Here is a 72089-nt window from a genome sequence, read left to right as displayed (position 1 = left end):
TATACGAAAATTGTACCATTTTCCTCCTTTCCATCAGTAATTTAACTCTGCACAGTTTACATCTATATGAAATAGTGAATGCCAGTGGTATCTGCTTTTACTTGTCCAGGGAATGTTTTAATTCTGTTTCTTTTCATTTGCCCTCTTTTCCTACAGCCTGACGCTAAGCATGCTGATTCCCACCCTGACTGCTCCCCCCACCAGGCCCCAATCCATACACCACCACTCTGACTCCAGCCCCATCCTTGTAGAAGCAGCATGTCTGGGGCTCCACACCAGAGTGACTTTGTGCCTCCCTTGCCTTCTGGTAGGCCTACTGCAGCTCTTTGATTTTTACAAGCCCTTATCCTCCCTGCCCCAAGCGATCTGGCCATAGATGTCAAAGTTCCTGCAGCAGGAACGGAGGTATGACTGCACAGCCTCCTCTCCCCACAGACACAGGAGAGCCACCGCCTCCAGGCAGGAGAGTGTTGGCTATGTGGAACTGGCATGCTCAGCTGGGCAGTTGCTATGTGAGCTCTTCATACCGAGCAAACAGGAAGAGCAAGTTCAAAACTTACCGGGGCTTTAACCGGAGAGGGGTGTTCACCTGTGTACCTGGCTGCAGGGCAGCGGAGTTCCAAACTGTGACCAGAGTGGTCACAGTGGGCATTGTGGGGTATGTCCTCGAGGCCACTTAGGGCAATATGTGCAATGAAGTGTTTACACTGGCACTGTGTCACCCTAGCCCCCATGTCTCCCTAAGGTCTATGCCTCTTGTCAAGGTGGTTTTATTATGTCAACATAGCAGGTGAGTTAAACTGGTGGGAGGGGCATTGTAGTGTGTACAGCTTCATAGTTAGGTCGGCATAAGCTGCCTTACATCGACTTAACTTTGTAGTGTAGACAAGCCCTTGGCTATGGTCACAGAGCAGATCAGTGGCAGAGTGAGGAATAGCACCCGGGTTCTTTTGACTGTCAGTCTCGCACTTAATCCACTACACCAGGCTGCCATACTACATTGAAACTCCTTTAGTTACTTGATACCACATTCAAAAAGTAATATAAATTAGAGAGCATATTTTTCTTTAGAATTTGACATCAAGTTGTATCATGCCTCTCTGATATTTAGATGTGCTCTTATTCTACATTATATTGTTACCCCAAGAACAGAGACACAGGGGTCCCAAAGTAGCCCTTCTATTGCTTACTTCTGGGTTACGCAAATATTAACTTATTAATCTGTTCCTGCAAGGTGAAAGGAGGGATCCCAATCTACAGAAATTGCCAGGGTTTACCAAGGACTTCCTTATGCCCTTCAAGAAACTCCCCCAAACATACCTATTCACCTCCGGGATGACACAGATACAGCCCTCTGCTTAAAGGATTGACACAGAAGCAATATTTTTCCAAAACAAAGTGTTTTCTTTATTTAGTGTAACCAATCTTTCTAATACAATTAATCTAAACCTAAATTAAAACATACATCCCTTAGCACAGATATATAAGCTAAAGTACCCAAGACTGTAATGTCATACAGTGAGAGTGGCTTAAGTGATTATGTTCTTCACATGGTGATCTGTCATATTCAGGACACTGACAGCAATCTTAATAAACTCTAAACTTTATAAATAGTAATATAGATACACACACCACAGACATCCAACTTTATTACGTAAACCATGCACATTCATTAACCCTACTTCTATTCTATATCCTATACTATTTCTAGCATGCTTACTCTCTTTAGTTGTCTTTCCCTCTGCTCTGTCTAAGGATCCTTCTGCTCTGTCTCACAGTCTTTTTTCTGCTCTGTCCCAGCAGCCCGCTTCTGCTGCCGCTGTTGCTGCTTCCTCCTCCTCCTCCTTCTTCTTCATCTTCTCCTAACATGACTGACTTTTGCCTGCTTGCTCTCTGTCTTTTATACAATGTTTGACCTGTTCTGATTGACTTGTTTCCCAATCCTAGCATTAGCATACCGATCCTCCAATCACCTTTACACCCTCTCTGATTGATCCATGCTTAGTGACCAATCACAACTGCTAAATCTGGCTGTCAATCAAAGCTGTTACACAAGTTTTAGTATGATGGGATGTTTATTATTATGGTCTAGGCACCCTCCCCTAGTTTTGAACTGAGCATGCCTGACTTACCCCTCCCTTCAGTTTTGAAGTGACCTTTACCTGACCTCAGTCCACATCTGCCTACCAACACACTAGCCATAGGCCTAACTGCTTAAAGCTGCCAATGCAATGTCCTTGGTTGTGTGCCAACCTTGTACTCACACTTAGATTACCAAACTTTTAAACTGTAAACAATTGCCTTATTTCTTTAGTAGATGCTTAATTGTTAACTTATGCACCTTCATGTTACGGTCATGCCACCCCATTTCTTACTAATTTCATTTCAGTTCTTCCCCTCTTTTCAGTTAATGGTTGTAAAGCAAGGTCTTCAGTGCTGTGCTTAAAAAAAAAAATAGAGCAGCTCAAAATCCTTTCGTATCAATGTCACTTACCGTGATATATGACTTCGGTACAATAATGTTCAAAAAACTATTAACTGATCTGAACTTCTGACTGCTATACAGTTTTCTTTATTAGATATCCATCAGAGCTGCATAATTTGAATTATATGAGCAAGTTTATCATTCCTTACCCAAGAGTACAAATTAAATGAAGACAATATTTTGAATGATTGTCAGTGCCTAATAAAACATGGTTTGTCTGTTATCATTAAAGAAGAATAACCAAGAGTATCTCACAGTCAAATGATTTGTTGCCCTCAGAATTTTAAACTTAAAACAAAATTCTAATTTATATCTAAAGAAGAAGATTCTAACTTAAAGTTGTTCTGAAAAAAATTGGGTTTGTACCTCATTCACTTTAATTATAAGCAATGGATCCAGCCACATAGTTAAAATGTAAATATGTTTTATGAAACATGTATATACTTTTGTTCTTTAAAATATATTTTCCAGCTCTTTTGATTGAACTGGAGACTCAGAATCTTGAATCACGTTTGCCATTTTATAGCCCCTTCTCATGACTATAGCTGATCCCGGTAACCTGTTTCTTTACAGAAAAGTAGTCTGGAAGACTGAAACAGCAAAAGTATAATGTTATGTGACTGCTTAAATAAAAAGGAAGTGTATGCGTGCAGGGCTTTCTTGTTTCATCTCAAAAAGTTTTCACTGTGTGAAATGGGTGGACAAACAGTGTCCAATGTTTTATAAACATAAAATTACTTTTTCAAGTATTTCAATCTGCCACATTGATCTTGCTTAGAAAAGAGGATACTCACCCTTATCTCAGTGTTAAGAATTCCACAGCAAAGGATCTTCTTCTGAGAATGTCCTGCCCTTCAGAATTTCACCTTCAGGTTCATCGGCTGTAGTGTCTCCCTGGAGCACAGCTTTTATTGTAGGACATGGAAAGCATTGCAATGTATGAAGTAGCTTGGTTTTAGCTCACTGAGGGCTTCAACAATTAGGGACAGGATTAGGGACAGGACTCTGAAGCTTCCATGTAGCATTTACAGTAAGCTCTAGGTGGTGTCTGCTGCATGTTTAGTCTTCAGTTGATGAAAGTAGGTATTTGAAAGGAAAGGCAACAGTCTTCTGGACAACTGAAAGCTGGAAAAGGCATATTACTGCTGCTATTTGTCCCCCCTTCCTGCTAATGCTAGAATATAGCTTTATGGTTTTTTAACATATTTATATCTGGTTTTATTATGACTGTCCTTGGATGAATTCACTAAAGAGAGGAGAGGGTAGAAAGAGGCCTTTCCCACTGATGCAACTGTTCAGGGAATAGCCTTAACTTTGCTGCAGGGCATTAGCAAATATAGGATGTAGGAATCAGCTAAGGCTGCAGGAGCACTAAAAGCACTAGAAGGGTCATGTATGGAAAAAGCAGGAGTATGGCCCTTCACCATATCCTGCCAACATGCTGGCAGATCTGCAGTGTGGGAACACTAGATATACCTCTTCAGTGGCCTTCAGAGATATAATTCTGGTTGCTATTCCCTCCCCCTCCCCCCCCAACATCATTGTCTCAGGAGCTGTAACTTTCACCTATTAATTTTCTTTATTTTTTAATCTATTTTTCTGTTTCAGTATTGCCTTGGAACCAGATGCCTTTTAAGTGTACCAAAAAGTATATTCGAAGTGTGGGGTCAACTTCTACTTTTAGGCCTGGTCTACACTAGGCGTTTATGTCGAATTTAGCACCATTAAATCGAATTAACCCTGCACCCGTCCACACCATGAGGCTATTTAGTTCGACATAGAGGGCTCTTAAATTCGACTTCTGTATTCCTCCCCAACGAGGGGAGTAGCGCTAAATTCGACATGGCCATATCGAATTAGGCTTGGTGTGGATGGAAATTGACGGTAATAGCTCCGGGAGCTATCCCACAGTGCACCACTCTGTTGACGCTCTGGACAGCAGTCCGAGCTCGGATGCTCTGACCAGCCACACAGGAAAAGGCCCGGGAAAATTTGAATTCCTTTTCCTGTCTGGGCAGTTTGAATCTCATTTCCTGTTTGGACAGCGTGGCGAGCTCAGCAGCAGTGGCAACGATGCAGAGCTCTCCAGCCGAGATGGCCGTGCTATCCCAGAATAGAAAGAGGGCCCCAGCATGGACTGATCGGGAAGTCTTGGATCTGATCGCTGTGTGGGGTGATGAGTCCATGATTTCCGAGCTGCGCTCCAAAAGACGGAACACAAAGATCTCTGAGAAGATCTCTAAAGCCATGGCAGAGAGAGGATACAGCCGGGATGCAACGCAGTGCCGCGTGAAAATCAAGGAGCTGAGACAAGGCTACCAGAAGACCAAAGAGGCAAACGGATGCTCCGGATCCCAGCCCCACACATCCCGTTTCTACGAGGCACTACATTCCATCCTTGGTGCGGCCGCCACCACTACCCCACCACTGACCGTGGACTCTGAGGATGGGATATTGTCCACGGCCGGTTCCTCGGACATGTTAGCGGACGGGGAAGATGAGGAAGGAGATGAGGAGGATGAGGCAGTCGACAGCGCTTACCAAGCTGATTTCCCCGACAGCCAGGAGCTCTTCATCACCCTTACAGAGATCCCCTACCAACCCTCCCCAGCATGTAACCCGGACACAGATTCAGGGGAAGGATCAAGCGGTAAGTGCTTTAAACATATAAACCTTTATTTTTACAAAACTTGAATATTAAGACTAATAACAATCTGTGATTCATGATTTCTTCCCCCTGGGCGCTTAAGTAATCAGTAACAACTATTTTAAAAAAATCAAACAGTGTCCGGTTGTGCATGATTGTGCTGCCCAAGCTGCTCCACTCTTTAGTCCCTGCTACTGCAGCTATATTAGAATACTGTCTATATGTCCGGGGATAGAGCAGTAGTCCTCCACGGACATCTCCACAAAGCTCTCCTGCAAGTAATGGGATAGCCTGTTCATCAGGTTCCTGGGGAGAGCGGCTTTACTTGGTCCTCCGAAGTACGAGACGTTCCCACGCCAGGAGACAAGCAGGTACTCTGGTATCAGTGCCTTGCATAGCATGGCGGCATAGGGCCCCGGTCTCTGCAGGCTTTCTCGAAGCATCCTTTGGATCTCGGTGTCCGGGATCCTCATGAGGGTAATGTCGCTCATGACAACCTGCTTTGAATTAGGTAGGGGACTGTTAGTATTGGGACGGCTTGCAACAAGTTCCTTTACAGAACTGTGACCGCTGGTTTACAGCCACGTGGTGGGGGCGGGAGAGGGCCAGCATCCAGGGATCTTTCCCTGGCACATCCGCGAGGGGGTGGGACAGGGCCAGAGTTCCTGCTTGGCCGATTGCTGGCAGCACAGACTGGCAGTGCTTTCAATGTGAAAGGAGGCCAGTGGTACTCCTAAAGTTTTAATCTGCCACAAGTCTACGGCTTACCATGTTTGCCTGCTACAGAGAGTACCGTGTCCTGCCCCGGTTCCCAGATCGGCAGTGCAAAAGCCCAGGCACTGAAGGCGAGGTTCGAAAATTCGACCTTGTCCTCAGTGCGCATGTGATAGGTGTGGTTCATGGTCTTGTTCACAGAGAAAGACTATGTTCTTGATTCACAACTACATTTATCTTTCGGAGGAATTCACTGCCTTTTCCTCATTCCAACAGCCACATCTGCAACTCTCTCCCAACCCAGCCTGGCATCACACTCCCAGAGGCTAGCGCACATTAGGCGGAGGAAGAAGAAGACGCGAGGGGACATGTTCTCAGAACTAATGGGCTGCTCCCGAGCCCAGGCAGCACAGCAGAACCAGTGGAGGGAGAATTTGTCCCAAATGCATCGGACACACATGGAACGTGAGGAGAGGTGGCGGCAGGAAGACCAGCAGGTGACTCAAACGCTGCTTGGACTTCTGAGGGAGCAAACGGACACGCTCCGGCACCTTGTTGATGTTCTGCAGGAACGGAGGCAGGAGGACAGAGCCCCGCTGCAGTCTATCAGTAACCGCACTCCCCCGCCAAGTCCCATACCCCCCTCGCCCAAAGTCCAAAGAAGGAGGGGCGGAAGAGTCCGTGAAAACTCTCACTCCACCCCTGCAGACTGCTCAAGCACCAGAAGGCTGTCATTCCCCAAAATTTGAAAAGTCCTTTCCTGGCCGCCTCACCCAAGCCCCCGTCCAAGTTTCACCCCCCAGTTTCATGTGTGGTTGTTAATAAAAAATACGTTTGTGTTCATTACTGTTTCAGTCAGGCTGTTTTGAGGGACAGTCTGTCTGCAGGGGGGGAAGGGGCTTGGTAATTGGACAGGACAGTCACCTTTAGCAGGCTACAGAGGCGGGGGCAGGTCCAGCAGCAGGGCACATACACAGTGCAGTGACTAGTTACCCTGGTCAGTCTGGGAGGTGGTTTTCATGTTCTGTGGGGGGCTGGGAGGGGGGGTTAGTTGCTCTGTGACTTTGTGGCGGGGGAGGGCAGTTACAGATCGTATGCAGCGGTCCTTGTCCTGGATCGCAGAGCCACGCAGCAGGGGATCTGTAACCCTCCTTCCCCTGCCATAAAGTCACATAGCCCCCACATACACGCAGTCCCACTCAGGAGGGCTGGCAGGCTCCGTTGAAACAACCAGTCCGCTACTGTGAATCCTGTCATTCCTGGAGTTTAGAAGGATCATTTGCATCAGTACACTACAGCCGCTCCCCACCACAGTATGCGTCCCCGGTTTCAAAGATTCCCGCGAAAACAGTAATAAAGACAACGGTGTTCAATAACAAAAGTAAAACTGATTTTATTTTTTTGGAAGGGGGTGGAGGGGGTCTCTAACTGGAGAGGATAGTCATCCTTAACTGGGTAAAGAAACGGGGGCAGGTTCAGCTTCTCTGTACAAAAACTTAAAAGTCACTGGTTACCCTGCTCACTGTGGAACCTGGCTTTCAAAGCCTCCCAGATGCACAGCGCGTCCCGCTGGGCTCTTCTAATCTCCCGGCTGTCTGGCTGGACGTAATCAGATGCCAGGCTATTTGCCTCAACCTCCCACCCCGCCATAAAGGTCTCCCCCTTGCTCTCACACAGATTGTGGAGCACACAGCAAGCAGCTATAACAATGGGGATATTGGTTTCGCTGAGATCACAGCGAGTGAGTAAGCTTCTCCATCTCCCCTTGAGACGTCCAAAAGCACACTCCACCACCATTCTGCACTTGCTCAGCCGGTAGTTGAACAGTTCTTTTTCAGTGTCCAGGGCGCCAGTGTAGGGCTTCATGAGCCAGGGCATTAGCGGGTAGGCTGGGTCCCCAAGAATCACTGTAGGCATCTCCACATCCCCAAGAGTTATTTTGTGGTCCGGGAAGTAAATACCTTCCTGCAACCGTCTAAACAGACCAGAGTTCCTGAAGACGCGAGCGTCATGAACCTTGCTCGGCCATCCAACGTTGATGTTGGTAAAACGTCCCCTGTGGTCCACCAGTGCTTGCAGCACCATTGAAAAGTAGCCCTTTCGGTTGATGTACTGGCTGGCCTGGTGGTCCGGTCCGAGGATAGGGATGTGAGTTCCATCTATAGCCCCACCGCAGTTTGGGAATCCCATCGCGGCGAAGCCATCTATGATGACCTCCACGTTTCCCAGGGTCACTACCTTTGAGAGCAGTACCTTGACGATTGCGTTGGCTTCTTGCATCACAAAAACCCCCACGGTAGATTTGCCCATGCCAAAGTGGTTCGCGACAGACCGGTAGCTGTCCGGCGTTGCAAGCTTCCAGAGGGCTATGGCCACTCGCTTCTGGACAGTCAGGGCTGCTCGCATCCGGGTGTCATTGCGCTTCAGGGAAGGGGACAGCAACTCACAAAGTTCCATGAAAGTCCCCTTCCGCATGCGAAAGTTTCGCAGCCACTGGGATTCGTCCCAGACCTGCAGCACTATGCGGTCCCACCAGTCCGTGCTTGTTTCCCGTGCCCAGAATCGCCTTTCGACAACATCCACATGACCCATTGTCACCGTGATGTCCTCGGAGCTGGGTCCCGTGCTTTGTGAGAGGTCTGTGCCAGTCTCAGACTTCAGGCCCTCACCGCGGTGGCGTAGCCTCCTCGCCTGGTTTATCTGCATCTGCCTCTGGGAAAGGTGGATGATAACCTGCGAGGCGTTGACAAGTGCCACAACTGCAGCGATGGTCGCAGCGGGATCCATGCTTGCAGTGCTGTGGCGTCCGCGCTCTCACTGACCCGAAAAGTGCGTGAACTGATTTCCCGCCGGCGCTTTCAGGGAGGGAGGGAGGGCGGTAGTGACAGACGGATGACGACAATTACCCAAAAGCACCCTCGACCCTTTTTTTTTACCCAGAAGGCATTGGCGGCTCGACCCAGAATTCCAATGGGCAGCGGGGACTGCGGGAACTGTGGGATAGCTGCCCACAGTGCACCGCTTCCAATGTCGACGCTTTCCCCGTTAGTGTGGACTCACAAAGTCGAATTACTGTCTTTAGTGTGGACACACAAGTTCGACTTTGCAATATCGATTCCACATATTCGATTTAAGTGAAATCGAAATACCCTCGTAGTGTAGACATACTCTTAGTTACACTGTGCAGTTGAATGATACTCTATGGAGTTGCACATGCAGCAACTGAAAACATAAAGAGAATGAGTTGTAAATCAAGTCTCAGTTTGGTCTGCTGTTGGTGACAATGCATGAGCCAGAAATAATCCAACCTGGTTTACAGATCTCAGACTGAATTTGCAGGATTGGCAGGTAGGGGAAAAATCTTTCTACCTCTAAACTGAACAAATTTGCCCCAAAAGTCATTGAGTGACAATAACCATAGAATCCTAAGATGCCATTTTTACAAACTTGCTTAGAATAGAAGCATATTTTTAAGGGATAATAAAGTTCTAATTGCTGAACAAACTGATTTATTTAACTAACTTTTTTTTCCTTTCTCTAGTATTAAACACCTGAGATATTTTCCCACTCAAGAGATATATGAAAAAATATCTCTAAACATACTCTAATTGCACAGCTAGTAGGGTCCTTCTCCCACCAGACACACAACATTAAAAATCAGTTGCCCATTTATGTGTTTCATTGTATTCAGCACTGTTATTTTAATCCTGAGTTCCTTAGTTCTTCTCTGCAGTCCTTCCTTAGGTCTGGTTTCACTGCTACCTTCTCCCATTCGTCTCAAATTCATTAGAGAATTTCCTCTCTTTAAGCAACCCACATTACATTGTATTCAAATGAAGCTTCTCTCAGTGATCAAAATTGTGTCACCTCTGGCTGCCAAAATAATCTATTTTTAGCCATATGATTGGCCCTGAGAAAGAATATAATAACTCCAGCAATTCCTTCATGACACTTTGCAAGCACTAAGCACATAATTCAGTAAGAAGCTAAATATATACTTAATGAAAATCATCACACTCCTTGATTTATTTTTTATCCAGTGCAAAGCAAAAGAAAATCCCTAAAAATCCTTTAATGTGTATAAGTAATTATATATGCTTTGTTTAAATGCAAACATCATTGTTGTTAGGATTTCTAATGGTGCCAGAATATGGTAGGCTCCACATATGATAGAAAGAAGACTTTATCTAGTCTCTAAGGAGTTTACAAAATAAAGCCTCAGTCCTACAAACAGTTACAAATTTGTTTAACTTCTGGTATTCATTCCTAGATTCCTAGATTTTAAAACCATAAGGGACCATTATGATAAACTATTCCGACCTCCTGTATAACATAGTCAAAGAACCTCACTTAGTAATTTCTCCATCAAGCCAATAACTTCTGTTTCAGCAATAGCATGCTTCTAGAAACTTGTTCAGTCTTGACTTAAAGACTGCATATGCTAGAGAATCCACCACATCCCTAAATGAGGGAGTAGTCCTTTTGGTGCCAGTTTGGACTACTAATTTCCTTAAACTTAAACATGTGTGCAAGTGCTTGCAAGGGCATTTGTTCTGGACCATATGTATGTGACCTAATATGCTGTTCCAAGGATCTGGTTAGCCAAATGTCATGTGGCAGCTTGGGGTTAGTACTACAGGAGAGAACTTGCTCAGGCACAGAACCAGACATGGAGTGAGGAGAGGGATTCAGGAAACTTGGATTCAATAGGCAGGTGAAAGCTCTGGTAGGAAATACAAACAGGGAGTGGGGAAGAAGCTTTAGGAAAAGCCATTTGGCCTTATATTAAATATGGTATAATGATAGGGTACCAAGACGAGAGAGAGAGAGAGGTGACAGCAAGAAGACTGCATAGTTGGAAATCAAAGATTAGTACAAAGCATGATGTTGGAGGTTGTCATCTTACTCAGAGTAAATAGCTGTATTTTGGGGATAATTTTCATTTAGGTGTTGTTGCAGTTGTTGGTATTAGGGGGAATATGAATGTGGAGTGTGAGGTAGCTCTGTGGATCAGGTCAAAAAGTATGTTCCAGGCAAAGAAGCAGCATGGGAGAAAGCTGAAAGGTAGATGAGAGGCAAAAGAATGACCAGGACATTGAGGCCAGCATCATAGGTAGCATGGATGAGAAAGGATGACATGAGAAGAGACAGGGTCAGATAATGAGGAAGGTCAGAGTAATGGAATTCATTGAAGATAAGAATGATTAGGAAAATTGAATTTGCACTGGTGCCGAAGGGAGAGCCAAAGAGGGAGAGATACATGTTTAGATCACTGGGAACACACAAAAAAATGTGTACAGTAATAGGACCAAGTATATCAGCAAACATAGAAGGCTTACTGTTATAAAAAACATTGCTTTCCTCCTACATTACTCCAAAGAATGCTTTCCTAATGCATTCCTTGGAAAAAAGGCATGCCAGTCTCCCTCATCGTAGACTGGAGTTCCACAGAATGGGACAGGCTGTACACATGCAAGGATTCGTTGACAGCATTCCCAAAATTTGACTTTCTGAATGCTTCTCCTTCTTTTTCATATAACTTGTGATTTGATGTTGCTGAGTGTGTGGTGGGTCTTAATTTTCATGGGTTGATTTGACTCCACCCTTTTCACTTCTCAGGCCCATCTGTGCCGATTTACATGTGTAACCCTTCTGCCCATCTATGTTGGCAGCAACAAGGGCTGGGTTCTGTATTTAGGGGTTCCGTTTCAATAACGCAATGCAAAACCGTCTCGAGCCCCCACCCAGTGACCTGGGACAATTACATACCACCCCCTGGGTGCCTCTAAGAGGCAATACTTCCCCTCTCGCAAGCACGGAGTCTGAGTGTAGCAGAAAATGTTTAATAACATGAGGTAAACGACATCAGCATTAAATTGGAAAAAACACCACAAACAGGATTCATAACACAAACCATGAGCAAAAGACCCACCCCAGCAAATTGGGCCATGTCTTTTCCCTTTGGTTCTTGAATCCAGCAACCCAAAAATCACCCAAAGTCTCTTGAGTCCAACAACCCCCAAAGTCTCTGTCCCTGGTCAGTGCAGCCCCAGAGTAAAAGGGGGGCACGCAGGGTGTTAAGGGGCACCTTACGTGATTCGAGGCTGACCGGCCATCTCTCCGTGGGGTTCTGCCGCAGCCTTCACCACAAGCCAGTCCATTTCCTGCCATCCCACGAACTGCTCTGCCCTACGAGCTGCTCCGCTCCGCTCACCGACCTGTGAGCCGCTCCAGCCGTCCCCGCAAACAGCTCCGCTCGCCGTTCCTTGGGCCCCGCAAGGCTCCACGCCGCTCGCTGCTCCTCCAGCCGTCCCCGCAAACTGCTCCGCCAGCCGCTTAGCAATATAGCTTCAGGCTCCCCCACTAGTTAACATAGCACTCAGTGATCTCAGCTCTTAGTAACTTTAGCTCTTTTGTGATTTCAGCTCTTAGTAGGGGAGCCCCAGTGCTGGTGCACCATTGGCCTAAAGTGAATTCAGCTCAGCAGCCTGTAACTGGACTCCTAATGGAATCAAAGTTAGCTCTGACATTCAACAGTGGGGAGAGGAGGTGGTGCAATTGGTGTTTCAGGCCCTCAAAGGGGGCCCATATCATCAGGTACAAATACCTGCCCCCATCTTCTCTCAATTCACTGGGTTGTGGAACTCATGTCCCTTGTCTAGCAAGTGTTACTTAGGTGATGGTGAGACCCTCTGTTATAAAACAGTTTCATTGTCCTTAATTCACATAATCAGGGTAACAACCCTTTATTCCTCCTGCCCCAATAACAGAGAAACTGGGGATCCCACCCCATCCAAAGTAACCACTATCAGTTGCTGTTGTCTCATGCCAGGCGGGTGGGTGTGCCTATGCAAACAAGATCAGCCCCTGGAGTTCTTTTCCACACTCACCATAATTCACCACCAGATGTCAGGGTAGAGCTCATCCTGACTCTGCTTACACATGGAAGGACATGATACAGGGCTGGCAACTAGCTTACTTTTGATCACCTGCAATTTGATATGTGTCATTCTTCTGCCTCGTATGGTTTTAACTGAGCATCTGCTCTTCTGTATTTTTTCCCCCTTAAAGAATTCCCCATGTGACATGTTCATTTTGACTTTGATTCAGCAAGATATTTAAGCACATGCTGACCTTTAAGCATATTAGATGTCCTTTTGACTTCAGTGGGACTACTAATGTGTTTAAAGTTAGCCTCTGGCTTAACTATCTTGGTGATTTGTGGTCTGAATTGCCTCAGTGATGTGAAATGTACAAGCAGCACTAGCAATCAAATACAAAATTCAGCAAACATAGACAAGTTCAATGGTAACCAGCAAAGTAATGCTGCCAATATATCACTGAAATGTGAGCCAAAGCATATAATTCTGCCAGCATATAAAACAGTATGCCTAACACAGCAGTGGATATACTGAGTAATCTAGAAAAAGCATTAGAGAAGAAAAGAAAAGAGTACCCTTTACCCATACAACATCCGATGGCTAGCATTTTGTATGTATAACAGTGACCCTGAAATAATGGAGGCTTGCTATGTACCCAGGGAGATAAGGATTTCAAGTGTACTATTCAGCAGAAGAGCCAGCTATTAAAACATATAGAGAGAATATCTTCAAAACAGAAACAAACATTACATCTAAAAGTATAGCACTTCTATAGAAAGTTTAAGAAAGCGATCCATACTTTGAATTGTAAACATCCAAGCTGTGTTGAACCAATACCACATATAGCCCCATTGTCAGTATATTTCATTCTTTTTTCAATAAGGAAATTGGTGTTCTCAAAACTGCACTATTCCTAGCCATCATCCTTACATCCACAGAACAGAATGATAATCAAAGTGCAAGTTCGTTCACATTGCTCTGCCTATATGCCTCAGCCATATTATTGAGGAACCACTCCTGGTGGGAAAGGTGAATGCCCATTCAGGTGCTTGATCTCACGGATGAAAATGCCAAAAATGTCAATCAGTTATAATATATTGGTTACTTAATCTTATCTCATTTCAAATAGATTACTCTGCAAAATGCGATAAATTGCCAGACAGTGACTACTTTCATCCAGTACTAATTTGGTATGAATCTGAGACAATAATCTGTGGTGAAGTACTCTGTATCTGGCTGGCAACTTGAGTTCCCATTATGTAGAACTAGTTGAGGGCTAATATGTGATGGAGTGTAACAAATAACTCATGTACTAATTGTGATTAGTTTAGAGTCTCTCTCTCCCCTCTTCCCTAGAAAAATTATAAACCAAATACTTTAGGCCAAAACCTAAACTTCTTGATTTGGAATTGCCCTGGTGGTACTTCAAGAATATTGTAGTTCAGGTGCCTCATGCCCCCATTCTCCTCTTTGTGCTGGGCTCCATGACCAGATTACATCTCATATGATGCATCCTGGTCCCTTGTCATTGCACCATGTCACAGCATCATGGGAGCCTCTGGTCATGAAAACCTTTCTGGTTTGGGGTGGGTTTTGTTTTGTTTTGTTTTTTGACAAACATCTACATTTTCCCTGGAAAGCAGACACCTCTTATAAAAAAAAAAAATTTATTGAAAACCCAAATTTCCATTGAAAAACATTTTCAATAGAAAAAATTTGACCAGCTTTAATTATTTTGCTTCTCAACTGATATATTGTCCAGATGGTTACAAAGGGTTTGTTTGTTTTTCCTTCTTATACCTTTCCACTATCTTAGCAAGATGTTATTATTGGATCACAATAACTGCAAGAAAATCAAATTCCATCTGTTCCTCCAAAAGAAGGGAATTTCTGTGATTTATTATTATTAATTATTATCAGTTAATGTATTTATAAAGTGCCTTTCTGTATGTGTACATGGCACTTTGTGGCTATATTACATTGCTAAGGGAATTTGTGCTTAGGGAAGCTGCATGAATTAAACAAATTTCGTTCCCTATAGAAGTCTTCATGAACCTCTTTGGCAAGGGTGAAGTTCATCCCATGAGGTATATTAACCAATTAAGTGGACTTTAAGTACTTCATAGGTCTTGTGCTGATCAGCTGCATGGGGTGAATTTAGCACATTCTGATCATGAGCATGTTTATTGGGTGTCCAGATCAGTTTAGAAAAGGAAAATTGATTTTCATTATTCAAGCAGACATATGAGAACTTTACTATAAAGAACATGTATATTTGTATTTCTTCTTTATATGCAAGAGCTGCTAGTTTTCTAAGATCTATTGGCACTAAGTATCCTTATTGATAAATATTTTTAAATTGAACAAAAATTGAGATATGTAGTACGTTGAGAGCATACCACAGCTGTGCTATATACATTACATTTAAAAATGTTAAAAGAATATTATTTAGGTTGCAAAGTCAAGCCCTTGAAAGTAAGGGAATACTGGAATTTGAATTGCCGGTGATATTTTAATTCTACCCTGTATGCATTTTTATATACTGCTAAATTACATGATTACATTCTATTTTTTTCCACAGGGTCCCTGCCTCATTAAGTGCACAGGATAGATGGTGCTGAGGGAATGAGGTAGCCGTTCAATATTTTTATCTTCACAATTCACCCAGCAGGATGTCTCAGCACTGACTGATCTGGGAGCAGTAGCAGGCAAGCAGAGAGGAGGCTGCTGGACTGTAATCCTGTTCTATGTTCTTTACAGAATAAAGCCTTGTTCCTGGAGGTTTGTCTGAGTGGGTGTGGTCTGAGGTGACCACACACCGACACACAACGCAGAGCACACAAAGGAGCCTCAGGTCCAGTTCCCCAAAGTTGTGTAAAAAGTTGCAAGCATCACAAATGAAGACTGCGGCAGAGATAAAATCAGATACTGCTGTGTGGCATTCACCAGCTTTATCCACAAGATCATCCTTTCTTTGCTTGAGATCTCCTACCTTGTTCTCGCCACACCTTTCAATTACTAAAGCAAACAAGTCAGGGATTCTACCAACAGTTTCATTCTCTACACAGCCCTGAATCATTCAAGAACTAAGTTGGAATGAAGTCTTGTAGTTCATTTTGAAGACAAAGTATGAACTTGCCCTTGACGAGGATAAACCAAATCCTGTCTACCTATTCTGTATGATATTCTATTTGAGCTACTAAAACATGTTCAGGGAAACATAATCCTACTGGAATCATATATATGTAGTCACAGTTTTCTGGAAGGCACTACCCTTCTCAGAACTAGGTTCACAAACTTGAAATAGTATTGCTAAAAGGCAAAGCACGAATGTGGCTTATCCATAATGCTTCCATAATGGCTTTGAGTAAATCAGATTTTGTTTGATGCCCACAGATGTTATAATAAGCTGTGTCCTAATAAGCTGACAAATTGTACAATGAATTGGCAATTTCTACATTCCCAGCTGAGGACATGATATTTGACCCTCTATAGTCCATTTCTTAAAACTAGATTATGCTATTCCTGAATTGCTTCATTTACAACTATCTCATTTCTGAGACCATCATATCCCTGGCATCATCTTATCAATATTCTACATCTTTTTTTTTTGGAGCACATAAGCTTTGGAAGCAATCCTGTTAGATACGTGTATCTGAAAAAATGCATTACATATACAAGATTAATCATATTTCAGCACAAAAGTAAAAAAAAAAACTAATTGCCTAGGATTCTCCCTTAGGAATGCTATTGCATAATTGTTTGTTATAAGGGACATACAACTTCTCTGAAGTATCTAGTACTAGCCACTGTCAAATATAAGGTACTAGATTAGATGGATCCTTGTTCTGATCTGTTTTCCTATGCAACCATTTTCATTCATATTTCAATCCTATCCTTTACATGGAGAATATAATCTCTGTTGAACATACGTAACCACACGATTGTTACTGAATGTTATGGGCACACACAAATGTACAAAAGCAAGGAGAAACGGAATTATTTCTTGAAGTTTATGTTGACATTTCCACCAGAATTCATAGTTGGGAGAGAGAAGTAGAAGCACAGTTAAACTTCGTATTAAACGTGAGTAAGGCTAGTCCTTAGCCTTAAATTTTAAGAGTTCTCGAGTTTTATAGATTCATTTTACATCATATCCTCAATGTCAATTTCATATAATTGGGGACCTGAATGCCAATTTTTTAGCAGCATTTACTTTTTTAAAGAAGATACCTATAACACACTTTAAAAATGATATTATACAGTACTTACTTTCCCTTATCTTAGCTATTTTAAAATATGTATAATTTTCTTGATAGCCACCAAAATGGCTCCAACTAACATTTTAATTATGCGAGTATATTTAAAATGTTTCTTTTTTTTTTTTGTACTTGTAGTCTGAAAGACTTCAAAACCGTTAAAGGCTATGGTCCAGATCCTCAGGTGGTATAAATCAGCATAACTCTATTGAAGTCAACAGCACTATGCTGATTTACAATGGCCGGAAATCTGGCCCCCTTTTTTTTTTCATTTGCTCATTTATGGATTAATTGTCTGCTAAGTTGCAACTTTAAAAGCAAGTGAAAATTCATGGTGCATAAAAGCATATTAGGAAATGTACTGTTCATTTTTTTTCTCTTTGCTTACAAATATCAAATGCAGTTCAATTTTAAAAAGTAACCACAACCCAGCACTACAGTACTAAAAAGCACATTAAATTATCACATACTCTCTTCATATTGTGTTTGCTAACATCCTAATTACCAGAATATTTGTGTGTAAATGCAGAATACTACGAGTGATGAAGTGACTACTCAAGGATCTGAATGTGGAGGAGGCTTGGAATTACTTAAAGTCAAAGTTGCAGAAATGATCTGAAGTCTGCATCCCAAGAAAGCGAGGAAAATTGTAGGTAAGAGTTGCAGACCATGGTGGATGAGAAAGCATCCCAAACAAGTAATTAAGGGAAAGCAGAAAGCCTACAAGGAATGAAAGATGAGATGGATAAGCAAGGAAAGAAAGTGTAGGGAAAAAGTGAGATCTGCTAAAAGCCAAGCAGAGTTGGCTCTTTCAAGGGAAATTAAAACCAATAGTAAAAGGTTCCATAGCCATATAAATAAAAAGAAAAAAAAAAGAAAGTAGAAGTGGGACCTCTCAGCACAGAGATGGGGTAGAGATTAAAGATAATCTATGCATGGCCCAACATTTTAGCAAATACTTTTCCTCAGTTTTTAATAAGGGTTATGAGGAGCTTAGGGGTAGAGGTAGGGTGGCTAATGGAAATAAGGATATGGAAATAGAAATTACCACATCTGAGGTAGAAGTTAAACCTCAAGCAATGTAATGAAACTAAATCAGGGGGCCTGGATCACCTCCATCCAAGAATATTAAAGGAACTGGCACATGCAATTGCAAACCCAATAGCAAAGATTTTAAATGAATTTGTAAACTCCAGGGTTGTACCCTATGACTAAAGCATTGCTAATATAGTATCTATTTTTAAGAAAGGGGGAAAAAGTGATCTGGGAAACTACAGGACTGTTAGTTTAACATCAATTGTATGCAAGGTCTTAGAACAAATTTTGAAAGAGGAAGTAGTTAAGGACATAGAGGTAAATGGGGTAATTGGAATAAAGTACATCATGGTTTTACAAAATGTTTAGATCATGCCAGACCAATCTGATCTTTTTCTTTGAGAAGATAACTGATTTTTTTTTGACAAAAGAAATGCAGTAGATCTTACTGGATTTCAGTAAGGCATTTGATGCAGTTCCACATGGGAAATTATTATTAAATTGGAGAAGATGGAGATTAATATGAGAACTGAAAGGTGGATAAGGAATTGGTTAAAGGGGAGACTATAATGGGTCATAGTGAAAGGTGAAAATATGAGGCTGGCAGGAGGTTACTAGTGGAGTTCTCCAGGGATCAGTCTTGGGACCAATCTTATTTAACACTTTTATTAATGATCTTGGCACAAAAAGGGGGAGTGTGCTAATAAAATTTGTGGAGGATGCAAAGTTGGAAGGTATTGCCAATATGGAGGAGGATCGGAATATCATACAAGAAGATCTGGATGATCTTGAAGACTGTAATAGAAATGGGATGAAATGTAGTAGTGCAAAGTGCAAGGTCATGCAGTTAGGAACTAAAACCAGGATTTTTTGCTGTAAGATGGGGAATTACCAGTTGGAAGCAGCAGGAGAGGAAAAAGGCCTGAGTGTATTGCTTGATAACAGGATAAGTATGAGCTGCCAATGTATCCGTGAAAAAAGGCTAATGTGATCCTAGGATGCATCAGTTGAGGAGTTACCAGTAGAGCTTGGGAAGTGTTAGTAAATTATACAAGGCACTGGTGAGAGCTCATCTGCAACACTGTGTGCAATTCTGGTCTCCCATGTTTAAGAAAGATGAATTCAAACTGGAACTGGTGCAGAGAAGATTTACTAGGATGATCAGAGGATGGAAAACCTACCTTATGAGAGAAGACTGAAGGAGGTTGGCTTGTTTAGCCTAAGCAAACAAAGGCTGAGGGGAGATATGATTACCTTCTATAAATACACCAGAGGGATAAATACCAAGGAGAGGGAGGAGTTGTTTAAGTTAAGTGCCAGAGTTGACACAAGAACAAATGGATATAAACTAGCCATCAACAAGTTTAGTCTGGAAATTAAACAAAATTTTGTAACCATCAGAGGAGAGAACAGCCTTCCAAGGGGAGCAGAGGGGACAAAAAAGTGAACTGGCTTCAGGACTGAGCTTGATAAGTTTATGGAGGGGATGGTATGATGAGACTTCCTACAATGGTATATAGCTGATCTGCGACTGCTTGTAGCATGTATCCCCAATGGCCCATGATGGGACACTAGATGGGGAGGGCTCTGCATTACTACGGAGAATTATTTCATTGTGTCTATCTGTTGAATCTTGCTGAACTGCTCAGGGTCCAATTAACTGCCATATTTGGGGTTGGGAAGGAATTTTCCCCAGGGTCAGATTGGCGGAGACTCTGAGGTATTTTTGCCTTCCTCTGCAACATGGGGCAGGGGTCACTTGCAGGTTTCAATTTGTGTAAATGGTGGATTCTATGTAACTTGAAGTTTTAAAATCATGTTTTGAGCACTTCAGTAACTCAGCCAGAGGTTAAGAGTCTATTATATGAGGCGGTGAGCTAGGTTCTGTGGCCTGCAATGTGCTGGAGGTCAGACTAGATGGTCATTTTGGTCCCTTCTGGCCTTAAAGTCTATAAGTCTATGAATACTAAGGTTGAGAGAGAACCCAAACCCCACAAAGTTAATTCAGCTGTGTTGTACATAGTGGCCAAGACTAACTGAATTAGAAACAACAGCAAGAAATATTAGGCTCTAATATCAGTATTTAGGCACTATAAAAAGTCTGGTTTACAAAAGTGCTGGCCAGTCAGTAACTTTGACATCCCTATATATTTTATTATGTGCATTGGCAACATATAATCATACCTTAATACTTATAAATACTACATATATGGCTGATTTTATGTTTGGGAGCAGCTTTAAATTGCTTACCTAGTTTTATATTTTTGTCTTGGTTCTTGTAATCCATCCACACATGCCCACAAAACAGTGGAAACTGACTATTTGACCATATGGGGAAAATCATGACATTGTTTTTATACCAAATGTTGTCAATTGCACTAAACATTCAAAACCCATTGATGTCATTACAAAGGCTCCCAGTGATTTCAACAGGGGCTGCTCCAGGCCCAAAAAATAAGGAATCTTAGGGGTTACTCATAATTACATTAGACAAAATATAATTCAAATAAGAGGGTGATTTGTAAGTTGATGGTTTCTCTTTAACTGTGATATTTTAGTACAAACAATTGAAGATGTTCGTTTATATTCTTCCTCTTCTACATTTTTTCTTAGCATAGAGAAAATTAAGTACAATTTAAAACTATATAATTACCTGATATTACAGTAAATAAAGTGCTTTCAAATTCATGAACAAATAATTATAAATTCTTGATTTCATGCTACTAGTTTATGTCAAAGCTTTTATTTTTCAGACTGAGAATTACATCTGTACTGTCAAGACAGCCTGATCTTTATTTTATTCTCAGAAACCCAGGAGGAATACTTTTCCATTGTTTGTGAAGGGGGACTTTCTGAGGTAGACCCATTTGTAATTCATATAGTGGTTAATATGTTTGATATACCTTTCACCTAAATGTTCTTAAGTGTTGATATTGTTAGACCAGCCTAAGAGAATGTGTGTGATAGTGTTGGAGGGTTGTTTTGTTTGTGTTTGTGTTTGTTTTGTTGTTGTTCTGGTTTCCTGCTAAAAATCCAATTTTGATGAATCAGCATTTTCCAGGGGGAGGGTGGTCCAAAAATTCCCAACTGGCTGTAATACCTTGGTATTGGTTGTGGGACACTGATGGCGCTGGGTCAGTAGAAGCAATGCCTGCCACAGGAGAGGATGTTTGTTCCCATTCCTGCTTCCCGGTGTGGGGACAGTCCATCACCCTAAAAATATTTTAAAAACTGGGAGCGCAATTACCCCAATGGTAGCTACACTGAGCGTGTTTGTTGGTGGGGATTGGCCTCCTAGCTCCCTCTGCAAATGGGAGAAAGAAACAGAGATGGGATTAGACTCCAGAGGTCCTTGAGGCTTTTGTGGTGAAAACAACAGCCTGGATTGAAGGGATATGGGATGCTTCCTTTGAAGTTCAAGTTTGATCTCCCAAATGAACCTGTAAGTTGCTATACTGCCAACCCCTGAGGAATGAACTTCAAGGTTCATTTTACAAACCTCTTCATGAACTGATGACTGTGATATTCACAAACCTACTCAAAATACTTAATTTAAAAGTACAGCTGTCTATATGCATTTGTACCAAACTGAAATAACGTGGTCATTAAGAGTGTGTGGGGACTGGGGGAAACCAGTAATTCCTATTCATGGATTGAGAACAGGAATAATACAGAATTTCACAAAATTTAGTAAAACTAAATTTGTGACATTTTAGAAGTATGAGAAATTTGCATTAATTCACAGTGGCACTAAGTTTCTGTGAATTCTATGGATGATCAGAAACATACATGCTGTCAGGAAAGTGACAGTCACATTCCTTTTGCATGGAATATACCAGACCTGGCATTTCAAGCAGACTTTGATTGCTTGGTTTTTAGACTGGTACTAGCTTTCACATTTTAAAACAGATTCACTGAAGTATCTGGATGTGAACTGTAGGCTAGAAACAAAATCTGAATCAGAACTATTGATCTAAATCTAGACTTTCCCAAAATTTGAGGTATTCTTTTTTGGTCTATTATAGATGTGTGTGTAACTAAATGAAGGCAGTCTTTGCAAACTGCTTATTCCAGATAATGTATTCACTCAAAATGAACCTGGATTTGAGGTTTGCTACATTTTATAACAGGCGCTTTTTGGGGGGGGGGGATGAGAGAGGAGGGATTCAGCAAATTTTCCCCCGTGAACCAGACTCCTTCCTTTTTTCTTTCCCATTAAGCCTCAGAACCCACTGTATCTCAGTGGTCCAAGTGCTTCCTCCCACTCCCACTCTGTGGCAGTTGAGCATTCCCTATTCCTCTCTCTTCAATGCAGGGAGGATCAGGAAAGGTCAGTGCCTCCCCCAAATGATTTGGGCCAAATCCTCTCTAGTGGGCCAAAAAGTGATCTGCCACTTTGCAATTCTCTTTCCTTATGGTTCCTGTGATTAAGGAAAGGGAGGGCTCAAAGTAACAAGATTTGATCCGCGGCCACTGGGAGATGCGGGGGCCCGTTGCTTGCAGATGGTCAACATCAGCAAAATGTCTTGTGGCCCGCAATCAGATTACCCTGATGGGCCTCATACGGCCCCGTGGGCTGCAGGTTGCCCACCACTGTGTTAGAGGGCTTTTCCTTCACCTTCATGCAGACAGAAAGCAGAAGACCAGAAGTCCGAAATGCAGGCAATGCAATATTTATTGGGTTTAGTTTCCAGCAAGCATTTATACCATAATTCTGAAGCTGCAGAGCCTTGTTTCCCAGTATCCCATCACTCCCTCCTCAGCAGGCATAATTATACCTGAAATTCACACCCATAGTCCCACCCCTTACAACTTATGGTCATGTTCCGTTTTGGTGGGTCATGGATCTGGGATCTTCTTCCCATCTCTTTTGTACCCTATGGGAGGGGTCAGAAGTGAGGTTGTGCTACGGTCAAGGGAAGGCATTTCTCTGGCCTTTTAGTGTTTTACCTTCCCTCCACTCCCCTCTTGTCCCTCCCGACTGGTTGCTTGACCTTGCCTTGTGATAGGAGTTGAGGCAGTTTCCCACCATGCCCAATAACATGTTAACTGCTCTTATCTGTTCTTATTATACTAACAACCCATGTGGCTAGGCAGAAGCAACATACACAGTGTCTTTGTCCTTTGTTTACACATTAGTAAAAATCCTTTTGTTCACACATATTAGTAAGAATGTATGTGTATCAAAAAATCAAACAGGAAAGCAAAACTCAGAATACTATCGCAGGCAAAAATACAGGCCTGAATCCTACATTGACGCTAGCACTCCTAACACGTTATTTCTGCTTTATCCTTGGTACAGGACTGAGTGAATATCATTCTTATTGAGTTAAGACATATACATATTGTGGATAGCTGAATGTTTTTATTATTATTCTTTTTGCATAGATTTGATAAAAACGTATAAAATTGTCTTATAAAATGTCTTAATTACTCACTTCTTGTGGGTATCACTGTACAAGTAGGTCTAAAGAAGGGATTTGAATATGGGCATATGGAACCAATTTGTGGAGAGCAATAGCAAATGACATGTAAAAAGCCACACAGACTGTGAGAGAAACAAACAAACAGGGCATTGAAGTTGGTGTCTTAGAGCGGAGTGGATCGGAGCAATTCATTCCAGATATATACCTATACTGCCCAGGCAATTTCAGATTGGATACTGTATTCTTTGACCTTTCCTGTCTTAAATTGTTGTTGTATTTCATTGCTTTTTCATAGAGTTTATGGCCAGAAGGTACCATTAGATCATCTACTCTGACATTTCTGAGTGTTATAATCTAGATTTGGGATATTTGTATTTATAGCAAGATGGGAATTGCCAGCACTACTAGAGAGTCTTTGCTCGTCCTTCCTGTGCTTCTTTCTCAGAAGTGGATCTCTCCTCTAAGCAGAAAAACAAGCCAAGGTAGAAGAGAGAATCCTTTGCCTGTGTTTCTGTCCTAATTCTGCACCAGGTGTTACCCAGGGAGCCCCTCTGTGCCAACTGGCAGAGAGCACACCATAACATAAATCATATCAGGTCTGATTTCCACATTGCTACAACTCACTATTGTCCTATTCTGTATCTAAAAATGTCATGTAAGGTATCATATATAAACTGGAGACCCGCTGGCCATTCCTATTATCGCATGGTGTATGTGAGGGCGATATATGAAGAAATATAAATATGTTCTTAAAATGTGTCACCCAACTCAAAAAAAAGGAATATGGTTCTGCCTGCATGAATGTGTCTCCAATGTGAATTGAGCAAGGAGAGACAATGAAATTCCATTTACACGAAGGGTAGACAAAGCTATCAGGCAATCCAATGTGAAAGATGGCCACTTAACACTCTTGACGGGGGGATAAAAGCTGGAGCTCCAGGAAATCTTCCTGCTTCCTGAAATAAGGTAATTGAACTTTGGAAAGTATAAGCAAGGAGAGAAAGCCGGATTGGCACCCATTTTTGGCACATACAAGAGGCCAGAGCTCCTGTACATTGTCAAAAAATGAACCTTTCATCCAAGGGGGTAGAAGGTCTGTAGAAACTGAATATGGGTGATAAATCTGTTTAGACCAAAACTGCATATTGCTGAAGTTAAAGTAAATTTTCATATCTCTTTCACTCTTACTAGAAATCATTCAATCCTATGTTCTTTGTTAATACATTTCTTTTTAGTTTTACCACAAACCATCTCAATACTGTATATTTCAACCAAATGTTGGTGTTGAATTAAACTAGCCTGTTTGTATGTCTGCCCTCAGAGGCAGCAAACTTAACATATTTTGTGAGGGTACAGTGAGAGTGATGGGGCAATGCAGGAAATGTGGTTTTGGGGAAATGTGGGTCTGGAAGGACTGTTAGTGTCATTCTGTAAAGAGTGACCAGGCTGCTGGAAGCCAGGGTGAGGCTACTGTGCTGTGACCATGTTGCTGGTATCAGGCCTCTGAGCCAAGACTGCAGAACACCGGGACACCACGGGATAGAAGGAAGGGAGTGACAGAACCCCTTATTGGTCTGGGTTGAACCCCAAAGCATCACACTAGTTTAAAGATATATACCACTAAAGGCATTTGATTGTACAATGTTTGTGTTTCCAACTCACTGTTTTTTCCGTGTCACGCACAATAAAAGGAGACACCAAAATTCCCTTCCTCACATTTTGGTTAAACAGCTCTTGCTTATCAGCTTACCAGTGTCTGCATTTTAATTATATGTAAAGTTGTTTATAGGTAGACAGACTGATGAGACCTGATCTAACGCCCAGGGATGTTAGTGGAAAACCACCCAGTGGCTTCAATGGGTTTTTTGGATCAGGGCCATAGATAGTTTAAATTTATAAAGTGGTTGAGGATGCAAGGCGATATAAGTGCATAATATTATTTATTATTAATAAAAGACAAAGAGTAAAATAATTTAAGTGCTCAATTTATACAATGAAACCAAACCCACAGCACTAGCACACACAGATAAAAGATATAAGTCATCGTTTTTTGAAGAACATAAAGGTTTTACTTACTGGAGTAGAAATATTTCATTTTGCAACTTGAGGCTACTAAACACTTCTCTTATTTAAAAGTGCTTTTTCACTTTTTTGACATGTTGTAATAGACAGTGGTCAACACAAAGTATTTTATGTGCTTACGTATTTTCCATATAAAGTGGTTGATGTTGAAGATAACATATGTTCCCCTTGTGGAATGAACAAATGACACACTTCATTACTGAGAAAAACTTTAAAATAAAAAAAAAAACGATTTTTTTTTACCAATGTCAGAAGAAAAAAGAAATATCAAAACCTACTTCACTAAGTGGTAAAAAAGTAGATTAATTTAAGGAAGCCTTTAAAACAATTGAATGTCCTAACACCATTTAACAATCTGTGTGTTTTATATAGATATAGATATAGATATAGATATAGATATAGATATAGATATAGATATAGATATAGATATTGAACAGAATTGGACCCAGGAGCGATCTTTGTGAGACAGCGCTCGATATGCCCTTCCAGGTTAACTGTGAACCACTGATAACTACTCTCTGAGAACAGTTTTCCAACCAGTTATACACCCACCTTATAGTAGCTCCATCTAGGTTGTATTTCCCTGGTTTGTTTATGAGAAGATCGTGTGAGACAGTATCAAAAGACTCACTAAAGTCAAGATATACCACATCTACCACTTTCCCCCCATTAACAAGGCTTGTTATTTTTAATGAACAGGCTTGGTAACACTAGCAAATTGGATATAAAAAGAGGAAGAAATATGAGCATGGTGGACACCTAAAGTTATCCACTCGAGACCTCCTCAAGTCCATGAGAGTGATCTGGGGTGCTCTACTAACTTATTGCAGGCTGTGTAACTGCTGGAGACTAAATAAAGTAGAATTTTTGAGTGAGAGCACTTTTGTTTGCCTGAGTGCATCAACTATCTATCGGCCATACAGTTCATGTCCCCATTGATTTATTTCCTGCCACCACCTTGCAAAGAGTAAAGTTACCAAGACCTTTGGGTTCAGCAAAACCCCAGATAACACTACATGCTTGTTTTGTTTGTTTATATTCATCCTTTGTAATTTGACCTAGTTTCCACTTTTTGTAGGACTCTTTTTTTTTGGTTTCAGAACATTGAAAATCTCCTTGTTCAGCCACGGTGGTCTCTTGTCATACTTCCTATCTTTCCTATGCAGAGGGAGAGTTTGCTCTTATGCCCTTCAAAAGATCTCTTTGAAAAACTGCCAACTCTCTTGAACTGTTTTCCCCCCTTAAACTTGCTTCTCATAGTTTCTTACCTACCAACTCGCTGAGTTTGCTAAATTCTACCTTCTTGAAATCCATTATCTTTATTGTGCTGTTCTCCCTCCTACTATTCCTTAGAGTCATGAACTCTATCATTTCATCATCACTTTCATCCAAGCTGCCTCCACTTTAAAATTCTCAACCAGTTCCTCCCTATTTGTCAAAATCAAATTTAGAACAGCCTCTTCACCTTCTGCAACTTAAAAAATAAATCTCCAAAACATTTCAAGAACTTCTTGGATAATCTGTGCCCTGCTGTGTTATTTTCCCATCAGATGTCTGGGTAGCTGAAGTCCCCATCACCAGGAAGTCATGTGCTTTGAATGATTTTGTTATTTGCTTTAAAAGCCCCATCCAACTCTTTTTCCTGATTAGGTGGCCCTAGCATGACCTCACCCCTGGGTTTTTTTTCACTGCTTTTATCCTTACCCAGAGACTTTCAACAAGTCTGTCTCCTATTTCCATCTCAACCTAGTCCAAGTCCAAGTGTACACATCTTTGGATATATATTAGGCAACACCTCCTTCCTTTTTTCCCTGCCTACTTCCTGATAAAGCTGTACCCTTCTATACTAATATTCCAGTCATGTGTATTATCCCACCAAGTCTTTGTGACACCAACTATGTCATAATTGTGCTTATTCACTAACATCGCTAGTTCTTCCTGCTTATTCCCCATATTGTTTACATTAGTGTACAGTCATCTAAGAAACTGATTTGATTCCCTCTCTATGTTCCCTTTTGTCTCTCCCTTGTCCCTGCTATAATGGTCCATGCTTCCCCAGATTCCAAACCTTCTCTCAGATCTCCATGTTTATGTCTTACCTATGGGATTTTTGTCTACTTCCTCCATTGAATCTAGTTTAAAGCCCTCCTCACTAGGTTAGCCAGTCTATATCCAAAGATACTTTTCCCCTTCCTCAATAGATGTATCCCATCTATGCTCAGCAGTCCTTCTTCTTGGAAGAGCATTCCATGGTAAAGGAAGCAGAAGCCCTCATGGCAACACCATCATCGTAGCGAGGCATTCACCTCCAGGATGCATTTGTCTCTGCCTGGATTCCTACCCTTGACCAGAAGGATCAAAGAGAACACCGCCTATTCCCCCAACTCCTTTACACCCAGAGCCCTGTAGTCACTTCTGATCTGCTCAGAGTTATACCTCACAGTATCATTAGTGTCCACATGGATGAATAGCATGGGGTAGTAGTCAGAAGGCCAGATGATCCTTGACAATCCCTTCGTAACACCTTGAATACAGGCCCCTGGCAGGCAGCATACCTTCCAGGACAATCTGTCGGGTTGACAGTTTGTTTCCTCTGTCCCACTTAGAAGAGAGTTACCAACCACCACTACCCTACATTTTTCCTGGGAGTGGTGGTTATGATCCTTCCAGCTGCGGGGATACAGAACTTCTCCTCCTCCACCTTTTGGGGCAATTCCTCATCTTTTGTTGCCAGGGCAGAATAGCAGTTCTTCATCACTATGGTGGGTGGGTTGAGAGTAGGGGTGGAGCACTGCCTGCCACCAGAAGTAACTAGCAGCCAGTGTCCTCCCTGTGACAGAGCCATATCCTCCTCCCCCGTTGGTGTGACAGAAATCCTCTCTAGCTGGATAGCTTCCTCAGTCTTGTAGGTCTCCACATTAATACTCTTGATGGATTCCTCTTGTGAATGGATGCTCCTCAGCCTAACCACCTCCTCCTGTAGCTCTCCAACCTGCTTCCTGAGAGTTTCCACCAGCAGACACCTTTCCTACTGGATGGTCCCCCCAGCCTGGCTTTCTGTGACTGGGAAATGCAGGCCATAGTCTCTGCAAATCCAAACCAGGATCTTGGTAGAGGCATCCATTCTTAGGTTCTCTGTCTGGATACAGGTGCAGGTGGAGGAGACAGGGGCAGGATTGGCATAGGTGATGTGGCCATTCCTAACCATAGCAAATATTTTCTGTCTCCCTTCTACAAACTTCCTCTCAAACTCCCCCGTTTGTTGTCTCTGGTCACTCACTCCCCTTGATCACTTAGCCTTTCTCTCCCAGGTCAGCCCTACCCCCTTGTTAATCACACAGGGGGAGGGTGATCACAAGGCTGACTGAGGCTGACCGAAGTTGATCAAGGATGATCCGGGGAACAAAGGCTCAAATAGTCCCCAAACACACAATCCCAACTGACCCTGTAACATTGAAATAACCTGAAAAAGAAAGAACAAGCCAAACAGCCAAAACCCAAAACCCAAACAGTCAAACAAGCTCACTCACTCCAAGATTGTGGATGCTACCAAATTGGGAGGAGTTGCAAGGGCTTTGAGGGGAGGATTAAAATTCAAAATGATCTGAACAATCTGGAGAAATGGTCTTAAATAAATAGGATGAAATTCAGTAAGGACAAATGCAAAGTACTCCACTTAGGAAGGAACAATTAATTGCACACATACAAAATGGGAAATAACTAGCAAGGAAGGAGTACTGTTGAAAAGGATCTGAGGGTCATAGTGGATCACAAGCTAAATATGAGTCAACACTGTAACCTTTTGCAAAAAAAAGCAAACATCATTCTGGGATGTATTAGCAGAATTGTTGTAAGCAAGACAAAAGAAGAAATTCTTCTGTTCTACTCTGCACTGATAAAACCTCAACTGGAGTATTGTGCCTCATTCTGGGCACCACGTTTCAGAAAAGATGTGGACAAATTGGATAAAGTCCAGAGGAGAGCAACAAAAATGACTAAAGGTTTAGAAAATATGACATATGAGGAAAAAATGGAAAAAAATGGGTTTGCTTAGTTTGGAGAAGAGAAGAATGAGGGGGGGCATGATAACAATTCTCAAGTACATAAAAGTACAAGGAAGAGAGAGAAAAATTGTTCTTGTTAACCTCTGACGATAGGACAAGAAGCAATAGGCTTAAATTGCAGCAAGGGAGGTTTAGGTGGACATTAGGAAAAACTTCCTAAATGTTGGGTTTGGTTAAGCACTGGAATAAATTGCCTAGAGAGGTTGTGGAATGTCCATCATTGGAGGTTTCTAAGAGCAGGTTAGACAAACACCTGTCAGGGATCATCTAGATGATATTCCTGCCTTGAGTCCAGGGGACTGGACTCTCAAGGTCCCTTCCAGTCCTAGACATCTATGATTCTATGATTAGAAAGAAAGAGGTATGGACATTTAGAAAATTTATAGACCATAGAAATATATTTCATGTGTTGATTAGATACAGAGCCAAACTATAGTATTTTAGATGAAATTCTTAGTACTTTGTTGGTTTATGTAAAGCAGAAACAGAACCTAGCCCATCCTTGGTTTTGATTTTATATAACCAATACACGTTTCAGGGTTTTCAAAGAGAATGACACAACAACAAAACCCAAAATGGCCTCTGTTAGAGCGCAGGGGCAAGCTGCACCACTGAAGCCTCTTCCTGTGGGCACTCTTTCCAAGTGACAGGCCTTTACATGTCCTTCTCCCAGTGTGGAGTACCGTGGTTCACCTTTTTTAAACTAGATCACCAGGCTACAACCCCCCTGCTTCTCTAACAATATTTGCCTCAGCTGACCCAATTAGATATAGGTCTGTCTATAGAATCTTTTCCCAAGAGCTTGTGGGAAATATGAAATGCAGTGACTCAGGACATCTTCGAATTTTCATAGAATTTTAACAAGCAGAGAGAAATAGAGTTATAAGTCTAAATGGATTCTGTCTTGCCTAAACTTGGACTTTCCTTGCTAGTTTAAACAGCCCTTAGCTTATCCTAGACTTCCACTCTGAATCTGAATATTAGTTTCCATCTCTATAGATCCCTTCTCTGTGTCTTCAAGAATCTTTCTCTTGTCTGTATGTTTTTATCAGAATCAAAGCTCTTTGTTTTAGTGTCCCCGGAGGGGACTTCTCCCTCCCCTGGCCTTGCTAGCCAGAGTTGAGCAGAATTGAAATTTCAAAGGTAATGACACCTATCTTGTTTTGCTGAGTACTGACAACAGCATTTATCTGAAATCACCAACTGTTCTGCAGGCCTATGTCCTTGTGGAAATTAACTCATTGGTAGTCACATAGCCAGCAATGCAATAACAATCAAATATGGACACATAATATTCATAAAGGTAAAACAGATATAATTCCCATTTGTCACAGCCTCCACAGCACAATGCTGCTGAGGGTGGCTCATGTGGGAGAAGTTGCTAAAAGGATGGAGGATGCAGTGGTGCTGGCAGAGGGACTAGTAGGAGGTGACCAAGGTGTGTGATTATTTATTGCAATTTAAATAACTATAAATATGCTCATACAAAACACATTAGTCACCCTAACACTTAATGAGCCTTATCATTGCAAATGGCAGCAGCAAAAATTAAACACGTACAAATGACGAATTAACCCAGACACCCAATGAATCAAAGAAGGAAAATAGTCCCTTTAAACACCGCAGGCCTTTTGCAGCATTTGTTAGAGGTCATCACATCTGGGTGAGGGGGGTTGCTGTGGGGATGTTAAAGGGACTGGGATGCCATGGTTGGGCAAAAGTTCTGTGCAAGGAGTGGCTAACAGCCTGGGGTGTGAATTTTGCAATATGATTGTGATGATGGCATACCAGGTACCAGGTCATGCCACAGCCCCAGGTCTTATTGAATACTTACAAATTCATAGCCTGAAACCAGTCTGGCTTACCTGTGTGTTAGCATCATCAACTTCGGACTTCTGGTCTTCTGCTTTCTATCTGCATAACAAGAATTAAAAAAAGGTGAAAAAAAGCCCTCTAACACTAGATGTTAAGGTGATAAGAATGTGTTTAGTGTTTTATAATATGCTTGTAGGAGCTGCATATATTGTTCTCACTCAACAATACCCATTGTTATAATGTAACAGCAAACATTTACATGTAACTAAGTAACCCGTCAAATGAGAAAGAAGCCTTGTGAAATGCAAATGGTCTCTTGCAAGAAGATGTTAATCCCTGTTCATTAAAAGCAAATCAGCCATTGTGTAAGATCAAGATCAAGGATCAAAGTCTTTTAGTGTGTTCCTGTCCCCACTGCCCCATGAAGAAGGGACCTGTGGGGGAACTGTTGCTGTCAGCTCAGTTCCAGGAAAAGAAGCTACAAATATGGATACAAGGAAGATTTCTTCGTCTGTTGACTGTTTGGATTCAAACAGGGCAGAATAACCAAACAAGAAAAGATCCCCAGAGTTTCTCTGTGTAGCCCTAAAAAACTTTTGGGAAACTGATAGATCACTACATCTCTGTTACCTGTTGAAATGATAGAGTGGGAGTCACTTGTACATATATTTCAACCTGATTTAACCTCTCAATAACTCTCATTCCTTTTCCTTACCTAATAAACCTTTAGTTAGTTTATTATAAAATTGGTTTCCAGTGCTGTATTTGGTGTGAGATGTAGGATGCAAATCAATTTGGGAGAGTGATTGTTTTTTTGGGACTGGGTGCAACCTGAGTATCTTATGATTTTGGGGTGTAAGTGACCATTTATTACATATCCCAGCTAGATAGACTGGGATGTCTAAGGGGTTAGTCTGTGACTCCATTATAAGAGTATTGTTTATTTTGGGAGTTCACATTTGTTACTGGTTTGGTGAAATCTAATTGTGGAACGTACCATCAGTTTGGGGTGTCTGCCCTGCTTTTGACAGTTTGTCCTGAGGTAGACACTCACAGTCATGAGCAACTCCAGACAGCATGACAATGATATGAGAGCACACACAAAAAATAAATTAAAATTGATTTTGGCTAATACACAAAAGCTTATCACACCATGGATCAGGAAATGGAGAGTTCCTCTTTTTATAGCACTGGTGAAATTACACTCAGAATACATTGTACAATTCTGAGTATTTCAATATGAAAAGAGGACAAATCAAGAAAAGTCAAAGGGCATCAAAATGATTGAGGGCTAGAAAGAATAATTTATGCAGAAAAATTCCATGAGCTAAATATGCCTCTTAGCTTGGCCATATGACAAGAGACTGATGATACGATAACTGTCGACAAGTATTTAAAGAATGTAAACAGCAAAGAACTCCAACAGAGTACAACACCAGAGTAATAGCATGAAATCTCATTAAGGAAAATTAGGCTGAACATGAAGAAAAATGTCTTACATCTGAGATTTGCTGCAGTGGAAAACAATGAAATACCATTGCTTGCATATATTAAAATTGGACTTGACAAATTACTGGATAGTAATTTTCCTCTTCTGACTTAAGTGGTTCTAAAAGTATATTTAAAATTAATTTTAAAATGTTTTCTCACTGTTGCTTGTGATAATAGTAATCTATTAGACTCATACCACTGAAATAGTTCTCTTTATTGAAACTTTTTTAACCATCATGTTTGCACATTTTTTTCATTGTAGGATTATGGTTGCCTTATGTAATGTGCTTCTGACATTAATACATTTAGAAAAAAATAACAAGGGATATTTAAAAACACCAACACAAGTCAAATTGTAAGTTGCTTTGTGGTTTATACCCTAAGTCCCCTTTGTGGCTCTAGTCCTAGTGCCTTAAGTCACTTTTGAAAATGAGACTTAGGGCTTCTCTACACTGGCACTTTACAGCACTGCAACTTTTTTGCTCAGGGGGGTGAAAAAACACCCCCCTGAGTGCTGCCATTTTCAGCACTGTAAAGTGCCAGTATAGACAGTGCACCAGTGCTGGGAGCCACACTCCCAGCTCTGGTAGCTATTCCCCTCATGGAGATGGGTTTTCTAGAGTGCTGGGATGGGAGAGCTCTCTCCCAGCACTATCCTGCGACTACACAAGCCACGTTAAAGCGCTGCCAGTGAAGACGTGCCTTAGGGTCTATATCTGACCTCTCAGGCCTCATCCTCAAAGGAAACCTGAACAACACTTTCAAAAGAGAAGCCTTGGAGCTTAAATTCATTATTTTGCTAGACACTAAAAATCATTGTCTTAATAAAGACATTGGATTCATGGCTTATTACAACAATCTGTAACCCACTTACCTCCTGTTTTGTCTTTTGACTAACGAGATATTAACAAGCCACTTAACCTTGAATGTGCTAACTAATTATGCTAACCTATTTGTTCAATTTTATATTTAGCTGTGTCACTCGGAGTACCTTTTCCAGACCTGAAGAAGAGCTCTGTTTGGCTTGAAAGCTTGTTTCTCTCACCAACAGAAGTTAGTCCAATAAAAGATTAGCTCACCCGCCTTCTCTCATTTAGGCTCCTACATCAGTTAGACATTGCAACATTGAAAAGAGCAAAGCCTAAAGAACTTAAAAAATCTGGGTTTAACTGCTTTACATAGAATCATAAAGATGTGGGGCTGGAAGGGACCCTGAGATGTCATACAGTTCACCCCCTGCACTAATGCATATCCAAGTAAACCTAGGCCATTCCTGATAGGTGTCTGTCTAAACTGTTCTTCAAAACCTCCCATGATGGAGATTCCTCAATCTCCTTTTGTCACCTATACCAGTACTTAACTATCCTTGCAGTTAGAAGGTTTTTCCTAAATCTAGGTTTATCTAACCTAAATCTCCTTTGATGCAGATTAAGTTGATCACTTCTTGTCCTACCTTCAGTAGACATGGAGGACCACTGATCACAATTCTCTTTATAACAACCCTTAACATATTTGAAGACTACCAGATCCCCTTCAGTCTTCTTTTCTTAAGATTAAACATACACTGCTTTTTTAACCTTTCCTCATGGGTCACGTTTTTTCAACCTTTTATCATTTTTGTTCCTCTCATGTGAACTCTCTCCAATTTGTCCACATCTTTTTTGAAGTGTGGACCCAAAACTAGAAAGGGTACTCCAGCTAAGGCTTTCCCGGTGTTGAATAGAGCAAGACAATTACAGGCTGCCTTTCATATTTGGCACTCTTGTTAATACACACCAGAATGATATTAACTTATTTTGTAATTGCATCACATTGTTGGCTCATATTTAATTTGTAACCCATAGTGGGGTTTTTTCTGAAATATTATTGCTTAGCCAGTTATTCCACATTGCACATTTGTGCATTTGGTTTTTCCTTCCAGAGTGTAGTACTTTGTATTTGTCTTTCATCTTGATTTCAGAGCAATTCTTCTATTTGTCAAGATAATTTTGAATTCTAATCCTGTCCTCCAAAGTGCTTGCAACCCTTCCAACTTGGTGTCATCTGAAGATTTTATAAGTATACTCTCCACTTCATTATCCAAGTCATTATTGAAAGTATTGAATAGTATCAGAACCATGACAGACCCCTGCAGGGTCCCACTAGATATGTCCTCCCAGTTTGACAGCTAACTATTGATAATTACTCTTTGACTATGTTTTTCAACTAATTTAGCACCCACTTTATAGTTATTTAATCAAACCACATTTCCCCAGTTTGGCTGTGAAAAACGTCATTGTGATTGGGTCTAAAGACTTACTAAACTGAAGATATATCATGACTACTGTTTTGCCCCATTCATTTGGCCAGTAATCCTGCCAAAGAAGTAAATTAGATTGGTCTGGCACGACTTGTTCTTGACAAATCCATGTTGGTTATTACTTATCACCCTATTATCCTCTAGGTCAGGGGTTCCCAAACTTGGTTCACGGCTTGTTCAAGGTAAGCCCCTGGCGGGCCGCGAGATGCTTTGTTTACCTGAGCAACCGCAGTCACTGCTGCTGGCAGCTCCCAGTGGCCGCGATTCGCCGTTCCTGGACAATGGGAGCTGCGGGAAGCAGTGGCCCAGTCCGTGCCGCTTCCTGCAGCTTCCATTAGCCAGGAACGGCAAATCATGGCCACTGGGAGCTGGGAGCAGCCGTACCTTCGGATGCCCAGGTAAATAAAGTGTCTCACGGCCTGACAGGGGCTTACCCTGAACAAGACATTAAGTAAGTTGGGAACCCCTGCTCTAGGTTCTTACATGTTGATTGTTTAATAATTTGTCCCAACATCTTTCCATATAGAAGTTAGGTTGACTAGTCTATAATTCCCGAGATCCTCTTTGTTCCTCTTTTTGAAGATGGGTACTATGTTTGCCCTTCTCCAGTGTCCTGTGACCTCATCCATCTTCCGTGAGTTCTTGAAGATAATTACTAATGGTTAATTAAATCAGCTAGTTCCTTAAGTATTATGGGGTGAATTTCATCAGGCCCTGCCAACTTGAATACATCTAACTTATATAAACATTCTTTAACTTGCTCTTTCCCTGTTTTGGTTTGTGTTTCTTCTCCTTTGTTGTTAATATCAGTTTTGTTCAGTATCTGGTCACCATTAACTTTTTTAGTGAAGACTGAAGCAAAATAGGCATGAAACACTTGAGCCTTCTTCATGTCATTGGTTATTAGCTTTCCTTCTCCACTGTGTGGTGGACCTTCACTTTCCTTTTTCTTTCTCTTGCTCCTAATGGATGTATAGAACCTCTTCTTATTGCTTTTTATGTCCCTTGTGTGGAAGCAGAGAAAGAACTGACAGGAAGGGGATGCAATGCATGACAGTTCGTTAGCAAGAGTTAGGCTAACTGTAACCCTAATAACGCGAGATTTGTAGAAGCGAGGAATGTGTGAGGCGAGTGGGAAAGAACTGTGTGAGAAGTTGTTGCGACCTTGTGTAGATAATATGGAATGTAGACTAAGAGTCTACATTAGTGAGCAAAACAAGATATCAGAATGACCTATGTATAAACAAAATGCAGCTGTTGCTCATTATTGTCTGTAACAAAAGGTATAAATGCTTGCTGTAATTGTTTACCTGTTGAGAGACCTGCTTAGCTCTCTCCCTCTATGCAATTGATAGAGAGAAAATAAAGCATCTGACTTGCTGTACCCAAACAAGAAGTGAGAACTGTGTTTTTCTCCGACACTTGTTAGGTGTAACTCATTTTGTGCCTTTGCCTTTCTGATTTTGTATGTACAGGCTCATGCTATTCTTTTGTACTCACCTTAGCAATTTGTCCATGTTTCTACTTTTTGTAGGATTCCTTTTTGATTTACAGGCCATTAAAGAGCTCCTGATGCACCCAAGTTGGTTATTCCTATTCTTTGTATCTTTCCTTCACATTGGAATAGTTTGCTTTTATGCTTTAAATATTGTGTCTTTGAGAAACTGCAAGCTCCCCTGGGCTCCTTTTTTCCTTAGATTTTCTTCCTATGGAACCACACCTGCCAATTTTCTGAATTTGTTAAAATCTGTTTTTTTGAAAGTCTGTCCTCATGTTGCTGGTTTCACTCCTTCCTTTTTTTAGAATGTATCATTTCATAATCACTTTCACTCAAATTGCCCTCCACCCTCAGATTCACACCCAGTTCTTTCCTGTTAGTTGGAATCAAGTGTAAAATGACTGCCTCCTGTTTACTTCCTCCACCTTCTGAAACAAAAAGTGGTCTTCAATACATTCCAAGAACATTTTGGACACTTTGTGTTTTGTCATATTATTTTTCCAACAGATGTCTGGGTATTTGAAGTCACCCAATACTACTATGGTTTGATATGTCTGTTATTTGTTCTAAAAATGCCTCAAACATCCCCTTCTCCTGATTTGGTGCTCTACAACAGACCCTTATTTTTGTTTTCCATTTTATCTTCACCCAGAAACTTTCAACTGGTCTGCCTCCCACTTCTTTCTGGACCTCAGAACAAGTGTATATATTCTTGATGTATTATGCAACACCGCCCCCTTTACCCTTTTTCTTTTTTTCCTGAACAACTATTTCCTTGTATAATAATCTTCCAGTCATGGGATTTAACCAATCAAGTCTCAGTGATGATAAGTAAGTCATACTTTAGCTCATGTACTAAGACTTCCAAATCTTCCTATTTATTCACCATACTCCTTGTATTTGTGTTAGACATCTAAGATGTTGAACAGATTCCCTCTGTGTTTTCCCTCTTGTTGATCCTATGTAATTTTCTATTTCCCCTCCATTCCATTCCTCCTTATTCCCACTCTGTCAAGGTCACCTTTTTTTATACCTACGTGTGAGCTTTTGTCACCTGCCCCCTTTGAACCAATTTTAAATCCCTCCTCACTAAGTTGATGAGTCAGTGTTTGAAGATATTCTTTCTCTTCTTTGTCATTTGGACTCCATCTCTTCCCAGCAGTCCTCCTTCACTGAATAGCATATCATGGTTGAGGACTCTTTCATATACACCCAACCTAAACCCTACACACCAATTCCTCTGCTTAATTTATTGTAACGCCACTACAAACACACTAACCCTTTGTGACAGGGTGAGACACTGTCCTGTGCTAAATAGGTTAAAGGCCAAACTCAGGCTAAGTTAGCCACACCCACTGCACCTATGCTGAGTTTGGTCTTAAAAATGAGACAGTCCAGTAGTTGAGGAGAAGTGTGCAGCCAAGCTATTTCTGCCAAAGACAAGCAGCCTGTTTGGAGGTGAGGAACTGTCTGGAGATCATGGCTGACCAGAGTCCATTGCCTGGAAGGTTGTGAGGGAACATGAACTATCTGACTGAGAGGTATGAAACCAGGACATAATGACTGGCAATCATTTACAGAAAAAGAAGTTGGAGGTAGAGTCTGACTGGGTGGAAGATTTCTTTGTTTTGTAACTTTGGGGACTTTGTTTGGAAATATTCCTTTATCCTGGAAGGGCTTGAGTGCTTTGAGGTCACTTGGCTGGAGCCCTAAGCTGATATTGTACTGGACAAGGTACAGGACGTGGTGGGAAACTGAGGTAGGATACTTGGAGTACCGCTTTGTGTTGCAAGCAGGGGTGCTTAAGAGTTGTGCTCCCTCTCTTGGAGATACTAAATCATCCTTCTATTGTCAATGACCTCCCCATTTCTAACTGCCACTTACCACAATATTAAATGGAATGTTCTATTGATCTTTCATATTTTTCTACATAATTTGCCTTGCCACTTTTACAAATTCACAAAGATTGTGTGTGTGTACATTTTTGCCCTTTTAGTGTACATCTTCCTCCTACTTAATTGTGTAATAAAGTCACAATGATTCATATGTGGCAATGCCTTCCATTAGCAACAGATTGTGCTTTCATATACAAAGGATTTTGAATCCATTGAATGAGTGAGCAGATGGGGAAGCTGCCTCAGGAGACAGAAAGCTGTTATTTGATCACAAACTGATTGAATAGTCTGTTCATCTACAGCCTGGTGCCCCCAAATTTAGGGTTCTTAGAAGACAGACCCTTTAAAAATTAGGATTTGTCCATTTTCCAGCAGTAAATGAGTTCTTATTGCATTAATGAAAAAAATATATATTTAACTAATGGGCTTTATCTGTTCACATTTCAGATTGGTAGGGTTTTGTGAAGGGGGTTGGACAAAATATGTAGTTAAAAATCCCAGGGTTAAAACCTTGTAATAATTTGATCAGAATATTTTTTAAAACCCAAGCAGGTTCAAGGGATTAAGAAATAGAGAATATGATTGGCAGACATAGGTTCACAATATCCTGATATTTATCGTAACTGCATAGGTTATAACTGTTCAATTATTTTTTTTCCTTTTAAGGCCCATTACATTCATCTATGAAGGAAAATGTGTAGCAAAATGTTTTATCTTCTATACTTAAAAGCTCCTTCGCAGTGGATCTGCAGACAGTTTAGTCCCAGGATACATAGCCAACCTTCAGTTAACCATAGCTTTGATTAATTGGAATACAGGTCTGTCTCATCTTACGCGGGGATTCCGTTCCGCGGTTAGCGCGTAAAGCGAAAACCGCCTATAGTTAAAATTACATTGAGTTCAATGGTGGGCGGAATCGCCTGCGCTACAGGTACAGTATTAAAATTGTTATTTTTCTCTTTTTTTGTTTTTGTTTTTGTTTTTGCCGACTGCGTAAAGCTGAAATCGTGCATGTTAAATGTGCGTAAGATGTGACAGACCTGTACAGACATTCAGAGTTACACTGTTTTTTCTTGTCTATGGCCCTGATCCTTCAAATACTTATATATGTGCTTAGCTTTAGGCAAGTGAGTTGTCCCTCTGAGGTCAACTCGCTACTCATGTGCCTAAATCTCATATGCAGGATCAAGGCCTGAATTACTGCAAAAATTTGGACCTGGTTCAAAGGACTATTAAAGTCAAGCAGAGGCTTTCTACTGGATCATGTCCTCAAGGGGTTAGGTAAAACAAATAGGAGAAAATAAGGTAAAGGTTTTGACTACAGTTCCTACTACTACTGTTAGAAGTTATTACAGTGTTAGAAGTTATTACTATGATGAAAATAAGTTTTTAAAATTGTATAGGCTGTTTTGGTTGGGTTTTTTTATTAATTTATTTACATGGCCCAGTTCTTAATAGGAGTACTCACAATTCAAACTGTAAAAAATTACTATTTTTGAGTCATTAAATAAAGACTTAAATATCTATAAAATAAAAAAGTATATAGTTTAGCTCTTGCTAGACTAAAAAACCTCAGATTTTTATGAAACTTTAAAAAAAAGCATCTTTATGAAGAGCAGTAGAATGGAACATTTTTGCCCTAAAGACTTTTTTCCTGAAAACTACAAATGTGTCAAAATGGTGAATTACAGTTCTGAAGTGACTGATTATAATATTTGTGACCCAGCAATAGGGTGACTGATGTCCCGATTTTATAGGGACAGTCCCGATATTTGGGGCTTTGTCTTATATAGGCGCCTGTTACCTCCCACCCTCTGTCCCAATTTTTCACACTTGCTGTCTAGTCACCATAAAAGCATTATCACAAATATTATTTCGCTATTTGCACCCAAATATCCTTCTGTTTTCTTATATGGTCTATTATCTGGTTTCCAACTGCGCCATGCAAAAAATTCAGAACCATATAATAAAACTACTGTAATGTATTTAGATTGTTCATGTTGTTCTTTACCCAAAATAGATTGGTTAAATTACTTTATTATCCATAACTGCTCAGTTTAGTCAAGCTCCTAGGGGGGAAATGAATGTAATTAATCAAAATGTGTCTTCTCTATCGGATAGGTCCAATTCACTTCAGTACCTATATTAGGCAAGAGGTATTTTAAAATTGTTGGCTGAAGAGCAAGTCTGAGTTGGTGTGTACATAAACCCTTAGTTCCTGGCAAACTGGGCAATATCTACCCCACACTAGCCTGTCACAATCAAAATGTATTTATAGACACTTCAGCAGTACACTAAGAGCTCCCTAGTGCATTTTGGTATACGTCAGGATACTGTGGAGTTGATTTACACCCCAACTTACCACTTACTAACTGTTCGTGTACACAAGCCCTGAGAGTCACCAATTGCTATGACTACACACATAGCAATAAGGTATTCTCGTGCAGTGCCTGACAGTTGTGCAGAGATTGCCAATGAAGAAAAGGTAATGTAGGAACACAGAAAAAGATCCAGATGCAGGACACATGGACATGAGGGTGATTACTGATCAGCCAGAAAAAAAATCATCATGAGTCAGGCCAAAACTTGCTTGCCTTACTCACGTAAAGAGTTCTATTGAATCGAATGGCTCTACTCCTATAACTAAGGTAAACAGAATGTGGCCCTTGGTAACAGTATAGGCGGCTTCACCCCACCATTTCAGAACACTTACAGAACTCACCTTCTATGACTGCCATGCTGATTTGCTAGCACTGAAACATAGTTTTTTTCACAACTACTGCAATTGAATGGGAGGGCAAGTAAGCAGGAAATATACTGTGGGCCTGGTTCACCATTGGGCAACCCCAAAACTATGTTGTGTAACTCACACCAAAGCAGTGAAATTATATTTCCAGAGCTTCCACTGTAACTCCTGTTTAAGGACCACTTGGAGTTTGGCTGGTGTTTGCAATTATCTAAATCTTGGGTTCTCATATCTTAATATTCTTAGAAATAACAGGAGAGTTGTCAAACATATGACATCTTTTAATCTGAAAATATCATCAAGGATCTACTTTTTGGACAATATTTTTTAAAACCAGGCTAGTTGGTTACTCCAAATTAACATAATGTGATGTTTATGTGTGATAAGTGATACTTGAAAAGGCTGGATACTCATAGTATAATTCATTTGCATGTATACAAATTATAGTAATAGTTACAGGGAAATTGAGGCCATTTTAACTGACACCGCCTCATGGTCTCTGAGAACAATAGAAGATGGTGGCCATTTTGAAAAAAAAGGATACTAATAAAAAGCACTGTATAAGACCTTGACATTATTATTATTCTCAGAAAGAAAAGAATGTGTGTATTAGACTCTGCTGAAGGATAAACTTCCACTTATGAAGACCCTTAATCCTATTTCTTTCAAAAAATGAATCATTGCACCATATCTGTTCAAGATTCATCTCTCTGCCAATTTTGGGGAAAAGATGTATTATGCAAGATAAATGTACATAATTAAATGTTAGAAACCCTTAGAAAGTTGAGTCAGAGACCAGTTTCAAAACATTTATATCAAAGACCTATAAAAATAAACCAAACAAAATCTATACAGAGAATTCTAAAGCCATACAAAATAACACTATGTGAAATTTCCATATGCAAGAACACTTGCATGTTGAGAAAATCAGAAATGTATAACCCGTTTTAAGACCTTTAATGCAACTTTAACTATGGAGCTCCAATCATTACCTGAAATGACGTGCAGATCAGATATAGCATGCCAATAATATTAAAATCTTTAAAACTTTTCTGTCTGAATTCCAGTACAGCAATTTGCTTGCAGTATAAAGATTTATTAAAGGCATTTTATATATTCGATACATCCTAGCCAGGGAAGATGAAAATCATCTTTAGAACTTTATTGCACATGTTCGTTGACCTTGTCATGCAGGGGAATGAGGCTGCAATTTTAATTTTATAAAGTAATAGAACCGAAGGGGTTAAATCACCTTCACAGATGCCCAGCAGAACCAGTCCAGTACAGATTCACAATACTAGACCTTCCCACAATGTCAGAGGCCTCAATGAATCACAAAAGGGGGAAGGAATGGGTATCCAGGCATCTCCCTGCAGTATAACAGTAATAAGAGCTTTCATCCTTCAGTCTAATTCTCTTGTCATCCCTTCATCATGCAAGCGTTGGAGCACAGATGAGGGAGAACTTCCTTCAGCATTAGATTACAGAGACTCTATCAATTTTAGCCCCAAATTGCACAAGCTGTGTTGGCTATATGCAAATTGAGTCTGTACCACAATACTCAATGGATTACTGCAAAAGTAGAGACAAAACCACAACACATACCATAACCAGCTATCCTTTTGCTGAGAAGAAATAAAAAATCCCCATGCAGCATACATATTTTTTCCATGTAGGAAAAAATGACTTTCTAACTCCCCAAAACCACTGGCCAAACCCCTCAGTAAGCTAGGAAGAGCAGCTACACACATAAATAACAAGGGAAAGTTTGGAGGAGTGTGAAGCTGTGTTATGGATGGGATCCACAAAGGACTTGGGGCTGTTGCAATCCTCAGAATTGTGGCACTTAACTTTTAGACACCTAGAAAATCACTGGAACAGCACTGCCATCCACAAAGCCTGAATCAAGCATGTAGGTTCCCTGTACAGTGAATGGGGAGAGATAGGAAGTTTAGAATGTGATCCACAAAAGCCACCACACTAGGTGGGGAGATTCCTAAACTACCCAATGGGAGATTCCAACAAGAACAAGGGCAGGTGTTAAGCCCTGCCCCTCTCTCAGAAATAAGTGCCTAAGTCCAGACTGAAGTGAGGCACCTACCTCTGCTTAGCGACCTATGAAAGGGAACCCGCCACCTGTAGTCAGGTGGCTTAGGTCCTGACTGAGGAAAAGTCAGCCACGGTTGGGAAGAAGAATGATGGTTGAGAAAAAAACATCTTGAACATGGCCAGTTCACAGCCTTGCTAGATTATGTTCTAGACTTTTAGATGCCTTTTCACTTATAGTTGCTTGTAACCCTTTCTAACTTTACTCTTTTTTTTACTTTGCATCACTTAATCCATGTCCTATTGTTAATACATTTGTTTTATATTTTACTATAAATCAACTCAGTGCTGTGTTTAAATGGGAGGGTGTATTTACCCCAATTAAGTTAATAAGTTGTGATGTGCTTTTGGGACTGTGAGTGTGTTGGGGGTCACCCTGCAAATAGTAGCCAATGCTGACAGAGACCAGGAAGCCAGAGTGGGGCTGCAAGCAAGCTGCTGAACTAATGTTGTCTAGCACACTGACACTGAGGCTGTGACCTGCATGCTCACTGTCTGGTTGATGGTGTCTAGGTTGTGAGCCATAGTAGCAGGACATTTCAGACATCAAGGGTTACATCTCACTGGTCTGGATTGCACCCCAAACCCTATAGCAATCTCCCACTTTGGTGCCCTAACTACTGGTGTGAAGATTCATTCATTCATTCATTCATTCATTCATTCATTCATTCATTCATTCATTCATTCATTCTCTCTCTCTCTCCGTAATGACTGTGCCATTATGGAAAAAATTATTAGTAGTCATTGGGCCAGAGAACAAGGGAATAACTCTGTAGTTAGTGGTTTGGGCACCCACCTGGGAGGTGGGAGATGCATGATCCAGTCCCTCTATTTCAATCACTCTTTCATCCACAGTGGAACAGCTTCCAAATAAGAGACTTATTGAGCTGTACATTAAGCTGTCCCATATTGCAGTGGATAGGGGTAGAAGAGGTAGAATACCCCTCTTCATGTCCTTTCACCTTCTCCAGGAGAGAGGAGAGAATTGAACCTGGGTCTCTCACATGACTGCTCTGACCAATGAGCTATAATGTGGGCTTCTTCTCTAGCCAGATATTGAATGGGACCCACTAGGCTATAAGGTGGGGTCTCTAAGCATGCCTACCAAATGAGGCCCCACATGAGGCCCCACCAGATGAGGACCTAGGCAGAGTAACTCCTATCTTCCCCTGTTTGTAAATCACTCTGAGCTTAGATGGGAGATAGACATCTGGATTCCTAGAAAGAGGAAGCATTGTGCATGCCCAGGGGGAGAAATATAGGTACCAACAGAACTTTTACCCTGAATTTAAGCACCAAGTGAGTTTAGGTGCTTACAGAGTTTAGAAGGAGTTTTGTGTATCACTGGCAGAACTTAAACCCAAGACTTAGGTGCCTACGTAGGGGATTTAAGTGATTCATTACCTTTATAGATCCTACCCAAGGAGCTCACATGCCAGAACCACACCCAAGGAAAAGTTGGGGGAGAAGGTGGGAGAGGCAACCTCACCTTATTTTGCCAGCTCAAACTCCAATCATGGCAAATAGGGCAAGTGTTTTAATGTGGGAAAATGGCATATATATACTTTCCAGTTCTGAGAAGTCAACCATACATCCCTGCTGTTATGATTTATTGTTCTCTCCTTAACTGCATCTAAGAACACAAGCATAGAGCAGCTATTTCATGCTGTAGTAAATAGAAAGATAACATGAGGAAATTATCATGTATATTGTACACTGGTGTGAAACAGCTATGGTTGGGATTCCAAGGACATCCTTCTGCAATATTTTCAATTTATATGTTCTTTCAAGTTTCACTGTGGTGTATGATTGTATCCAGCTGGATATATAGCACAGAGCTCAGAATAACAGGAATAAAAGGTTATGTGACTGAAGTCACAAAGTGATATGTTTCCATTGATATCATAAGACTAGATAACTTAAGTCTCTATCCAAAGACATTCATGGATATGCTTCTATCAGAGCAGCTATTATGATGTGCTGAAATGCATACAGTATTAGCATCATTAAGCAAACCAGCTCTCCTCATAAAGTTGAGCAAGATGTAGCCATTGTGATCTTGACTGAAGGATTTCAGAACCTAATTTAAAAAAGGCATTTCACAAACATGCCAAGTATGCCTTCTAGTATCAAAGTGTTCCTGAGAGAATTCTTCACTGACTGCCGCAGTAAGTTAAGAAAAAACCATTGCCAGTTCTCTGTGGAATGCTACAAATTAAAATCAGTGCAGACTCTTCTTTTGTAGATGGAGAAATTCTGCATTTAGTTACACTTTTATAAATCTGGTATGTCAGTGGAGATGCATTGCATTTGCACTGGTTTAACTGACAGTAGAAATGCCATCCTCCTCACTCCTCCCACTCCAATATTTCAGCTACACTTACATAATAAAATGTATTGAGCAGCTCCTGCGTGGCTTTGCAGTGGGGAACAAGTGAGCACGAAACTTCCCAACTCTACCTTTCATGTCAATGTAGCGTCTACTCACATTAGCAGTTCCTGTACTCAGGGCCACCGAGAGTGGGTTTGGGCCCTGGTGAAAAAAAATGTGGGGCCCCCCAGCAAGGTTAAACAGGGCTGACGGGGGGGTGGGGGGAAGCCGGGCCCGGAATTTTTTCGGGCCCCCCAGCAAGGGCGGACCGGCTAAACAGGGCCGACAAGAGGGGGGGGGGGGAAGCCGGGGAAGCTGGGCCCTGGACCCCCTTCTGGACTGCCGGGCCCCTGTAATTTGTACCGGCTTCCTCCCCCCTCTCGTCGGTCCTGCCTGTACTGTCTGCACTCTGGAGAGAATACTTGCTCCTGCTCATCTCAGGGAGCAGTACTCTAAAAAACGGATGGGGAAGAGGAAGGCTTATGGCTTTTCATCATCCTTTACTGCACACTGGACATGGATTGTGGATTGGTTCACCAAGTAGAGTAATGTGCTCAGTTGTTCAGTGAGTAACTGTCATGGTTAGGGAGCTGCTTGCATCTCTGTCCCTTTCTGGTCTCTCTGAATGTACCCTCTCAGGTGTGGCCTGTCTGGGGTGGAATTTTACAATTTTCATCCTTCTAGTCTGGGATTTGGGTATACTACCCATCTATGTGGAACATTTATTACCATGCAGGACTGACTGGACACCTGCATTTCTTCCCTTCAAGAGCTTGTGATGACTGCTACAGAAAGCCAAACATCCTTCTTCAAACAAGTAGATATATTTAGCACATGGGACAAAGCATTAGTGAAAATGATTTCCAAACAATCTATACACATGTGCAGACTATTTTAATCTTACATTTCAATATAGGCTAAATTAAATGGACTTCCCATTGAGTTACAGGAAAAGTCAGGAACTGGCTTACATTTTTTGGGAAGCCAAGGAGCTCTTGGGATCCAGCCTGGTCTCGATTTTTCTTCCTGTGACTGTGTAGCCCAGTCTGTTCCCCTTCTTAGGGAAACTTCCTTTTCTCAGGTTTCAGAGTAGCAGCCGTGTTAGTCTGTATCCGCAAAAAGAACAGGAGTACTTGTGGCACCTTAGAGACTAAGGGCTTGTCTTCACTACCCGCCTGGATCGGCAGGTAGAAATCGATATCTCAGGGATCGAATTATCGCGTCTCATCGGGATGCGACAATCGATCCCCGAATCGACGCGCGTACTCCACCAGCCCAGGTAGGAGTAAGTGCCGTCGATGGGGGAGCCGCGGTGGTCGATTTGCCACCGTCCTCACAGCGGGGTAGGTCGGATTGGATACGTTGAATTCAGCTATGCTATCCGTGTAGCTGAATTTGCGTATCTTAAATCGATCCCCCCCCCCAGTGTAGACCTAGCCTAACAAATTTATTTGAGCATAAGCTTTCGTGGGCTACAGCCCACTTCTTCGGATGCATAGAATGGAACATATATTGAGGAGATATATATATACACATTAAGAGAGCATGAAAAGGTGGGAGTTGTCTTACCGACTCTGAGAGACCAATTAAGTAAGAGAAAAAACTTTTGAAGTGATAATCAAGATAGCCCAGTACAGACAGTTTGATAAGAAATGTGAGACTACTTACATGGGGAGACAGATTCAATGTTTGTAATGGCTCAGCCATTCCCAGTCTCTATTCAAGCCTAAGTTGATTGTATCTAGTTTGCATATTAATTGAAGTTCAGCAGTTTCTCATTGGAGTCTGTTTTTGAAGCTTTTCTGTTGCAAAATTGCCACCCTCAGGTCTGTTACTGAGTGACCAGACAGGTTAAAGTGTTCTCCTACTGGTTTTTGAATGTTATGATTCCTGATGTCAGATTTGTATCCATTTATTCTTGAGCGTAGAGACTGTCCGGTTTGGCCAATGTACATGGCAGAGGGACATTGCTGGCACATGATGGCATATATCACATTGGTAGATGTGCAGGTGAACGAACTCCTGATGGTATGGCTGATGTGATTAGGTCCTATGATGATGTCACTTGAATAGATATGTGGACAGAGTTGGCATCGGGCTTTGTTGCAAGGATAGGTTCCTGGGTCAGTGTTTTTGTTCAGTGGTGTGTGGTTGCTGGTGAGTATTTGCTTCAGGTTGGGGGGTTGTCTGTAAGTGAGGACAGGTCTGTCTCCCAAGATCTGTGAGAGTGAGGGATCATCTTTCAGGATAGGTTGTAGATCTTTGATGATGTGCTGGAGAGGTTTTAGTTGGGGGCTGAAGGTGACAGATAGTGGTGTTCTGTTATTTTCTTTGTTGGGCCTGTCTTGTAGGAGGTGACTTCTGGGTACTCGTCTGGCTCTGTCAATCTGTTTTTTTCACTTCAGCAGGTGGGTATTGTAGTTTTAAGAATGCTTGATAGAGATCTTGTAGGTGCTTGTCTCTGTCTGAAGGATTGGAGCAAATGCGGTTGTAGCTTAGAGCTTGGCTGTAGACAATGGATCATGTGGTGTGTCCTGGATGGAAGCTGGAGGCATGTAGGTAAGTATAGAGGTCAGTAGGTTTCCGGTATAGGGAGGTATTTATGTGACCATCGCTTATCATTGCTATCTCCCCATGTAAGTATTCTCACACTTCTTATCAAACTGTCTGTACTGGGCTATCTTGATTATCACTTCAAAAGTTTTTTCTCTTACTTAATTGGCCTCTCAGAGTTGGTAAGACATCTCCCACCTTTTCATGCTCTCTGTATGTGTATATATATCTCCTCAATATATGTTCCATTCTATGCATCCGAAGAAGTGGGCTGTAGCCCATGAAAGCTTATGCTCAAATAAATTTATTAGTCTCTAAGGTGCCACAAGTACCCCTTTTCTCAAAGTGCCACCTTCCCCGTGTGAGCCTTTGTTAGTGCCCAGGTGTGAAGTCTTCCTTTTGCCTCAAACTCATATTTCCTACTCAGACAGCCTGGCTAACTAAAATAATGCCCTTTTGATGGTTGCTCCATTATTAGACCCATTCAGCCTTAACGGCTTGCAATCCCATTTTGTGACTGTGGGGGAATAGCCTGAAACTGTCTAGTCCCCCTGGCTTTCCAACCCTCCAGCTCAGGAATCCTCTGCATAAAACACACTTTGGGGTACACCACAAAGCACCCCACATTCATCATGTTACAATGGCAAAATCTGACCCTAAGTGGTACTTAGGAGACTAGAGAAGATGTAACATAACCCCAAGTAGGGGAGCAGAAAAAAGGATATACGATTTTGTTCCTCAAGAGAGAAATTTCATATCTTTATGGCTATGGTATTGTGGTTGTGCTTGTTTTTAAGCATGAATTCACTCATTTTGGGGGTAGGCAATACAATTCTATTAATCTGCTCCATCTTTACTGCCACAAAACATAATTATGTTAATGATGCAAGAACCACGCAGCACATGAGAAATAAAAATGAAGTCAAAGTTTGTTCATAGATTTGTTTGTTTGTTTTTGGTTTGTTTGGCTTATTTTTTCTGATGATGGTTGATTTACAGTAAATTAGTTCGCATCTGACCCATGACTCATTTTGATTGCATGTGCATCTGCTATAGTGAATGCTTATGGCAAATGAGAAGGCCCATCATTATCAAATTATTTTTTTTAAAGAGTTATTTTGTGTATTGCATGTAGGGGGGAAAAGAAAAGAAAAATAGAGGGCTATTGTCACGTACCCAGAGGGAGACAGAAGACTTTGCCAGATGTGACTATGGATGGAGGTAGTTTGTCAAATATAGCAACTGAAGACAAAACATGCATAGACTATGTGAAAAAGCAACTGCAAAGAGCCTTAGCTAATGATATTTAGGCAAGAGTTACGGCTTGTCTACACTTAAAATGCTACAGCAGCATATCTGTGCCTCTGCACCTGGGCCACTGTAGCACTTGAGTGTAGATACTACCTATGCCAATGGGAGGGATTCTCCCGTAAGTGAAGGTAATCCACCTTCCCGAGAAGCAGTAGGTTGGTGGATGAAAAATTCTATCAACCTAGTGCTGCCTACATGGGAACTTAAGTCGTCTTAACTACACCACTAGGGGTATGGATTTTTCACACCCTTGTGTGATGTAGTTATGCTGGCCTAATTTTCCAGTGTAGAGCAGGGCTTAGTTTTTCTCTAAATCCTTCTTACTGGGCCTGATCCAAAGACCCTGGAAGTCAGTGGAAAGACTCCCAGTATCCCACTGACTTTAAAGAGCTCTGGATTAGGCCCACTATTTCTAAATGTTATTTATTGCTATCCATTGCATTGACCATAGCTGTGGCTGGAAACATGAGCTCAAGCACTATACAAGATAAAAAGAGTTTTGAAATATGTTTATCAGGAAAAGACAGAAGAAAATGAACCTATTCAATCACTGCAGGTCAGAACAGTTTGCAAATACAGTGGTGAACTAAAACAGCTGTGGTTCAGATTCTGATCCCCGCACTCTAGAGGAATAGGACCTTCGTCTAGAAGTGGCTTCAGTGGGACTACTTGTGGAATGATACATTACTCACCGTGAGTCACATAAAGTTTCCTGGCAGTTGAGTTTGCTAATGGCCATGCTACATGGAACTGTGTTTGTTCTGATTAGAAAATAGATTAGAGAATAGATTAAATTACAAAAGCAACAGTTTTGTTTTAATTGAATTTAGAGTCTGGCTCAGTGTGAAAAGTGCCAGGGAATTCACAGTTAAGGCTGAAACTCCATCCTTAGCACATCCCGCAGTATTACAATACAATACAAAATGCATTAATGTAGCGTTTTCACAATAGTTTCTCAGGGAAGTTTATCCTTTTTAAGAAGTAATTAAAAGATGTATTCAGTGGAGGACAGAGTAATGGCACAAGGACTATAAAGTCTTTCATAATTAAACTATAGAATATAATGCAGCCCATGAACATGATTCTGCAGATCATTATACCTGCATGGAGTCCCATTGACTTCAGTGGGACTCCCTAGAGATCTAAGGATCTAAGGATTCTCTGCAGAATTGGGCCCAAGTCCATAGTGGCTAGAAGGCCAGATAACTCTTTGCACTTTCTTCTGCTTGCTTGGTGTCCTGTGTTAAAGGAGTTGATAATGTCAGACTGGCCTGAGACATTCAGATAGCACAGTGATGGGTCCATAGAAATACCTAGACAGAGAGGCCTCCTCATGACAGAAATAACCATTTCATTTGCACTACTACACTAACACACTAATTGGTGATTTCTCTAGAGTCCAAAGTCTAAATGGACAAACAGACTGAATTACGCTAAAGGCTCACTTGAAGTCAATGGAAAGACATCAGTTGATTTCAAGGGACATTGTATCAGGCCTTTTTTGCTGGAGGCTGTGATTACTCCAGAAAAAAAAAAAACGAAGAAAAAAAACCGAGACGACATTAATGGAATTTTACACATTTGCTGCTGTGCTGTGGGTAAATAGGGAAATTGGTGACTAAGGTTCTCAATGGGGGTGGGATCAGGGCCCAATAGTGTTATCACTGACAACTTTTATAAGCATTGGAAGCACATTAGACATGTTTTATTGGGGGGAAATCTGTGTACTCCTACCATAAATGTTTTAAAACAGAGCAGTTTCAGCTTTTAAATTTCTGCTAATTGTGTGTAGCTTCTGAAGGCTGCATCACATATGGCACAGCGTGTGAAATCAGCCAGTGTTTGGAAGGCAAGCTAAGGAAAGCAGTTGGAAAAAGCTGTTGCTCATCACAGAATTTTGTTTTAACAAAATGGCACAGGTTGCGGTAAGTGTTACAAAAAGAAAAGCATGTCATTGCTGCAGCAAAAATGTATACGGAACTTCAAATATTTTATGTTATACTTTGCCCTTGGTAAAATATGAGCAAATTAGATTTAAGTCAGCTGCCAGTTCCTTATTGGAGGTGATGGGTGTGAAAGTTAAATTGTATGGCAAATAAATAGGGTGCTGAGAAATCCCAATTTACAATTCACTGCCCAGGGATAGGTTCACAAAGAGGAATCAGGCTTAGAATTTAAATGCCTATCTTTAGGCATCCTGGCACCTACCGGAATCCACAGCCCTGAGCTAGGCACCCAGACTATCCAATGCATGGAAGGAGTTAGTCACCTAAGAATGGGATTGACAAAACCCAGCACACTGAGCTGAAAGCCACCTAAAATAGACAATAGAAAATGCTAAGGACAGGGGTGTGGCCTAACCCCCCACCTCTCAAGGGGAGTTAAACCCGTTGCCTTCATTTAGATCAGTGGTCCCCAACCTTTCAGTGTGGGCGGGTGCCGGACGACTATCCGCCGAAATGCCGCCGAGGAGCACGGCCGCCGGACAAGCAGCCACCGAGAAGCAGCGTCATCAAGAGGCATCGCTGCCGAAATGCCGCTGAGAAGCAGCAGCATTTCGGCAGCAACGCTTCTTGAGGTTGCCGCTTCCCGGCGGCATTTCGGCGGCTGCTTGTCTGGCGGCCACGCTCCTCGGCAGTGGGGTGCAGTAGGTGGGCGCACACAGATGCCCTGGCAGGCACAATGGCACTCGCGGGCACCGCGTTGAGGACCACTGATTTAGTCGGCCATCTGGGCCCAAAGAGTCAAAGATGTTAACATGGCCCAGTCACTGTCCAACATTAAATGGTTTTAAACAAGATGTGGTGTTTGGAATAGAGAGACTTCTGCCTGCTTAGTACCATGGCAAACACAACTTTACAAAAAAATTTAACCTTTTATTAAAGATACAGAAAGAAAGAAAAAACATTAAAACATTTGAAATGTAAAGTATTAAATAAGGCTTTCATTGTAAAGACATGTTTTGTTCTGTCCAGCTAGGTGGAAAGTGACACTCTCATTTGACAATAATTTAGCTGGTAATAACAATCTTTTTGGGGGGGGGAGGGGCAGAGGGAGGAATAGAAGTTAGTTGAGTTGGGCTGGAACTGTGATTGCTGCTGCTGTTAAAGTCTGATCCTGTTTCCTAGAAAACAAAACAGGACAAACACACAAACAAAAGGGGAAAGAAAAGAGTAGCAAAGGTGGAAAATGGAGCTTCTGTCTCTCATGTTGACTTTCATTCGTAACCTCACTGATGGATAAACTTAGGCTGGGCACTTGGTCTTATTAGCCACTCCAAGACCTGGCAAGCTCATACCAGCACTTTTAGTTTCCTCTCTGGTCACAAGCCTACATAGGCATTGCAAAATTTACTGTACTGGAGAGCTGAGCCAAACTCATATTAGACAGAAGGCAAAAGGAGAGTGAGAGGAAAGAGAAGAAATAAAGTGTGTGGGGGGGAAATGACACATGGTGGGAGGGAAGATGATGGACATAGTCTCATATCCCAGGTGGTGGTTGGGATTTAGCAGAAACAGTAGAGGTAGATGTCATCTGGGACCTTTCCTCTCTGTGGCCCATTCTGGTCAGAATATCTCCCAGGATTAGGATGACAAAGGTCCAACTGTCACACAGTGGATCTTGGAGACACAGGAGAAGGTGAGGATGGCAGCCATGATGGTGAAGCTTCTTTCTTTCATGTCTTCCAGCCTGTGGTTGTTATTAGGCAGGTTCTTCTACTACTAATTTCCTCCAAAAAATATTTTCTTTTTAAGAACCCCCAAAAGGGAGTGATGAATGAAATAGTTCATCCCCTCATTATTTTGTTCACCAGTTAGGTCTAATTTCCAACACACCAATTTTGGTCCATTGATTTCCAGTGTCACACTTTTCTTGTTTACCAGGCATGATCTTAATATAGTCCTTGAGTTATATCAGTAGGCCTTTTAGTTTGGACTAATTCCATCCATCTCCTTTTTGCAACCCTTCCAATCAACATTTTTTATTATAAGTTATTATGATATTTTATAAACTTTCACTTAGTTTTTACAGTGAAGCTCACAATTAGGGTAAATTTGTAGGCCCAGTTATCACAACACGCCTAAGTCCATGTCAAAGGACGTGCCTAGCTCTGCTGTGAACCTTCTCCTGGAATTAGGCACCTAAATCCTTTTTTGCAAAACAAAAAGAAAGGAGGAGGTCCCCTTATAACCTTTAAGCCAGTAGTTATAGTACTCATCCAGGATATGAGAAATCTGAGTTTATAACTACTGTTTGCCTGATGTGGAACAGGGATTTGATCCCAAGTCTCCCAAGAGAGTACCCTAACTACCAGGCTATGGGAAATTTTGGGGAGGGGAAATCTCTCAATCTTTCTTGTTGAAGCTGTTCCATTTTGTATAAACAATTAAATATTCACTGGAGCAGGGACTTGGATTTGTATTTCCCACCTGCCATGGGAATGCCCTAACCACTGGACTACACAGTCATTCTCATTCTTTTTCTGGCTCAGTATTTTCATTGTAGATTATCATAGGATTCAATTATACAGGCTGCTCAAAATGTACATTGGCTGCATATCAAGTCAATACATTCTGAAATGCAGTGATGCCTCATTCAGTTTAAGGGAATTAAATCCACAGTAATAGAGGATTAAACTCACATTGCCTTTTCTGTTCTCTCATTTGATATAACTCATTTTTTCTGTATGTGTGCACATTTGGGGCACTACCATTACAATCTGAAGTGATAAAGTAAAGATTAGTTTATTTATTTCATATTTGGAGATTAATTTGTCACTTTTGTTTGAAATAGTATTGTAAACCCCTATATTCCCACTGATTTACTGACAGTCATCACAAACCCTGGAATTCTGTGTCTAACTGAACTGAGTATTCAAAAATATTTCTGTTTGAAGTAAGGCTTCAGCAGGCTCAAACATTTTCAGGTTATATCACACTGGACCATTGTATTGAGTTGTGACCCATATGATTGGTCTCTTACAAGAGTATGCCATCCAATACATCATGCCTATTTTTCATTTCCACACTTGATCAGAAAGTAGCCTAAATGTCACCCTTAGACTAATACTCAGTACTAGTATATTTCTCCTTGTGAATTACATAAAGAATAACTCATATAGAAAAGATCAATGATCTACTTATGTTCTGTAAGACTTTATCCTTTTTCATCCAGGAATTGCCTTAAATGCCTTACATCACTTTTGTCGACTGCTAACATGCTAACAATTTACAGCCAGCTATTGCAACTGTCTATTTTTAGGCAATTCTGCTTTGCAAAGTAATTCACAAGCAATTTACTTGAGATGGGCAAAAATAGCTATTAACACTCTTGAGCCACTCTGACCCAGCCAGACCTGGTAAAAAGAGCTGCTTCTTAATGATATCCAATTTCCTTGTAAATCCTGTTCAGAGCAATTCATAAATCACAGGTTGCTATAAGGCCATGGCAAACCTACCTTTCAAATTATAGCCCTATGGAGATTACTTGAAAGTATATAGCACAACTATCTGATGTGTCTGGTGCTGCCAATTGGAGCATTACATGCTCATATACCTGTGTACAGCTAACTTCTTGGGAGGGGAGTAGGAATTTAATACCCCCACAACATTTTCAAGTGATATTTTACTCTTCATAGAATCATAGAATCATAGAATATCAGGGTTGGAAGGGACCTCAGGAGGTCATCTAGTCCAACCCCCTGATCAAAGCAGGATCAATCCCCAACTAAATCATCCCAGCCAGGGCTTAGAAACATAGAATCATAGAATATCAGGGTTGGAAGGGACCTCAGGAGGTCATCTAGTCCAACCCCCTGCTCAAAGCAGGACCTAATCCCAACTAAATTATCCCAGCCAGGGCTTTGTCAAGCCTGACCTTAAAAACCTCTAAGAAGGAGATTCCACCACCTCCCTAGGTAACCCATTCCAGTGCTTCACCACCCTCCTAGTAAAAAAGTTTTTTTTCTAATATCCAACCTAAACCTCCCCCACTGCAACTTGAGACCATTACTCCTTGTTCTGTCAATTGTGTCTTCCCACAATAAGGAATGAAATAAGAAATGCGTCACTTCACACCATGCCATTGCAAAAAAATCAAGATGCCTTCTGGGGGCAAAAATCCCAAAACACCTCCAACTTTCTCTAAGCTGCTAAAAGTCCCATCCATCTCCTTCTCATACACCAAAAGACTAGCTTCCCCCGGACAATCTATAGCATGCACATATACATAAAAGAACCGAAAACTGAAAATTTTGGGGCTATCTGAAATAAATTAAATGTAAAATTCAGGGGCCAAATTGTCTCTGGTCTTAGCACGGGTGATCGGGGAGACAGGAGAAGGGGAGAAGAAGCCTTAAGGAAAGGTGTAACCTCTTCACGGTTCTTTAATGTTCAGGAAGTTAGAAGGCCTTATACCTCCTGAGGTAAAGTCATTCCCTGAAATTCCTCCTAAGGAGGCACAGCTCTTTATCACCTCCAGTACAGCTGTGAGAAAAAGTACATAAATAATAGGATTGTATGATTTGTTCTTGCAGTTAATTCAACAACAACAAAAAATAATCTGATTGTGAATTTACTTGAAGCTGCTTCCGCAGTAGAATGCTAAATCAGGCAACGATGCAACAAAATTTTGGTCCTGATTCCCACCGTGCATGGAGCATCATGTATGGGCACAACACTTTGTGCTTGTACTGTGATAAAATGTCTATGAAACAGGAAGCACTTAGATTGGATCCTGCATTCTTTGTCTAACTTTGTAGTGCTGGTCTATGCCCAGAAATCCCATTCACTTCAATGAGTTACATGAATAGCAATATGTTACAGCCTTCAACTTCAGTTCTGTGTACAGTGGGCACAAAAATGCCACCATATTTCCATCTGATAAATAGGCTTCATTTAGAATGTTATTCAGTGAGGAAAAAAGACATAGGAAAATAAGCTTAAGCTCATCAGAAAGTTGTTATAACCTTTTAGGAAAGCAATTGGGGTAATAGTTTTTAGAGCAGGGGTTCCCAATTTTTTTACCTGCATAACCTCATTTTGAGACATACTGTTTTCTGTGACCCCAAACAGCAATGCAGTGACAAAGGAATCCAAGGAATTAACACATTAAATTCAATCCGGTAGATTGATATGGAGACTTGATGGACACAAGTGTACTGAATCTAGCTTCGCACAAATATGTGCTCACAAATGGCACCATCAGTTTCAAGGCTCCTGTTGAGAGAGCAGGATATTCGTTCTTGAGAGTGAACCAGAACTCCAGGAGAGAAAGTTGGGCATCTGTTCCTCGCAAGAATAGATGGCAGGACATTTTTATGAGCTGTTCAATTTCAGCTGCTGGCAAATACATGGCTTGCACTGAAAGAGGTTTCACACCCAATCATACTTTGTCATGTCCAGTTCAGAGGGGAAAAAGGATGAAAACTGTTCCTCCGTGGGCTGAGATGATTAGCCATCACCTGTGTGGGAAGATGGATAATTTCATTTTCATCCAGGAACTTGAAAAGCAGCAGGAAGGATTTATAGTTTGTCTTCAATCGATTATTCTTCCAGAAAACAATTTTCCTCATGAATTCTGTGTTTTGATCACTCAGTTGAAGGATGTAGGTGTTCTTTCCTTGCTACCTGTATTCAAGTCATTCCATTTCCCAAATATGTCTGTGACATAGGCAAGAAGGTACATCTTCCTTTGGTAGACCAGTCAACAAATTCACTCTTTTTGCAGTTCATCTCTCAGTTCAAAAAATTGTCCCAGTAATTTTCCTCTTGAGAGCCAATGAGCTTCAGTGTGGAACAACAACATGTCACAATCGGACCGCATTTCTTGGTGAGGCTGCTGTTCACAGATAATGATCTTCTGCGTTCATGTCCATCAGCTGGATGCTTGCACAGCAAATGGCCAAATTGGCATCCACACAGCCACCCCTGCATAGACAATGTGACCAGACCTGCTTCACAAACGCCACACCAGGAGGCCTCCATCTTGATCTACAAAATTGCAGCCTCCTAGTGTGGCATTTGTGGTGTTGGTCTGGACATGTTCGGGGAGAGATGGCATCGTCTTACAGGCTGAATTGGGCCTGTTGCACCCATGACCCATCTGCTGATGGTACGATCCTAACTTCTGTCTGTACCCACAGTTTGGGAACCTATGTTTTAGAGAACATATATGGGGTCTGCTTAGTAACTTTCAGAAGTTGATATCTGTGTCCATCATTATATTAATTGCACTACAGTAGAACCTTGCTAATTCCTGTTTTAGCATTGGAGAGATCCATTTTTAATTTTAGCGAATTAGAATGAATAAGCACATTTCTTTTTTGAAAAAAAAAACACACATTGTTGCTCATTTATTTGACAGTTGGGAGTTTGATTTTTAGGGCACCCCAAACCAGTCTCCCTTTTTGAGTGCAAATGAAGACATGTGAGTGTCCAACCATTTGATTTATGGGTACAGTCATGTATTTCTATCCACACATTTGTAGCTATTTGTGGGCATATGAATGGTGACTAGATTTTAAAAATCAGGCCCTGATTCAGCAGTTCAATTTCAATCATTTAGTACAATGTATTTAGAATGTACTAGTAAATGTTCTGTAGTGTACTTTGTGAAAATGCTGAAGTGAAATCCCGGCCCCATTGGTTGAACTTCCACTGACTTCAATAAGGCCAAGATTTAATCCGAGAAGTTTTAGTAATATTGATACTTGTTTCAGCTTTTGCTATTTAACTGTTGCTGACAGCTGAAGAAAGAAGTGCAGATTGCAAAGTGAGCTGATTAGCTAAGCACTGAAAAGTGAAGTTCTATGGTATGATTGTTACTGAGACTTGCCTGTTGCAGTATCATGAATATAATGCAATTCTGATTTACCAAGTTCCTCTTTACTACCTGAAGTTAATATCTAAACTAAGACAGAGAAAAAAATAATGCATCATATGTAGACAATGGATGCATAGTAAAAATATTTGGCTGAAATGCAACTCCACCTCAGCTGGATGAAATTACATATATGATTATGGTCATGTCCAATAATGAAAGATCTGTTTAACCTAATATCATCAAATCCAAATAGGTGCTTTTATGTTCCCCACTACTCTGTTATCTAAGCACCTGGATGCTACTAGACTTCCTTTATAAGCCCTATCATTTTCCCCTAACATTCTTACTGTGTGAATATAAATTTCCTCTAGCCCAACCTTGGTACTGGACAACATTTTGATTAAAAACTAAAACAATGAAAAATGAACACGGCACACATTAAATTGAATAAAAACTGGCTAACCGATAGGTCTCAAAATGTAATTGTAAATGGGAAAATCATCATTGAGTGAGTGTGTTTTAGTGGGGTCCCACAGAGATTGATTCGTGGCCCTATACAATTTAATATTTTGATCATTTACTTGAGAGAGAACATAAAAATCATCACCAAGATTGTGGGGGAGTGGTAAATAATGGAGATGCTAGGTCACTTACACAGAAAGACTTGGATCCCTTGATAAACTGGAAAGAAGCAAACAATATATGTTTTAATATGGCTACATGAAAATGTTTACATCTAGGAATAAAGACTGCAGGCCATACTTACAGGATGGGGGTTGTATACCCAGGGAAGCAGTGACTCTAAAAAACATTTGGATGCCCAGTACAACACTGTGGCCAAAAAACTAATGCACTCCTTTGATGCATAAACAGTGGAATCTCAAGTAGCAGTAGAAAGGTTATTTTACCTCTGTATTTGGCATGGTGCTACCACTGATGGCATAGTGTGTCCAGTTCTGGTGTCCACAGTTCAAAAAGGCTGTTGATGAAATGGAGAACGTTCAGAGAAGAGCCACCAGAATGATTAAAGGATTAGAAAATGTGCCTTATAGTCATAAACACAAGGAGCTCAATCTATTTAGGTTAAATACAAGTGAAAGGGTGACTTGATCACAGTCTGTAAGTACCTACAAGGGGAACAAATATTTGATACTGGGCTCTTCAGTCTAAAAGACAAAGACATAACAAGTTCCAATGGATGGAAGAATTTACCAAGGGTCATGGTGGATTCTCCATCACTGGCAAATTTTTAAATTAAGATTGGATTTTTGTAAAAGATATGATGTAGTTCAAAAGACATTATTTTGGGGAAGTTCTATGTTCTATGTGTTACACAGGAAGTCAGACTAGATGATCACAATGGTCCATTATGACCTTGGAATCTATGAACCTGAGAATTCTAGGTTAGAAGACAAATATTTGGGGAGGTTTTCTAAAAATTGGACAAGATATTTCTAAATTATGAGGCAGTAAAAAAGGTGTTCTTTTCTTTTGCAAAAAATGTCAATTTTTTTTTGATGAGGGGAAGCACTAGCAAAAAAGCAATTGACTATGTGATTTCATTCTTTTCAAGCTTTTAATCTCATCTAAGTCCCAATTCTGCAAAGTCCTTAAGCAAGTTCTTGGCTTTATGTATGTCAGTCATTCCATTAAAGTCAATGCAATCAAAATGCCAGAATTTTAACCATCCAGCCAGTGTAGAGCTAGATGACATGGTGGTTAAAACACCAGCAGCTGGTCTACAGAAATGCTCCTGCCATTGCTACCACTGTTGAATTTGGTACCGTAGTGGCAACAAAGTGAAATTTTAGGGGGGAAAGTGTAGACACTCTGTAGGAGTGAAAGAGTTTCCATAGGCATCCAGAGCAGTTTCTGGGTATCATATCACTAGGCTGGTGAAAATGAATCAACCAATAGTAGGATGTATTCACAAACTGCCTTCGTTTTCAAAAGTATTAACATATACATTTCACATTTGATCAGATTTTTGTTTCAAAATGAGAATAGTTTTCTGGGGTTATGTTTCTACTCTAAAGTGTTATTAACAGTGAATCTAAAGGATATCTATAACAATGTACAGATTTAAAGATATTACCTTTTAAGGCTGATAGTGTCCCTTTGACATATGGAATTAATGTAGCATGGAGTAATGTAATTAGAAGAGTCCTCATAATATCTGGTATCTATCTAGAGAAATTTAATTGTGCCTGATACTTTTACAATTTGTTGTGTTTATTTTGGATTTTTGAATCAAAATTAGGATTAACCAATTATTTGACAACACAGTATACTTAGTCCAAATCTTTATAAACTCTGTGTAATTCTGAAGTGTGTAAGCTGTACAATTCTTCTCCTTTTCCATTGTCTCTCTCTCCTACTGCTTTAAAGGGATCTCTCAGTGACAGATCATTGTTAATCAGTCACCTAATCATACTGTAATTTCAAGATACAATCAAATATATCTCTTCTGAAGCTCTTGTCATATACTGCAGCTTATGGTATATTATGTCACAAAGATTTAGCCATGGTATATGCTTCTGAAGAGCTAACATTAAAGTAGAACCTTTGGGCTGGATTCTTGAACTTTGTATCAAACATGTTTTATAATTGAGTTGATAAAAGGGAGGGAAGACTATACAATTTCTGCTCACTAAAAGGCAAATTTGGCTGTAGGAAGCTAGTTTTTATGTAGTAATAATTCTTACTGTCAGAATAATAAATTCTTATTTTACAGACTATAGGCAATATTTCTTGTACCATTATCCAAAACCAAATTCTGATTTGTTGGTTAAAACTGAAAATAATACTTAGCAGTTATACATTACTTTTAATGTGTGGACATTAAAAGGCTTTACACAAGCATTGTTGTTCTCAGCATTTTGTGCTGATCTCATGCCTAGGTTTAAATTTTATACACAATAGAGGTATGATGTCGCCAGCCAGAATTACCAGGTCTTTTCATTTAAATAATGATATTTATTAGTTCTAAATTAATATAGAAAATGTTTTGAAGTTCACCTTAGATGTGCTATCTGAAAGTGAAGATGTTCATTATGCTTATGAGAGCTAGCAGAGGCATCTATTTTGAATTGTTCAGAAGTTAGAACTATCAGAAGAAGCTTTTGAGATTTGTACTGTCTTAACTTATGAAAACTTTTAGAGGATTCAAAGTTTGCTTTCCTCACTATATATGTGCTAAGGTGACTTTTCTGCTCACTGCTGGCAACACATTCTGTGTTCTTGGGGACACTCCAGAGCATCCTCGCTCTCTTTCTCAGGTCTCTTTGAGAGTAAACTCCAGGTTATCCTCTCCTTCAGCAGCAGCAGCAGCAGGATTTTTTTTTTTTTGAAAGCTGCTTTCTTCTCCAGAAGCTTAACTGCCTTCCCATCATAACAAGCGGTCTTAGCACTACATCCTCTATCATCACCACAACTGGCGCCAATTTTGCAATGTTAGCAGAGGGGATGACCCTTGAATTATCATAGAAACTGAAATACCCTTGTCACGCTGTCTAGAGTGGTTCACAACAGTGAGTGCCTATCTCAGGCCGACTATCAGAAAACAAAGGCATACTCCCCAAACAGGTGATATGTTCTATAACAGGGGTCGGCAACGTTTGGCACGCGGCTCACCAGGGTAAGCACCCTGGCTGGCCGGGCCAGTTTATTTACCTGCTGACGCGGCAGGTTCGGCCGATCGCGGCCCCCACTGGCTGCGGTTCACCGTCCCGGGCCAATGGGGGTGGCGAGAAGCCGCGGCCAGCACATCCCTCGCCCGCGCCGCTTCCCGCCGTCCCCATTGGCCCGGGACGGCGAACCGCGGCCAGTGGGTGCCGCGATCGGCCGAACCTGCCGCGTCAGCAGGTAAATAAACTGGCCCGGCCCGCCAGGGTGCTTACCCTGGCGAGCCGCATGCCAAACGTTGCCGACCCCTGTTCTATAATTAGATTTTCACCAAGTCTGTAAGAAATGTGAACTCCTGGATCACTATACCCATCTTATCATGGAGTCACAGACAGTCCCCTCAACCTTTCCAATCTATCTTACCACCCAGACAAACTGTGATAAAAGGTCACTTAAACCTAAAAACACATCACATCAGGTTTCTCCCAGTCCCAAGAGTTCTCCCAGTCCCAGGTTTCTCCCAGTCACTTACCCCAGAACAATTAGTACTCCTGAACTTACACCAAAGACAACACTGGCAGACAATTCTATAGTAAACTAACTATAGGTTTATTATCTAAGAAAAAGGAATGAGAGCTATTGAGAGGTTAAAGCAGATACAATATAATAATATAATACAATATAATATAATACAATATAACAACAGGTAAATCACCGTTTGTAATAGCAAATGGTGGCAGTGATGTAATAAACTGCCAGTTTCCCAAAAGTCTTTCAGGACTACCCAGAATAACTCTGGGGATCTCCGTCTAATCTTTCAGTTGTTCTGCCCTGTTAGAATCCAAACAGTCCTGAGAAGCAGGATCTTTCTTTCTATCCATATTCATAGTATCTTCACACAGAAAGCAAGCTGACAGTCTCTCTGCCCACATAGGCTTTTTCTTTGATGGGAGTGAGGAATGCACTTTGAGTCTCTGACCTCAGGTCATAAGCACAATGTCCATTTGTTTTGGAATTAGCACCTTTTCTGATAAAGTCCTTCATTAGCATTTCACAAGATTTCTTTGATGGGTAATTTAGTTGCAAGGGTATTTACCATGTAAATGTTTGCTATTACATTATGACAGGAAGAGATAAGCAAAAACTATATAAGTAACATTCCATTAATGTTCATGAACTTTAAGCATCTGAATACACACTTATACAGCTAACCATTACTTTGATCTACACAAGTAAATTGACCGGAATAAACTTGAGCATGACCTGGTCAGCCAGCATCATAACCCTAATAAATGGACTCTCAAATAAAGCAGAGGCATAATGATACAAGGAATCTTCCACTGAAGTCCACACTGTATTTGTTAGTTTCCACTACCAGTATCAATCCATCACTAGTCCTATGTTCTTTGAAAATAAACAACAGTTTTGTTGAAAGGGACTCTCATTTTTCAAATTTGGAAGTTCTCTATTGGGTCTTTATTTGATCCTGTTCTGACACCATGGAAAAATTAGAGAGACCCGGGACAGAGGTTAGCTAGAGGCTTTGCCATACGCCAGTGTAGCACTTCAGTGGGATTGATCACATACTGAAACATAAGCATTTTCTTAAGTGCCTTACTGGTCACAAAGTCCATGGGAATAGGTTCAGGCCGTATAGACTAATGAATATGTTCAATATTGAATGGGAATGCTCTGCCCTGTGCTTATTTATTTGCTTCAACTCCCTCCTGCCTCTTCCCTCAGTCTCTTCACCTCAGCTTCATTCCACACCTGCCCCCTCTTCCTTCCCTTATCCTAATACACAGATTATCCCTTCCTAACTAGCCCCGGATTCTCCTCCCCCCCCCCAAAAAAATCATGGAACTAACATGATGTTTGCTGCCATCACATTATTCACTCTGCTTATGTATTCTAATCTTTTGTCTGTCTTGTCTATTTAGTTTGTAAACTCTTCAGGGTAGATACTATCTACTACTTTGGGATTGTGTAGTGCAAACCCATTTTTGTTTGGCCCCATGACACTATAATAAATATAATTAATAAACTTTATATTGTAATTTAAAATCATTTTCTATACCATACATTTTAATGCTTATTTCTTTCATATACAAGTAAGTGCAGATTCTAGCTTACTATTTTTAATAGTGATTCCCTCTTTAGTAGTTAAATACTCCATACAGAATACATGGTCATAAAGCAGATTTTGTAGGTAAGCTACTGAGCAAAATGCAGAAGCCAAAAATAATGCATAAAGAAAAAAGCTTCAATGCTTTGTTAGTTTGCATTGAACTATAATATGTGATTTATGAATCATAACTTATACAACAGTTAAATTACAGCAATTCATTTACCAAGTTAATTTAATTGTGTAATTTTAAACAGATGCTGACATTGACATTTAGGCATCAGTCCAATAAAAAGCTATTCTTTTTCAAAGTAGGTTTTTTTTTCCCCTCTACTAAATTAAGATAAGAATTTATAAAAACATAATCTCTATTTTCATTCAGTTGGTGCATATTACAGCCTACAATCAACGTACTGTGTTTTTTCCCCACCCTTTTCAATTACTTTTTTACTGCCTCAATTCAATCTACAGGCTAACTTTTGTTACTTATCTGCCATCTCATCTATCAATCATGTTGGGAGTTTTAGTTTTTCTGACCATAGTCTTTAAAGTATTTCTAAGTTTAACTGAAAAAAGATTTAGTACCTCCAGCAGAACAGAGGTATTAATAAGATTTTTGTTTGTCTGCTCTCCCTTTTTTCATACTGTATCTGTCAAATATAATCCTTTTCTTCTGAAAACCTCAACAGCTTACCTAAATATACTTTACATTTGGACACACACTGGATATTGGCCAATGTTATACATTATGTCTAACCTTGGTGTGTCTCGCAACAAATAAAAATAATTTACATTGTCATGCATACTCTTAACAGCTATATTTACTCCTGGGGGAATTCTGTGCCACTGTGCATATGCAGAATTCATGTCCCCCTCATATTTCTTTGCTTCCTCGCAGAAAAAAATGACTTTCTGACAGGGAAGCAAAGGGAAGCTGCAAGAGCAGTCACACACCACTTCCTAGCTGTGCAGGTACATGTTTCAGGCACCAAGAGCAGCCGGTGGAGATGTAAATCACCACAGGGCTGGGGACACCCCAGCCAGTGACTCAAACCCTGAGTCGGGATCAGCTGCTAGTTCCGGCTGGGATGGAGGCAGGAGAGGACGGGACTTCTTTTTCCCCTGCAAGGAGTGGCTGGGGCTGTGTCAGACCCACCCACAGAAACCTCCCCCAGCTTCAGGAAGCTCAGCATCCTCCCCTGCTTCCTGCCCCCATTGCTCCTCAGCTGTGGGGAGAGGGGTCACTGTACGGGGAGCTGCTCTCCCATCCGCCCAATCCCCATGCATCTGGACCTGCTATACCCAGACACCCCTGCCAAGCCTCACCCCCTATGGCCAGAACCCCCTTAGCCCTCCATGCCTGAACCCCACCCCACTGAATCTCAACCCCTGCATCTGGAGACCTTGCACCCAGACCCCCTGCCTCCAGACCCACAGCCCTGCACCCAGACCACCCCCTGACTGATCTCCATGCACTCAAACTCCCACGCTGATGGTCCCCACTGCTCTGCACCACCCTGAGCCCCCACATCCAGACCACCATGCCACTGACCCCCAATTAGCTGCACCCAGACCCTCACCCCACCAAGCTCCACTCTCCCAGCATCCAGACCCCTCTGCTGAGCCCCAACCACCTTCACCTGGAAGCCCCTGGAGAGTCCCATTGCCCCTGCATTTGTAACCCACCCAATGAGCCTCAGTGCATCCAGATCCCCCCACACCTAGGCCCCTCACTGAGCTGACTGCACCCATATTTTCCCACACACAATTCTCTCACCCCACACGTGGATCCCCCCACACTGAGCCCCTCCACATTTGGATCCTGCCTGGTTGAGCCTGCCTGCCCCACACCTGGTGTGCCTGACGCAGAGGGGCAGGGCCCCAGGGTGTTTCTGGGGCAGGCCCAGGCCTGTGTTGTGTCAACGTCGGGTGCAACCTCACCACTGAGTCTGTGTCCCAGAGGTGGGGGGTAGGCTGGCAGTAGGGTGATCTCCCTCCTTTGTTCATCCGGTGGCCTGTGGTGCTCCCCACTGCCATGCTGCAGCCTCTGCATTTATTTACAGACGCTCCCTGGGTTACGCAAACCCGACTTACACAAATCTGCACTTATGGAAAAAGCTCCATAAGTTCCATAAGCTAGAAAGGGTTGGGTTTTTTTGGTTTTTTTGGTGCATAATGGTCGGGAATACTCAAAATTCGAGTTACGCAAAGCGTTCCGGAACGGAACGCTTGCATAAGTCGGGGAGCGTCTGTATTGACAAATAAAACTTTCAGAATTTTAAAATATTGTGCGCAGAATTTGTAATTTTTTTTGGTGCAGAATACCCTCAGGAGTAGATATTATGCTAACTAGTAATGATTTTAATAGTTTCAGTGCGTAGTTGTTTTCTGTAAATCAGTCACTCTTCAGTGTAAATCATGGGTAAGCACTGTCATGGCAAAGTCACTTATTACTTCAAATTATCAATTAATGAAGAGTTACTTTATAAACCATTTAAAGATTTCTACTGGATGATGAACTATTTACAAGATTATGAGAGAAGCTAAGTCTCATGTGCTGAGTGACCAAGAATAAGCCACTTTAGGGAGGGTAACACAGCACTTAAAGCCTGGATTAATTAACAAGGAAAAACATATAAATTCATGAATAGACCTTTCTCACAATACAGTGATGGGTTTTGGGAAATCACTGTCCTGTGGCACAATACTTGAACTGGGCAGTTGAAGGTGTCAAGTCTGATCTCAAGTCAGAAAGCTATAAGCTACAAGGACAGGTTCCACAACTGTTATTGATATTGCTTGAGGGACATAACGCAAGAGGCTAGACTTTAATAGAGGTATATAAAATGTTTAGAGGATACAGATAATGTCAGAGTGGATTATTAGTGTTGGCACAGTGTAGGTGACATGACAAGAGACAATACAATGTAAAATAAAAGGGAAAAGAGCAGTTTGGATTCAGCACACAGGGAGATGGAATGTGCTTTGACAGAGGGAATAATAACTCTGCACAATGGTCTGGCTGCGCAGTAAGGTGAAATAAAGACACAGGAGTCACTTATGAAAAGGAAAGTGAAAATTACCCTTAGCTGTAAATCTATTTCTCTAACGATGCCAACCTCCAGGATTCTCTCTCTTGGGTCTGAGCCCCATAGGGTAAAACAAATGGAACTCCCCAAACCATTGGCCCTCTCAGTGCAGTACTGGGCCCTTGAGCCAAGCTTCCAACTAATTCCATTTGCACTTTCCAGTCAGGTTCAGAATTCAGAGGGAAGTAAACTTAGCAAAGCAAAACCCCCAAATGTTTTAAAAATTCCCAACTGGAAAGGAAGACAAATGAAAGATAAAACAGAACCACTGAAGAGGTGAGTGGATATGTAAGCATCCTCTCAGAATGTTTAAAAAAGAAGACTCACAAGGTAAGTAATTTTCTCTTCCCTAAAGAGACCATCACTGCAGGATTTTCTCTTCTGGAGAGTTAGTAACTCAACGGATGTTGCAAGAGAAAAAATATAACCATGACAACTGCTACATGCAGGAAGAACTAGGTCAATACCAAAATGTGAACAAGACATACCTAGGTATGTGCGTGTGTATATATGTATTCCTTTCCAGCCATGAATACATAATCAATATATCTATCTACCTACCTACCTACCTATTGGATGCTGCCATTGACAAATCCTTACAAAATCTGTCCAAATCAAAAGAAACAAAACATTAGGGCGTGGGAGAGTTTCAGCTGCACTGCTTCAGAAACATTATTTGCAATATTATGAAGCAAACTGAAATTCCTCCCTAAAGGCCAAGTCTTGGCAATAGAGTTTTGAAAATGTAAGTATCAAGAACATTCTAAGAGCATGTCATGTCTGAGACAGACAGAGGAAGTTGCTCTGCAAAGGGCCACTCTGCTCATGTCAAATGCGCCTTGACACTTTTATCTAGCTTTAGGCCAGCCAGGTCACAGCTACGTGAGATACGATCAGACGTCCTCTTAGTGGCATTGCCCAGGGAATTAATGTCAAATGAAGAAAAAAATTAGGTTGACTTTTCTAAGGGCTTTTGTCCACTTCACATGGAACTCCAAAGGCCTTTTAATGTTGAGGGTGTGGGAAAGGACCCTTATTGAGATGGGCTTGTGGGCCTAGTAGAAATGTTGTCACACCACTGAGGTGCAACTCTGTCAGGACTGGGAGAAGAATCTTGAAGGACTACAGAGCATCAGTTTGTCCTTGTAAAATTTGGCATACAGTAGATCAGTCTTTTGGGGGCCTGAAGCTCTCTTGTTCTATGAGCTGAACTGTCAAAAGAAAATGGCTTTTGATGCATACCTGTTGTATCATTTGGTCAAACTTTTGGAGATTTTATGCAAATAGCTCAATTTCCTAATCTGCATACCTGCTGAATATTCCTTTCCTTCTTTAAATAAATTACAGCAACTGTACTGACTGATTAGCAGAATTTAAAATTACATGGCTACAGGATGGAATGAACTTGAGAAACAGGGTACGCTCTGGTTACTGATTGCAGGACCTTTGGCTAGACAGAGATTGCTAGAGCTCTTCCTAGCTTTGCTATAGCTGTAGTTCCACATCCTCCACAGAGATCTCACCTACAGCACGCCCAACTGTAACCATATAGATATAACCTAGAGCACAGTCTCCTCAGCTCTCAAAAATCAGTAGTTTTAAGCTCTTAGGCAGGAGTAGTTCAGTACACAGCTACCATCAAGGGCATTCCAGCCACAACAGAAGTCCTTCCCAGTCTGTTGCAGTCTCTCACAGTTTTATGGAGATCTTGCAATATTCAATTATTAGGTCCATAAAGAGTTACTGAAAAAAGATGTGCAAAGTCACTAGAAATAATAGTAAGAAGAGAAGGTGGCAAGAGGAACTGACAGGTCAAGGAGAGAATTCAATGGTCTTGCTGGGAAAGGAGTGAGTAGCAGTTGTGTTACCCTACTTGATACAAGGCAAGTGGGAGTGGGTCTCTTCCAGAGAGATGGTCCAGAAGTAGGAAACCTAGGAGAAGCCAAACCTGGGCGTAGTCTTGATTTGAAATGTATTATATTATTGTTAATTTCTTTGCTAATAAAGCAAAATAGCAAGCAGAGTTTTTGCATCGACATCGTATGTGTACCTTAGAGCAGATTGGAAAAGACACCTGCTTTATCGTATGACACAACAGGCTTTTATAATGTGTCAAGCCCCTCAAGCACTTTGGCCTACCCTTGACTAATGAATGACAGCTGAAATAGCTGTCAAATGTCCCTGGATGGATTTAGTCTTTAAGTTAGACTCAGACCAGGGAAGAAGGTAGCCAAGCAACTTTTTGTGAGATAAGTAAAGGGATCCACATGGGATTATTTGAACCACAATGCAGATTTTTTTTTCACTTACAACTGCTTGTTCTTCTGTTAGATGGCTTCCAAAAAGCCAAGAGAACATGAACCACCTGACCAGAGAAAGCATATCTATGCTTCTGTCAGGAATCCAACACTGGCACTTTCTCAGGGCTTTGGCTAAGTGCCACAATCCAGTCCTATGAGTTGAATGCAGACCTGTTCTTACAGTAGCTGCCTTCCTAGCCCTGAAATTATTCTCTCTGCAAACTTCAGTCATTTGATGGAATTTGACAGTGAAATGAAGAGCTCCTCCTTGGTGCATGACAGGGCAGTGATCTGGAATACTGTGTAGAATTCTGGTCTCTCATGTCTAAGAAAGATACGTTCAAACTGGAACATGTGCAGAGAACCACTAGAGAATGGAGACTTAAGAAGCTTGGCTTATTTCACCTAACAAAAGAAGGATGAAGGGAGATGTTTGCTCTCTATAAATACATCAGAGGGATAAATACTAAGATGGAAGATGAGTTATATAAATTAAGGGCCAATGTTGGCACAAGGACAAATGGCCATCAACAAGTTTAGGCTTCAAATTGGATGCAGGTTTCTAACCATCTCTTAATGCTTACTCCATTGCTACTTCTACTCTCTCCAATTTAATCATGTGCTAAGGAAGGAGATCCAGAGAAGACAAATGGGAGAGGGAAAAAAACAAACAAAGGCAAATAGATATAAAGCTGTTCTCTCTCTTGTGTTGCTACTTTGCCTGGAGAAGAGCCTAGTGCTAGAGGAGTGCTGAAGGCTTTTTCTCATGCTTCTGGGGCAGGTGGTGAATTCTTTATACCCCTTGATGCTCCTGTTGTTTTCCTGCTCAGGAGGGTGACCTGGAGGGTGGGTGGAATAGAGATAAGATCTCTCATTGCTGAGGCTGGTAGTGGAGATTGTGTCCCTGGCTGCTTCCACTCTACTTTCTTTAACAGTAGATTGGAATTCAGCCCTACTGCTCCAGGTGGGGTAGGGAATGTTTATTGACTTATTATTAATTATTGTTAGTAAGGGTGAGCCTAAGGGCCTCCGCCAAATCAGGGCACCCGTATGCTAGGCACTGAGCAGATGTATAACAAAATGTGCTCACACTCTCCAAGTGTTTATAATGTAAAAGACGAGACATAAGGTGTATGGGGGAGGTAGTATGAGCATAACTAGCTTTGTGCACAGTTCATAAGTATAAGAAGACAGTTGGCAGTAATCTCAGTAATCACAGCTCACCACATGCAGGGCCATAATCAGATGGCAGTGTTCTGTAGGCATCCATCTGACCTCTTCCCACTCTAGCAACAGCAACAGCAAAATTCCCATTGACTTCAGTGGGGTCAGGGTTTCACTCTAAGCGTTTAGACATGGCTTGGAATATTCTGTACTAGGAATTAAAAATATGTTAGGGCATTGTCCACAGCTGCTCCTCATGCACTGCATGTTTCTAATGTTTTTATTATTTATTATTAATTATTATTATTATTATTATTATTTTAATGAAATCTCTATATTCAGTCTGGGTTAGAGTGTTATCTGAACAAGGCAAAATAATGTTACAATTATTGTGCATTCTTTATTGCCCATCCTGTTACAGCTATTATAATGAATGATCAATTCTAATATTCTTCATATTTTTGGGGTGGTGGGGATAAGTGCCTTTACTAATTATATATGTCCTTTTCACCCTATATTACAGTTTTTTTATTCAATTAATAATATTGTAAAATATAAAATTTAATATATTTGCCATTTAATATATTTTTCTAGTTCAATGTTTCCATCAATACCTGTTTATTTATTTGTAAAATATTTCTGCAGCAAAAACAAATCACTTTTAAGGAAAGAGGAAAAAATGACCCTTTATAAAGTCAATATATACTTTTCTCCAAAGAAATGCCATATTAATGTGTATCTCCTTAGTCCTCCATACTTTGGAATACTTATCCCTAAATATTTCTTGGGGATTATGATTATCCCATAGTGGGTAAAGTATATTCCATGACCATCTCTTTTAATCCTATTTCTTCAACAATGTCCCTCAAATACCATGTACTTAATGGTTTTAGAATTCACTACTTATATGCTTGGCACCTAGAATTTGTAAGTTATCTGGTGGTCTGTGGGAATATATAGTTTTTTTCTGTTCTTTTTTTTCACAGGCTCACTGTAAGAGTTCTGGGGGCTTCTCTCTCCTCCCACTCCTTTCCACTTCTTTCCTCATGGGTACACAACACTGTTCTTTTATTCCTAAGGGAAAAGTGGATTTACTGGCAACTCTTATTCTTGACTGTGTGGCTCCTGTGATGTTGTCAGGTGCCTTTCATCCCCACTCCTGCTGTGTTAGTGAGAGCAAGGATCAGCACTGGTAGCTTTGCCTCTCTTCAGTCAGTCACTCTTGCTCTTACAGCATAGTGAGAATATAATTACTTCACTGGGACACTGTTAACTCTGCCTGAAGT

Source organism: Emys orbicularis, chromosome 1, assembly GCF_028017835.1.
Source record: "Emys orbicularis isolate rEmyOrb1 chromosome 1, rEmyOrb1.hap1, whole genome shotgun sequence".
In the NCBI taxonomy this organism is placed as follows: Eukaryota; Metazoa; Chordata; order Testudines; family Emydidae; genus Emys; species Emys orbicularis.
Note: the sequence above shows the minus strand (reverse complement) of the source record.